Here is a 72089-nt window from a genome sequence, read left to right on the forward strand (position 1 = left end):
CAGGCTGGCAATACCCCATAATGACACAGCAAAAGCAGGTTTTTAGACATGGTTGCTAATTTAAATAAGCAAACTGAAATAAAACATTTATATAAGTATTCAGACCCTTTACTCAGTACTTTGTTGAAGCAACTTTTGCAGCGATTACAGCCTTAGGTCTTCTTGGGTATGATGTTACAAGCTTGGCACAACTGTATTTGGGGCATTTCTCCCATTCTTCTCTGCAGATCCTCTCAAGCTCTATCAAGTTTGATGGGGTGTGTCGCTGTACAGCTATTTTTAGGTCTCTCCAGAGCCGTTCAATCGGGTTCAAGTCCGGGCTCTGGCTGGACCACTCCAGAACATTCAGAGACTAGCCCCGAAGCCAGTCCTGCGTTGTCTTGGCTGTGTGCTAAGGGGTGTTGTCTTGTTGGGAGGTGAACCTTCGCCCCAGTCTGAGGTCCTGAGCACTCTGGAGCAGGTTTTCATCAAGTATCTCTCTGTACTTTGCTCAGTTCATCTTTCCCTCGATCCTAACTAGAGGACGTCGAATGCGGGAGGGGAGGAGCGGGAGTAGACATGACAGATGCACTGGAGTCAGTAGTTACTATGGCAATTAAAATCGGAGCTGACCAAAGCTCAAATAAATCTAGTTGACGATCAAAATATTAAATATAGAGATGTTTTTATGTTAAATATATGTTTAATTTAAAGGGGAATGGAAACACTTTAGGAAGTAAATCTAAGAGATGTATTCAATCCATTAATCTAACCTCATAGTCCACCAATGCCGGATCCGGTATCGTGACTAAGGCTCAAGCTCATTAGCATAACGCACAATGCGAAAAAATATTCCTAAAAATATTTACCCTCCACACATTAACAAGTAAAATAGCTCAAATGAAAGATAAACAAGTTGTTTATCTACCCAGCAAGTCAGATTTCTAAAATGTTTTACGGCGAAAACATAGCACATATTTATATTAGATCACCACCGAAACAAAAGGCAATCGGCGGCCATTTTGTCCCAGAAAAAATAAAATTTTAAAGTAGGATTAAAAAATAAATAATTCACTAACCTTTTGAAAATCTTCATCAGATGACAGTAATATTACATGTTACACAGTACATTTAATTTTTTTTCAATAATATGCTATATAATATCCATAAATCTCGGTTGACGACATTTAAAAAAAAACATGCTACTCAAATGTCAGGAGAAATGATGATAGCTCCGACAGATAACGTCAGATAACAAGCAATAAACATGACTAAATATACATGTTCTACATATTTTTACAAAGATACACTTCTTCTTAATGCAACCGCTGTATTACATTTCTTTTTAACGTTACAGACATCGTTCACTTGGCTATACTAGGAGTCGGCGCTCCGATATTAGCAGTACGTTTGGAGTCCACAGAAACCCAAAATAACCACATAAATATTCCCTTACCTTTGATGTTCTTCCATTAGAAGACGTAGAAGGAGTCATACTTACCCAATAAATCGTTTGGTTTCACGTTGCGTGTCCCTGTATTAGCATATGCTAACTGCTTCAGCTGAAATGCATCAAAAATGACTTCTGGTCCAGCACTCTTGCGCACCAAAACTTCCAATTTACATATTATATGTCGATTAAACTGGTCAAACGATGTGCAAAATCGAGCTTTATGCTGTTGTTAGCATGTAGAACAAAGGACAGCGCTAACAGACAAACCGGCTTCAATTTGTGTATCTTGGAAAAGACCGTTCCCCAAATCGGCCGCACGCAATAGAGTGCCCGGTTTTGAGAGGGACACGCGGAATTTCGCGCGCCAAAGGTGCAGGGCTCGTGCGATTCTCACAATGAACGTGCCATTTGAAAGCAGACATCGCGCTGAACTGATAGAGACTGTTCCTGGATCCGTAGCTGCCTGGGAAGGGTGTTGGCGATGACGTCAAAGTAGACCTAACTTTTCTATTGTTGACAGAGTGTTTGGGAGAATGGCTCTCCTGAGAGTTCTGCTTTACATACAGACATAATTTAAACGGTTTTAGAAACTTTAGAGTGTTTTCTATTCAATAATATTTTTTATATGCATATATTAGCAATTTTGGGAAAAAATCTTTTCAGTTTACTATGGGCACGCACTTTATCCAACGGGGGCAGTATAGAGCCCTAGGCTTAAGTGGTTAACCTCTAGTGACTCCCCATCCCGCATGAGGGAGCGTAATCATCGACTGACACTAATTAGCATAACGCAACGGACATAAATATTCCTAGAAAATATTCCTATTCATGAAAATCACAAGTGAAATATATTGAGACACAGCTTAGCCTTTTGTTAATCACCCTGTCATCTCAGATTTTCAAAATATGCTTTACAGCCAAAGGTAGACAAGCATTTGTTGTAAGTTTATCGATAGCCTAGCATAGCATTTTGTCGAGCTAGCAGCAGGTAACTTGGTCACGGAAATCAGAAAAGCAATCAAATTAAATAGTTTACCTTTGATGAGCTTCGGATGTTTTCACTCACGAGACTCCCAGTTAGATAGCCAATGTTCCTTTTTTCCAAAAATATTATTTTTGTAGGCGAAATAGCTCCCTTTGTTCTTCACGTTTGGCTGAGAAATCGCCCGGAAATTGCAGTCACGAAAACTCCGAAAAATATTCCAAATTAACTCCATAATATCGACAGAAACATGGCAAACGTTGTTTATAATCAATCCTCAAGGTTCCACCGGGACAATTGGTTTTCTACCTCTGTATTTTACGCGAGAATCACTCTGGGAGCCATCAGGTTACCAGTTGGATCAAAATACTAAATATAGAGATGTTTTTATGTGAAATGCACATGTTTAAGTTGGTGTTACAACTGTTGTTATATTTATTTTTATGTTAATATTGCTGCTTTATACAGTAATTTACTAACGATATGTAGTTTATACAATTACTTATTTTGTGCTTTTGGAAGTTGTAGTATAAACCCTAATCATTCTCATGCGTTGTTCATTAACATTATGTTCCTTCATCTCTCATTGAACAGAATCACATCCTTGCCCTCTGAAAATAAAGTGCCCTACTTTGTCCAATTCATCAATTAAAACTGTATTTATTTATTTTTCAAGACAGTGTCAATAGTGATTGTAAAGTGAATTACTTGTGAGTTCATCAATACAGTAGTTAATTCAATCCCTAAGGAGTTCTTTTGCGTCGTCACTGCGAGCCATCATGACTCTCAAAAGCCGCGACACACAGTTAACTTGTGAAGCAAAGGTCAGCGCCGCCCTAAAACCCCTATTCAAATTCGCCACAAACCATCAAATAGGTACAGTATGTTTTGAGACATTAAATAAACTCTTTATAGTGTTTTATTGACATTTTACAGGTGATAAGTTGGACAAATCGGGTGAAAAAGCAGTTTCCCCACACGCCATATCTTCCCCTTCCACTATGGCTCAGTAGCCTTCGCTTTCCCCTGCGGCATTTTTAAAAGACCCGGAGAAGCTCCATTACCTACTTCAATCATGCAGAGATGGGCAGCGTGGAGGTCTCGTTGTGGACTTCGCTGGAAAGGGGAGAAAATGTTTGTTTTTTTAACATTACAGTTGACTTGGTAGCATTTCATTTTAGGGGTCTAAAATAAGGTCAAGTGTATGGAGCACTGTGATGTACGGAACACCGTTAGGTAGCAGTGGCTCTAGCTGGTACGTCCTTTCTCTTCAGGACATGGGGCCACTTCTCCCAAATGTGTGGGTCCTTAGGTAGCCGATGGCAGCTTACTGAGCAATTTTTTTTTGTGGGGGAGTTTGGCGCTATACAGTTCGTTTGAATTACTAACTGTTGTCATCTTCGTTGTCTTCACCTAACCTCACTCTCTTCGATTCAGTCTCCGTGCGACAACTCAATACCGCAGACAATTAGCTGATTCCTGCCAATGACTCCCTGGCGTCAGTCGTTACTATGGCAATTTAAAATGGTGCTGACCATAGCTCAAATAAACCTTTTTGACGATCAAAATACTAAATATAGAGATATTTTTATGTTAAATAAATGTTTAAGATTAGTGGATTGAATACATCTATTATACTTACTTCCTAAAGTGTTTCCATTCCCCTTTAAGTGATGCTGTGTTTCTGGTATTTTTCATGATTTAAGAATGTTATATGATGTAGGTCCTATTGGAATGTATTTCCCAACTGAAGGTATAGGGCCATTATTCAAGGTTTGCCAATGATTAAATTGTTATTTTGTACCTATATGAATGTCAATCAAAACTTACTCTGCAGTAAGGACAATGTAATAAAGTTTATATTCACCTTCACCCATCAGTGCATGGGCATTGTACTGGAGTTGTACTGTACTCAAAGTAGCATACAAAGCAGAAATACAATTAATCAGATCAACTTCATGACCACCAGTAGGCTACTGTAGCAGTCTGTATCCACTAGAGCAGTGGTTCCTACCCAGGGGTACTAGGACGTCTGGGGGTACTTGGCCTTTCCACAGGGGGTACCTGAGAAGACTCATGAGACCATAGGCTGACTGTTAAATTGCACACGAGGGAGTACTTCAAGAGTAGAGGATAAACTCTGTCTCCAATGTTACTCCAATGTTACCACAGAAGCTGACTTTTACTCATTATATGATTTACTAGAAGAGTTTAGATGTGGGGTGGTCACGTGTTTTACAATAAAAATAGATTTGGTCAAAGACAGTACAGTATGAAGATAAGCTAAAACTGCTTCTCTCCAACAGAAATCCCGACTCCTGACTAGGGGATGTCATGTCGACGTTGGCTAGTGAGCCCGTCAAATCAAAGGCAGTCTTTCGATATAAACTTGTTTTTGACGAAAATTAAAACGTGTCAGTTTATCACTTTCACGAGGTTGGCGAAATAACATGTTCAACTACTTAAGAAATTGACTCGAATCTTGGTTGAGCCTTTTGATTTCGGGAAAATTCATAACTAAGGAAGACATTTCACTCTCATTAACTTCTCAAGCCCCAAACCCCGGCCTCTTCTGTTTAGTCTATTTCACAAGTGTTCCTGGAAATCTTGCGATGTTGCGCCTCTGGGTTTAGAAACTCTGTAATTTGGTCTATAAAAGAGGGTGTCAGACGCCAGTCTACATCTTGGTAGAGATTCATCTCATACTTTCTGGCATATCATTGGCTTCTATTTTGAACTATTTTGTTCTATTGTGAACATCTACTTGTGATTTTTGTTTGGTTGACATCCATCGGCAAACTTCGTTGACTTAAGGTAGGCTACTAACCCTTATTTCAACGGTAGGCCTAAATGGTTGCTTAGCAAAACCTTTACGGGAAATCATTAAAGTTAGAATCTGTAGTTGGTGAAACTGGCACGTCCGTTTGGGATATTACAACAACGAAGAAATTACTTTAAACAAATACGTTTTTTTTGTTCGACATCTGACATCATTGCAAAACAAATTCCCACTGCCGGATGCTTCTCTCCTCCGTTTCATTACCAAAACAATATCGCTGCCTTGTTTCACCAAATGTCGATTCTGGTTTGAGTTGATCTTTGAGAAATACTACACAAATCGTGCGTTTCTCCACTTATTGTGGTATACAATTGAGAGATGGGGCCAGGGAAATGTAATCCCTGCTTTTAATGTATACTGTAACGACCCTGTGTTTATAAGCGCGGAAATCGACCATGCCGCTTTTGCGGCACCGTAGATAGCGCGACGGACCTCGGGCTAGGCGGTCGAGGGTTCGAGACCTGCTCCCTGCTGTTTCATTACAATACATTTACTTTACATTTACTAATAATGGAGTAAAATCAGGGTTTATGTGGGGTTCTAATTGGGTATTTAAGTTATATTCTTCAAAAATGTATGGTTATTCTGTGTCAATTTAAATGTCCAAAAAGGTATGTACCAATCCGAGACTAGCTTTTAATAACGATGATAATTTACTGAACAAACGGGAACCATCGCGCTCTTCCAGAAGCTTTGCTAGTGTATAAAAACAGCAAAACAACAAAAAGATTCACACTCAAAGTTGTCGCATAAAGCTTACTTCATTATTCAATAGTTTTTATTATTTTCACTGCATCAGGGATAGCGTACACAGACGTTTCGGCTTTACAGCCTTCAGTGTAGGTACAACTTTATTTGAATTCAAAACAGCGTTTGTAAAGAACAACAGATGAGCAGCAGGTGGTTCTATTCAGGGTTGACTCATCAGTGATGTGTATTTTCTGCTCTACCTGTATACAAATTAGTTACAAAGAAACAGAATTATAGGGTATGGGAGCAGGAATGAAGTGCAACTCAAATCAATCGCCCCAGGTGTCCGCTCACCTAAATACATCGTATCAATTCACAAAGGACATCAGGTAAAGCCGTTCATAGATATTTGGGTCGAACTCATAAACGATAAGGTCTGATATGGACGGTGTTCTTGTTTTACAGTCTAAATGTGGCGTATATGAAATAGGTGAAGTCTAATGCTTCGTTTACACCACGTGGAGATACAGAATTTAATGTATATATCCACATGGCTTCTCTTTGTAGTAATTTGTTGTCATGGTCACCACATATATGTGGATTAACTTTTTTGATCCCGACGCAACGCAATTCATTAATAGAATGATTGTGTTCTGTGTTCTATAAAGTGTCTCAACTGGCGAGGTGATATTTTACTTCTAATAGTGGATTTATGTTCTCCAATACGTACTTTCAAGCCCCGGGATGTTCTGCCACTATACATCTTATTACAATAACACTTATATACAGTACCAGTCAAAAGTTTGGACAAACCTACTAATTCTAGTGTTTTTCTTTATTTGTACTATTTTCTACATTGTAGAATAATAGTGAAGAGATCAAAACTATGAAATAACACAAATGGAATAATGCACTGTGGTAACCATTTTTTAAAAACAAATCTAAATATATTTTATATTGAGTTTCTTCAAAGTAGCTACAGTTTCTTCTGTTTTTGTTGAGATGTATTAATTAACTGGCTTCTGTTCAAGCCTTTAACTTGTTTTGGATCTTTATCAAGCCAAATATCTGGGTGTCCTCTAACGCAAAAACGCTCAAGGAGAGAATTTGATTGTCTATCATATTATTCCTGTCTGTGTACTGTATCCCTGATGGAGTGAAAATAATCTGTATATAATAATTTACTGAAGCCTAGCTAGTTTGAGTGTACTGAATTACTATTGAGATTTAGAAGCACTTGAACGCAATCATGTTGAATTTACACATTCACCAACTTGGAAAGAGACTCAGTGGAAGACAGCATGACTACTACTTTATACTCCCAGCACCATTTCACTTGAACGGACAGATGAGAAAATATCTATATTTTTTCACGAACAATATATTTGACATTTTTGTTAAACTTTATTTAACTAGGCTAGTCAATTAAGAACACATTTACAAATGTTTATTTACAGTGTTTGTAGATTATAAACAGAGGCGGTTGTTATATACTTTTTATTTATTTTTTTACCTTTATTTTACTAGGCAAGTCAGTTAAGAACAAATTCTTATTTTCAATGACGGCCTAGGAACAGTGGGTTAACTGCCTGTTCAGGGGCAGAATGACAGATTTGTACCTTGTCAGCTCGGGGATTCGAACTTACAACCTTTCAGTTACTAGTCCAACGCTCTAACCACTAGGCTCAAGGTATTAAAGAAACAAAGTTAGCCTTGTTTGACCATCCTGCTAAGTGGATCACAAATACCTTAATAGCTTCTACTGAGTCTAAGAACCCACGTTTATCAAAACAAAATGTAGTCGAAGCTGGAACACTTTCTTCAGAAAACAGTACCAAATATACAGTACAAAAAATACTGTTTCGAGAGCAAAAGCATTCACTCTCTGTTTTTTGGTTATTTTCATATCTAATCTCTAAGAAAGTCAGAGACCTACAAGATCAACAAGAGAATGGGTGGAGATGCATCAAAAGAGCGAGCGGATCAGGCAGAGAGAGACCGCGATCAAGCCAAAACTGATAAACAGAAAGCGGAGGAGGAAAGGAAAAAGACAGAAGAGGATTACAGGCAGCTCTATGCTGAGAAAGTGAGAATGGAAACAGAACAAAAGATGGAAGAAAAACAAAGACAGGAGCGCGAGAACCAAAGACAAAAATTTATGGAACACAATAGACAGCGAGAGAAAGATGAAAGAACAAGAATTCAGCTGGAAAAAGAGATTGTAAAAGGAGATCAGAAAACTGCATAAAATGTATCCACATATTAAGAGACAAAGGCATAAACGGTTAAATGATCCACATAATGAATTATTGAACAAAGCACACAATCATTGTATACCTTTTAATATCCACAAAAACAATGTCTGTCAATATCTGAGAATCCTCTGTAGCTTTGCAATAAATAGATTCTATTGATGCCTTGTTGTCCGATCTCTTCTCTGACACGTCACACCTGACACAGAAAAATGTTTATTCAGGATTTATTACATTCAGTATTTACATTCAACTCCCTTATAGGCTGGCTTTCAATGCAAGGCACGTTTTCTGAAAACATGTATCCATACCCAGTATGTTGGCCAGTGGCGTCATTAGGTCTGGGCTTCCGGGGCTTCAGCCCTGAATGTTAATGGTCCAGCCTCGACCATTTTGATGGTATTTCTAACATTCCAGTCTGGTATGAGTTTCCATAACCACACATCAGTTGTGCTATGCACATTTGAATGACTAAAATAAACTATCCAATATTCTTTGCTAGGCAGTAGCAGGCACTGCAAGAAACCCCTGATGTGACTCAGTGTCTGCTGTGATTGGTCGAGATTTCACAACGCAGTGGACCGCTCCCGTCCCTTGACCCCACCCCTACAGCACCGGTTAGATGTCAATCCCATCACTCAGTAAAACACCTCAACATAACACAACAAATATGGATATTCAGAATTTCTTCCAAAAAGGCAAAAAAAAAATTAGCGGGTTGAGGTTGAGTAGTGAATGAGGAACAGTTAGAAAAGTCAGTGTTGTCAGATGTCAGATGTTGATAGAAGTCATGATATTAGGAAAAAGTCGTTATTTCCAGCAAGTGTATTTGATGGGTTTAGTTTCTGTAGCTAGCTAGCTAGCTAGCTTCTGTAGCTAGCTGAGACCGAAGAGATGATTAACTGGTTCTGACTGAAGCACGTATCTTCTGACAGCGACACAGCGCCCCCTTGTGGACGGAAGCTGAAATTTGGTACAACATAATTAACCCTTTTTAAAATGATCAATGTTGAGGTGGTAGAACTGATGAAAGGAAATTAATCACAGGTGTTATAACCTATATCATTCTACATGTAAACATGCTTGGCTCGTGTTATTTCCATATAGGCTATGTAACTGTTTGTAAAGAACTGCCCATTATTAAATTGGTGAAATAATTTAATTGTGCTTTTATTTTTACTCTTTTTTTCCATTTAGCTACTTATTTAGTCACTTACTTTTTCTATTGTTGCATTTTTGAGAGGGGAACCTGCAAGAAGGGGGAGGGCAGCCAGAAAGAGGGGGGAAAAGATGGCCAGTTTTGTGGTTATATTGTACAGGGAACAAAACATTAAATACACAGGCCTTTAAATAGTGTCCTCAAATGTTATGTAATGGTAGAACTGACGAAGTCTGTTAACTCATTCCATTCCAAAAGTCAATTTTTCTTTGGCTCAAGTCTCTTAATATTCATAAAGCCTAGGGGGCTATGTAGCTTCTTATCTGTTGTGTTTGGAGTTGTGTTGCGCTGTTATGTGAACATTTTAAATGTTTCTTTACAGTTGAGTTGCCCTGGTTGTGTCACTATACTAGGATACTAGGATAGGGCTGTAACGGTACAGGTATACCTACCAAACCGTTCGGCACGGGACCTTGGTTTGGTCCGCACTGTGAACCTGAATGAATACTAAATAAATGTTTTAATGTAAACACTAGGCCTATAGGCTATGCTTACTCTGTGTTGGATGCCATTGTCCCGTGAGTAAAGCTGTAAAAACATTTTAGGTTATTCTGCTTTCATTTTGGAATCGCAGTCACTTTACAACAGCGATGGACAGAGTTGTGGATAAAACATTAATAGTATGTTCTCCACTGCTCAACGAGAATCGCCGAAAGATGGAATAAAAATGTATGGTACAATGACCAAGAGCCAAAAGGTAGGCTGCTATTTAATCATCTGAACGGTGTTATTTGTAACTGTAGGACAGGAAGAAAGCACATGCAGTGTAGCTAGCTATCGACAGCTGGCAGCACACAAGTAATCATCAATTCGGAGTGCAGCTGCATGCGGACAAGATCGTAATGTCTGTGGTAAATTTGGGCTGACTTTGGATATCCCTATGGGGCTAGTTAGGGACCATAGGTAAATTATACAATATACAGTACATGGTAAAATATGTTAAAATTCCAATAGCTCCAAATGTCAATGACTTAACCTCAAACCAACTGTAAATTGTATAAATGCCTTTGCAAATATTGAAAGCATTAATGAGAACTCTGGATAAGAGCGTCTGCTAAATGACTTAAATGTAAATGTAAATGTAAAAGGTGTGCAACATGAAAATATTGTCTCCTTTACATTGTGTAATTTATTGACGATCCCTAACTAACCCCGGAGATGGGCTATTCAAAGTCAGGTTACACACCAGCCAGCTGAAGCTAATTGGTGAACTAATTTTGCTAACTAATCCCACCTGCGAACACACACACACACGAGACACCCACATGGAACCACACTCTGAAACTAACTCATGGATGAGTTCAGTCATGGCTGCTAGCAGTTCTTAATGAACCAAACCTGAAACGAGGCCAAATCAGGAAGGGCAGTCGCCTTTAAAATCCTTCTGATGACATGTTGCACCTCTTCCTTGCTACCTTTCAGAACCAAGGAGGAGGACTGATGAGAACAGCAGGCCAGTGGAGCACTTAGAACAGCAGGCCAGTGGAGCACTTAGAACAGCAGGCCAGTGGAGCACTTAGAACAGCAGGCCAGTGGAGCACTTAGAACAGCAGGCCAGTGGAGCACTTTGAACGGCAGCAGCTATGGGCAAATGGTAGGGAAGAGGAGGATTTAGGTGAACTAGACACAGGCCCAAAACAAGTTAAGCTACCTCAGTATCCCCCTGGCCATTCTGGATTGCAAAACTAAAGAGACCCAGCAGACAAGACACAGAGATAGATGGCAACAGAAGAGTAGATGAGGCATAAAACACAGACCGCAACACAACAATAGGATATGATGGAGAGACACCAGAAGAGGAAAGACAAAGAGACTGTAACAAACAAGAACCTGAGACAGCAACACAATAATAGGATATGATGAAGAGACACAAGAAGAGGATAGACAAAGAGACCGTAACAAACAAGAACCTGAGACAGCAACACAACAATAGGATATGATGCAGAGACACCAGAAGAACATAACAGAAGAGGATAGACAAAGAGACTGTAACAAGCAAGAACCTGCGACAGCAACACAACAATAGGATATGATGCAGAGACACCAGAAGAACATAACAGAAGAGGAAAGACAAAGAGACTGTAACAAGCAAGAACCTGCGACAGCAACACAACAATAGGATATGATGCAGAGACACCAGAAGAACATAACAGAAGAGGATAGACAAAGAGACTGTAACAAGCAAGAACCTGCGACAGCAACACAACAATAGGATATGATGCAGAGACACCAGAAGAACATAACAGAAGAGGAAAGACAAAGAGACTGTAACAAGCAAGAACCTGAGACAGCAACAGACGAGGCAACAGAGAAAGTGATAGAGTAGATGGAGAGTGAACAGAGATGGGTTTAGCACACAATCACTTCAACCTGCTCTATAGATTCTAATTAGTGATTAGAGAGGAGGGTAGACAAGAGACTAGAGAAAATGATGGTGTCTGCTGTGTGCTCATGTCAGCGATTGGGTGCAGAGATGTAGCGGAGTCAGGCGCAAGACGCAGGTTTGAGCAACACAACTGAGTTTACTCACAAAAATCAAGCAATATTCCAAGTAGGAAAATACATACAAACTAACACCTACAACAACCACCAAGTGTCACGGCCCCTCCTCTGCAGTGTAGGGGCGGTTCCTCCTGCAGGCAGAGGAGGGTCGTTAGTGATTGGAGTCACCTGGGCTCAGGGTATTTAAATAGTTTCACTAATCTCTCTCTCTCTCTCTCTGTCTGCTCCTCCTCCAGGTATGATCCTGGTTTGTTTGTTCCTTTGTAGTTTTGCATAGTTTTCACTCAGTCATTCACACACACAGATTCACGCATCCCTGCACTTTACATACACCCTACATTATGATACTTTCACACCTCATTCATTTTTCTTTGTTTACAGTTAATAGTTTGGTTTATAATAAAGAACCTTTTTGATTGGCCTATACCTGTTGTTCGCGTCCCCTCATAGTTTGGTTTACAATAAAGAACCTTTTTGATTGGCCGATACCTGTTGTTCGCGTCCCCTCATAGTTTGGTTTATAATAAAGAACCTTTTTGATTGGCCGATACCTGTTGTTCGCGTCCCCTCATAGTTTGGTTTGTAATAAAGAACCTTTTTGATTGGCCGATACCTGTTGTTCGTGTCCCCTCATAGTTTGGTTTATAATAAAGAACCTTTTTGATTGGCCGATACCTGTTGTTCGCGTCCCCTCATAGTTTGGTTTACAATAAAGAACCTTTTTGATTGGCCTATACCTGTTGTTCGTGTCCCCTCATAGTTTGGTTTATAATAAAGAACCTTTTTGATTGGCCGATACCTGTTGTTCGTGTCCCCTCATAGTTTGGTTTATAATAAAGAACCTTTTTGATTGGCCTATACCTGTTGTTCGTGTCCCCTCATAGTTTGGTTTATAATAAAGAACCTTTTTGATTGGCCGATACCTGTTGTTCGTGTCCCCTCATAGTTTGGTTTATAATAAAGAACCTTTTTGATTGGCCTATACCTGTTGTTCACGTCCCCTCATAGTTTGGTTTATAATAAAGAACCTTTTTGATTGGCCGATACCTGTTGTTCGTGTCCCCTCATAGTTTGGTTTATAATAAAGAACCTTTTTGATTGGCCTATACCTGTTGTTCGTGTCACCTCATTTTTGCCGCAGGCTATGAGCCGGCCTGTGACACTAAGACACCAACAATCATGGACAGAACAGAAAGGTATGCCAGAGGGTTAAATAAGGAACATGATATGGGAATTGAAACCAGGTGTGTGTAATACAGACAAAACAAAACAAATGAAACATGGATCGGTGGTGACTAGAAAGCCGGTGACGTCGACCGCCAAACAAGGAGAGGGACCGACTTCGGCGGAAGTCGTGACAGCTCAGCCCTCTGCCTATTACCTAAAGCTGCTGTATGTATTCTAATTATTACACTGCTTGGATACTGTGGGATCCTTTAATCAGTTTGGCTCGTTGGGCAAGTCGGTCTGTTTGAAGTTGTTGAGGGGTTTTTGGCAAGACACTGTAGATCAAAAATGGAATCATATCAAATTGTATTTGTCATATGCGCTGAATAGAACGGGTGTAGATCTTACCATGAAATGCTTACGATCCCTTAACCAACAATGCAGAGTTTAAAAAAGTAAGACATTTGCTAAATAAACTAAAGTAAAAATAGTTTTCCAGGCTAGAGACCTACAGTAGCTACTGTAATTGAGTACTGGCAGTGTCTGCTGTGGCTGGTGGGAAGGTACAAGAGAACTCAAATATCTCATCTCTCAATGTTAATCTCAAAGTGCACCAAATTCCTGCATTTAGCTGTTGAAATTCAATTTTTGGGGGGGGACCCAATGTCTTAAAATTCTAGAAACTCCCAATGATGTTAGCGTGGCTTGTAGTTGCATAAATTATGACAATGATGTACGGTTTTATTTCTCCATTGTTTACAAACAAAGTAAACCATATATAGCTTCAAAATACATTTTCAAAACGATCCTGTGAATATCATCTAGAGCGCTGACTGACAGCCCTTCTAGAATTTGAGGGTTACCAGCCTCAACAAAAAGCTAAGTTGTATGCCAAAATAAGAGGTGTGGCTGCTGTTTTGCTGAAGAACGATTCCAGAGTGTAGATGCAACTTTTCTAATCACAATTGTATCATGTCTCCTATTTGTTTTACCCTTGGTGCATTACTTAAGTCAAATCTATTTGTTTTACCCTTGGTGCATTACTTAAGTCAAATCTATTTGTTTTACCCTTGGTGCATTACTTAAGTCAAATCTATTTGTTTTACCCTTGGTGCATTACTTAAGTCAAATCTATTTGTTTTACCCTTGGTGCATTACTTAAGTCAAATCTATTTGTTTTACCCTTGGTGCATTACTTAAGTCAAATCTATTTGTTTTACCCTTGGTGCATTACTTAAGTCAAATCTATTTGTTTTACCCTTGGTGCATTACTTAAGTCAAATCTATTTGTTTTACCCTTGGTGCATTACTTAAGTCAAATCTATTTGTTTTACCCTTGGTGCATTACTTAAGTCAAATCTATTTGTTTTACCCTTGGTGCATTACTTAAGTCAAATCTATTTGTTTTACCCTTGGTGCATTACTTAAGTCAAATCTATTTGTTTTACCCTTGGTGCATTACTTAAGTCAAATCTATTTGTTTTACCCTTGGTGCATTACTTAAGTCAAATCTATTTGTTTTACCCTTGGTGCATTACTTAAGTCAAATCTATTTGTTTTACCCTTGGTGCATTACTTAAGTCAAATCTATTTGTTTTACCCTTGGTGCATTACTTAAGTCAAATCTATTTGTTTTACCCTTGGTGCATTACTTAAGTCAAATCTATTTGTTTTACCCTTGGTGCATTACTTAAGTCAAATCTATTTGTTTTACCCTTGGTGCATTACTTAAGTCAAATCTATTTGTTTTACCCTTGGTGCATTACTTAAGTCAAATCTATTTGTTTTACCCTTGGTGCATTACTTAAGTCAAATCTATTTGTTTTACCCTTGGTGCATTACTTAAGTCAAATCTATTTGTTTTACCCTTGGTGCATTACTTAAGTCAAATCTATTTGTTTTACCCTTGGTGCATTACTTAAGTCAAATCTATTTGTTTTACCCTTGGTGCATTACTTAAGTCAAATCTATTTGTTTTACCCTTGGTGCATTACTTAAGTCAAATCTATAGATGGATTGTTTTAATTAAGACTGTATTATGTCCACCAGAAAGTCATCATCATGTACAGTGTCTTTGTTGTTTCTGCAGTTCAAGGGTTTTTATCCAAAGAAATAAGGGCATCAACCGTCAGGGCTCCAGAGTCCACTTCCTGTTCAGAAAGAACAACAAGACTGGTGGACAAAGATGTGAGTGACTCAAATGTTTACATAACATACCGTATCAGTGATATTTTACACACACTGCATTGCCTGGGCAATGAGCAAAAAAAATATGATTTTATGTTGAGGGCCAAATGATCTGAAATTTTCTAATACTGGGGCTGCAGAAGTAAACCCAGTTCTGATATGTTTTCAGAACACTGAGTCATGTCTGACTCGGAGACCATCGAGCTAGCCGCTCTGGGCCGACCCTTCCAGCTGGGGATGCTGTATGACTGTCGTAGAGATGTCCTCATCCCAGGTACAGGAAACTATTCCTCTTTGGTTTGGAGGTAAATCGATATGCATCATCTTAAATTCATTGACAGTGTTTCCACCATTGAGTTGGATAGAGGGCACACTGTTCCAACACGGGGAACACCATTGAGGGCTTTCACCATTTTAAAGTAGTTTATATGGGTTTAGGAACAATCAACAGGAGGGGTCAGCCAATGAATTGCACTCCTGAACAGACATTCCATAACTGCAGATGTCAGTAAATCACCAACCTTGGCTTTATACTTGTTCAGACTATACACACTCCACACAGTAGGTGGTGGTATACACCTTCACAGTTTATTTACTAACTGATAATACATTCATAGAAGTTGAAGACATTGGGGCCATAATTGTGAACAGAAGCAACCATTTACATTGAAACAGTTTCTCCAGCTCAAAATGCGTCTCAGCTAATTAAAATTGTTGATATACTTGACCGTGACCAATCGCAAAAGTTCAGCTGGTCCCATCAGATAACATGGCATATGCTAGCCCTATGCTAACCTCACCAGGTGGCAGTGATTATATTCTGTCTGAGCCCTCCTTGGGACCCAGATTTAATTGTATAATCCTTCTTTAACCCACAGGATATCTCTCCCAGTTGACTACTTCAAATGGTGAAAGTCCCGAATGGAGCTGCCCATGCTAAAACAGGCTTTTGGGCACTAAAGTCCTCTATGATACTGTCACAGAAGCGGTCATTGCAGAGAGAGATGGTCTTTCTGGTGCATCTCTATGGTTACCACAGAGTAAGAAAAGCTAGAGGACGCACTTGGGACAAAAGGGTGATGGCATGCAAGTTGGTTTTGAAGTGTTCATATAGTAGTAATGCTGTCAATGGCAAAGATGGCACTTTCTTAATGATTGTATGTGGCACCATTTGTCCCTGTAGGGGAACATTCTAGATAGAACTCTTTCTGGTTCCAAATAGCAACTTTTATTTGGAACAAAGGTTCTATTTGACCTGAAAGAAGCTCCAGATAGAACCCCTTCCCAGAATGGTTCAAATGGTGCTCCAGAGCATTCTTTACTTCTGAGAGTAGGAGGTGTAGGTTTTCTAACTATGGGTTGACACCTAGAATATTTACTTTGAGTTCAATATGTACCTTCAATTAGTTATTTGAATGAAACCATGTTTACATATAGAAATATTTACACATGTACACGATGGATTATAATTTTCACAATAACGTTCTTTGGTCATTCTCTATAAACTGCAGGTATCACTCTCTGGGATTCTGAGATGCTTCAGAAACACATCAATGTCCGTCCACAACCGAACACCGACTTCAAAATCATTGCTTCAGACTCAAGTGAAGCCAAGTCAGAAGCTTTGAATGTGTCTGCATCTCTTGAGGCCAGTTTTCTTGGTGGCTTAGTCAGTGTGAAGGGTTCTGCTGAATTCCTACATGACAAAAAGACCTCAAAGCGTCAGTCTAGGGTTTCTCTGCAGTACCGTACCACCACTCGCTTTGAGCAGTTGACCATGGACCACCTGGGGGCAGGAAATGTGAAACACTGTAATGTCTTCCAAGAGGGCTCTTCAACCCATGTGGTGACTGCCCTGCACTACGGAGCCCAGGCATTCTTCGTTTTTGACCAAGAGGTTTCCTCAGGAGAAAACCACCAGGACATCCAGGGAAACCTGCTGTGCACAGTAAAAAAGATCCCTTTCACTACAATAGAAGGGCAGGGAAATTTGAAGATGAGTGAGGAAGAGAAGAAAAAGGCCAATAAATTCAACTGTACCTTCCATGGTGATTTTGCACTAGAAAACAACCCTGTCACATTTGAAGATGCCATCAAGGTGTATGCAGGCCTGCCACGTCTGCTAGGGGAGAAGGGAGAACATGCTGTGCCCATGACTGTCTGGCTCTATCCTCTCAAGAACCTGGACTCTGCAGCTGCCCAGCTAGTCAGGCAGATCAGTGTTAGCCTGGTGCGTCGCGCACAGCAAATCTTGGACGGACTGGACAATACTGATGTACAATGCAAGGACATGATGAAGGAAGATATGGCTATCAAGTTCCCTGAACTCAAAGCCAAGGTCAACAAGTTCAGGGACATGTGCTCAGAGTACAAGCTGGTGTTCCAGAAAGGTCTCTGCAAGGTTCTTCCCAAAATAAGAGGAGGAGGAATGGAGGAGGAAGAGCTGATCAAAATGCTCAACAGCAAAGAACGTTCTCCATTCCAGAATGACCTCATGATCACGTACCTGGACGACAGAGAGAGAGAGATGAATGTTGTCAGCTCTTACCTTGACATAATGAAAGAGGTACAAGTTGTGTACACAAGCAGTGAATTGGATGGAATAGTGCTTGATAAAGCTAATGATTATGTAGTGTGTTTTGCATTATCCTTTTTGAAGGAGAAAGAAGAGTATCTGGTAGTCCTGGAGAACTACTTGCTGGAAGAATCTAAGAGTGATTTTCACTGATACCTTACAACCCCAACGCAGCCGGGAAGACTGCGGCAGAAAGGTGGTTTCGCTCAGGGGAGGTAACGACCTAACCAGGCAAACCATAAATCTGTTCCTAGACTTCAAAGAGTCTAACAAAGACAGAGAAAATCTTGCATTCTGTATTGCATCAATTCCAAACAAACTCCTCACTGCGTCCTCCATCCATGTCTATGAAAGAGGGACACTTTTGAATCCACAGTTTGAGCTGCCATCAAAGCCAGGTGTTCCCACCATCAAGAGTCTGGAGCATGACTGTGTACACTTGCAAGTCAACCCTCCCAACCTTGGTGTTACCTCTGTGGAATCGTACCAGGTTTTGTACCAGGCTGAGCAGGCTGACTCTGAGTGGACCGAGGTCAAATCTGATGCTACTACACAGGTCACCATCAGTCGTTTGGACCCATACAAAAAGTACCGCTTTAGCTGCAAGGCAGTGTGTAGACCTGGTGTGAGCCTCTCCAGTGACTGGACAGAATACGTCAGGACCCGTCCATGTAGCCCCCCTGGACCACCCGCAGAGAAGAGGATAGAATCGGGAAGTATCAGAGTGAACTGGGACATTCCTACCAAGGCGGGAGATGATGTTGAAGTCATTGGTTATGTGGTAGAATACAGAAAGAAAGAGGGTAAAGGCTATAGACAATCAGATGTGGCACACCATCAAAACCACCACTAGAGAGAGTACACTGGAAGGACTAGAGGCTGACACTGGATACAGCATCAGAGTCTATGCTAACTGTGGCGAAACAGGGAATAGTCTACCCAGTCCTGAGACTGTGCTGACTACCCTTAGGTCTCTGATGTCCAACCGAAGACAAGCAAATCAACAGCAGCAAAAGTCAGGAATTCCTCACAAAATCCCAGAAGGTGGAAAAGGGCAAACCCTCAATCCACTGGCTGAATCTGGAACAGAAGTTTGGTGTAAGTGACAGTTTTGACCAGTACACATTTGGGAGGAAAGTTGAGCAAGGGAATAACAAGGTGATATTGCTTCTGGGGGCCACAGGTGCAGGAAAAACAACTCTGGTCAATGCCATGATAAACTACATCCTCGGGGTAAAGTGGGAAGATTGTTACCGCTTTAAGCTCATCCATGAGGTGACCAACAGGTCCCAGGCTGAGAGCCAGACTGTGGTTGTGACATCATACGAGCTCTACAACCAGCCAGGCTTTCAGATTCCTTATTCTCTGACTGTCATTGACACACCAGGGTTCGGAGACACCAGAGGAATGGCTCATGATAAATTGCTCATCCAGATGTTGAAGGATTTCTTGTGTAACCCTTTAGGGATTAATCACATTGATGCAGTCTGCTTTGTAGTGCAGGCACCACTTGTTCGTCTCAGTCCTTCCCAGAGATACATCTTTGATTCCATCCTGTCCATCTTTGGAAAGGATGTTGCTGAAAACATCCTGATGCTTGTGACATTTGTTGATGGGAAGCACATACCGGTGCTAGAGGCCATCAATGCTGCAAATCTGCCCTGTAAGAAAGATAAGAAGGGGCTACCAACCCATTTCAAGTTCAACAGTTCATTTCTGTTCTTAAAGGAGACAGAGAACAGCTCTGAAGAGGATGATTCTGACGATGATCATAAGGCCCAGTGTCCAGAGCAATGGAGGTCAACTTTCAAGGAGATGAAGAAATTTTTCCAAGCACTGGAAAGCATTGAGAGTAAAGATGTGACCCTGACAATGAAAGTTCTGGAAGAACGTGAGCTTCTGGAGAAGACCATGACACGCCTGACCCCTCAGATCACAGCAGGTCTGTCAAAGCTAAGTGAGATCAAAAGCTTCAAACAGTGTCTGGAGAACGAGGATGAGAACATGAAACAGAACAAAAACTTTGAGGCCGAGGTAAATGTGCTGCAGGTGAAGCTGACTGCAAGATCAAACTGCAAGATCTGCAATTTTACATGTCACACCTGCTGTTTCCTTCCAATGGAGGATGACATCAACAGTTGTGCCGTGATGGATGATGATGGCAACTGCACCATATGTCCAGGAAAATGCTCTTCCAGTGACCACGACAGGGAAAAAGTCTTGTTGACATATGAAACAAAGACTGAGAAAAAGACTGTTCAAGGCATGAAAGACAACTTCATGAAGGCGTGGGACAAGTCTATGGAAACCAAGGAGATGCTGGATAAGCTTGAGGATGAGTTTCATATGATCAAGGACGCATTGATGAATTTGATCAAGAAGTCTTCTGACTGTCTCAAGAGACTTAATGATGTTGCCCTGAAGCCAAGCTCTCTCTCCACTGTGGAGTATATTGAGATAATCATTCGCACAGAGGAGGAGGAACGCAAACCAGGCTTCGAGGATCGGATCGTAGAGTTGAAGAAAATGAAGGGAGAGTTTACGATTCTGGATAAGATTAAAAAGGAGAAGATGTACTCCCAAATGAGCGAAAATTCCTGAAGGAAAAATAGGATGGATGGCAGGGGGGTTCCAACATAAGTCAGTCATGGAATGTTGTCTTGCTAACATTATCTGGAAATAAAATTGTCTCCATTTGAACATTAATCTTCCCAATGTTGGGAACGTTTGTGTTTACTGATTAGAGCCAACTGAGATGTGTGGTTCATTGGCTTTGTATTAAAACTCTTAGCCTCGTGTAAAGCCTTATGTTAATTTGTCCATCCCAAGGTAACTGAACAAAAATGATGGCCTAGATTAAATCAGAACTCTATAGAAAATCATGGTCTTTGTTCAGGCAATGTGAGAGGTGTAATTGCATCAACTCTCTGAGTGGCTGTTCTTGTGGTCATTGTCACAAAGCCACACCCATCCTACCGGTGCTAGAAGTTCAGAAGGAGAATGTAGACTATATAGAAATAATGACACATTGAACATCATTAAATGAAAGAATAAGGATTGATATCATCCTAATGGAGGTGTACTGTGTATTACAACACACATTCCTATGTTCAACCTTGTCAACCGGTTACTAATGAGATCAGTATAACGACGGGAAACGCTTGTTGATTTTACAGCTACAACACAATAACACCTCTGACATTGCCTAAGGATCATTCTATAAACTAGAGTACCAGTGAGGATTTCCTGCGGTGGACAACTCACAGATACAGCTGTTGATGATAAGTAATTGATATATAAGAAACATTCAAGAAAATTCACAAGTTAATTTAACCAACTCTGTTTAACCCTTTTTCATGGTTTGTGTCTTGACAAATTTGGCCAAAATCGTGTGACATAAAACATTTCTTACCTTGCATTCATGGCAGTGTTTGCTGTTCTATCATATATTAAACATGTATCAGTTAAATGAGACATTGAACTTGATCCCGGTAAGAATCCTGGATGTTGCTCGGACAGTTCTTTGTATGGTGATTTTGGAAATGCTCTGTAACTAGGCTTACCTAACATTTAGTGTTTCCTTATGTTACGGTGTGAATATAGTTTTCATGGGCACACAAATCCCAACTGTATTGGATTACAAAATCAAATGTGTCTAACTAATATAGTCTTAACTTGATACTTAAAACCAAAATCGAAGACCATTGTGTCGTGGTCCATATTAGATCTAACATCCCTAGCAGATGATTGATGTTGATCATCTGTCTGCTTGATTTACAGCAGGGTCACGTTAGATTGAACAGAGAACGAGTCAAGGTAATGAGTTAAAGTTGTATTGGACAGAGTCGACTGTGTGAAATTGTGTAGCATAGACTATAGTGTATAGAAGTATGGCCTTAACTACATATGAGGACACAGAGGTCTGTGGATTTTTTGGTCAATTCATATTTTTTATTGCATGACAAGATAATAAAATAGTAAAAGGTTGTTCCTCGTTTATTTGATTTTAATTTTAGTTTAGTTTCTTTGTCGAAAGGAAATATGAAATAATTATTTGATTATTGTGTTTTTGTAATTATTGGTTCTAGTTCAACCTGTTAAAACAGGGCCGGATTAAGAAATCATAGGCCCCGGGGCTTTGTTTAAAAAAAAATAATGCACACTGACTCACATAATGATGGAGATGAAGCCATAGACTACTCACAGTGATGGCCATTGTGCTTGCTGTGGCAATAGTCCATCTCAAGATGAGCGACTTTGAAAAACAGTGCTGCTGTTAGCTAGAAATTGGGAGTAGATTAATTGTTATATTTTTTTGTATTGTTTTAACATATACATTAGTCTTCTCTTTTCAGCGGTAGACATTTGCTTTCCAAACTACATTTTTTCCAGGATTGTATTTTGAAATCTGCAAAAGGCAAACAGACAGTTGCAACCAGCCATAGAAATATACTGAACAAATATATAAACGCAACATGCAACAATTTCAGACTTTATTGGGTTACAGTTTATATAAGGAAATCAGACAACTGAAATAAATAAAATAGGCTCTAATCTATGGATTTCACATGACTGGGAATACAGATTTGCACCTTTGCAGCGCGACACATCTCCTTCCCATAGAGTGGATCAGGCTGTTGACTGTGGCCTGTGGACTGTGGCCTGTGGCCTGTGGCCTGTGGACTGTGGCCTGTGGCCTGTGGCCTGTGGACTGTGGCCTGTGGACTGTGGCCTGTGGCCTGTGGCCTGTGGACTGTGGACTGTGGAATGTGGCCTGTGGCCTGTTGACTTTGGCCTGTGGACTGTGGCCTGTGGACTGTGGCCTGTGGACTGTGGCCTGTGGACTGTGGCCTGTGGCCTGTGGCCTGTGGACTGTGGCCTGTGGCCTGTGGACTGTGGCCTGTGGACTGTGGCCTGTGGCCTGTGGACTGTGGCCTGTGGCCTGTGGCCTGTGGCCTGTGGACTGTGGCCTGTGGACTGTGGCCTGTGGACTGTGGCCTGTGGCCTGTGGACTGTGGCCTGTGGACTGTGGCCTGTGGACTGTGGCCTGTGGCCTGTGGAATGTGGACTGTGGCCTGTGGCCTGTGGCCTGTGGAATGTGGCCTGTGGCCTGTGGACTGTGGCCTGTGGACTGTGGCCTGTGGCCTGTGGACTGTGGCCTGTGGCCTGTGGCCTGTGGCCTGTGGACTGTGGCCTGTGGCCTGTGGCCTGTGGCCTGTGGCCTGTGGCCTGTGGACTGTGGCCTGTGGCCTGTGGAATGTGGCCTGTGGCCTGTGGCCTGTGGCCTGTGGACTGTGGCCTGTGGACTGTGGCCTGTGGACTGTGGCCTGTGGACTGTGGATTGTGGTTCCACTCCTTTTCAAAGGCTGTGAGAAGTTGCTGGATTTTGGCGGGATATCAGATATGAAGGATATCAGATATGAAGGATATCAGATATGAAGGATATCAGATATGAAGGATATCAGATATGAAGGATATCAGATATGAAGGATATCAGATATGAAGGATATCAGATATGAAGGATATCAGATATGAAGGATATCAGATATGAAGGATATCAGATATGAAGGATATCAGATATGAAGGATATCAGATATGAAGGATATCAGATATGAAGGATATCAGATATGAAGGATATCAGATATGAAGGATATCAGATATGAAGGATATCAGATATGAAGGATATCAGATATGAAGGATATCAGATATGAAGGATATCAGATATGAAGGATATCAGATATGAAGGATATCAGATATGAAGGATATCAGATATGAAGGATATCAGATATGAAGGATATCAGATATGAAGGATATCAGATATGAAGGATATCAGATATGAAGGATATCAGATATGAAGGATATCAGATATGAAGGATATCAGATATGAAGGATATCAGATATGAAGGATATCAGATATGAAGGATATCAGATATGAAGGATATCAGATATGAAGGATATCAGATATGAAGGATATCAGATATGAAGGATATCAGATATGAAGGATATCAGATATGAAGGATATCAGATATGAAGGATATCAGATATGAAGGATATCAGATATGAAGGATATCAGATATGAAGGATATCAGATATGAAGGATATCAGATATGAAGGATATCAGATATGAAGGATATCAGATATGAAGGATATCAGATATGAAGGATATCAGATATGAAGGATATCAGATATGAAGGATATCAGATATGAAGGATATCAGATATGAAGGATATCAGATATGAAGGATATCAGATATGAAGGGAAGACACAGATGCAGACCATGTTGAATTAACTATGGCTTAATAATCCAAACATGGGCAGGCAATAGACAGGTCAAGGCAGGCAGGTGTCAGTTAAGCAGAGGTGGAGCAGCAGTACCGGACGGCAGTCAGGGTCAGGGCAGGCAGGTGTCAGTAAACCAGAGGTGGAGCAGCAGTACCGGACGGCAGTCAGGGTCAGGGCAGGCAGGTGTCAGTTAAGCAGAGGTGGGGCAATTATATTTTTGTTCAGTGTACAGTCCATAGATGGCCGTTCCCAAGTCAGGACTGGCGTCCATTGCTAGTGTACTTATTAGTTTAGCAGTCTAATTGCCAGGGTAAGAGATTCCAAACCCTTCTATGGATTATGTGTCTATGGCCACAATGCAACAAGCTGTATTAATACTCAAGGAAACACTTGAGTAAATGAGGGCATGGTTTTCCTGGCATGGTTTAGGTCCACAATTAGAATTTATGCCAAGGAGCATTGAACCTGTTCTGGCAGCTTGTGGTGGCCAAACACCTTTAAGTGCAGTGCATTCGGAAAATATTCAGACCCCTTGACTTTTTCCACATTTTGTTACATTACAGCCTTATTCTAAAATTAACCTAACAAAATTTGGAAAAAGTCAAGGAGTCTGAATCAAGGGGACAACCATCTCTGCAGCATTCCACCAATCAGGCCTTTATGGTAGAGTGGCCAGACGGAAGCCACTTCTCCGTTAAAAGGCACATGACAGCCTGCTTGGAGTTTGCCAGAAAGCAGCCAAAGGAATCTCAGATGAAATCAAGATTGAACTCTTTGGCCTGAATTCCAAGCGTCACGTCTGGAGGAAACCTGGCACTATCCATACGGTGAAGCATGGTGGTGGCGGCATCATGCTGTGGGGATGTTTTTTAGCGGCAGGGACTGGGAGATTAGTCAGGATCGAGGGAAAGGTGAATGGAGCAAAGTACAGTGAGAGCTGTTACCTTCAAGTAGGTCTATGACACCGTGGACACAGATGGCGGATGGGTGTTAGCATCTGCCTCTGAATCCAAAGGTTGCAAGTTAAAATCCAATGATTGAAAGTTGTTTTTGAGATTTTTGTTTTAAGCCTATCCCAAACCTTATTCCTTACCTTTAAGTGTTTACAGTTCATGCCTTAACTTAAGCCTAACCTTAAATTCTGAGTTAATGCCTAAACTTAAACTTGCAACAACTTTGAAATTTGACATTGGAGAAACATGGATGAAAGTCTAATTCTGACGTGAGACAATGAAACCACAGATCGGAACATAGCTGAAAAACGTCCAAATGGCTCTATCAAACAAGGACAACCATATCTACACCCACAAACATACAGTTGACGTCGGAATTTTACATACAACCTTACTTTTGCTACCTGACAACTTTACGGTTTTTACTTTTTAATTACCGTTTATATTTTAGTTTTTTCCCTCAACTTATTTTCATTCAACTTTTTCACTCCGGACGCTTTATCTGGACACGGTTCGTCAGGACCCCCAACAGCCGAAGCTAAGTAGTAACATTAACATGATGCCTTCTAATTGCAGTCGCTGTACTCATAATATACAGAAGAACGATCGCCTTACGGCAGGGATAGCTGTGCTACAAGCCCAGCTTCAGACACAATCGTTAGGAAAGGGTCATTTCAGTGTAGGAAAGGATGAAACAGCGTCTGTGCCACCAGTAAGTACAGAGAGTAACGTTAGTATAAATCCCCTCACACGGTCCCCACAGCCGGACAACTTTCTCACGTTTTATGAAGGGAAATGCTGTAGGAATGCTCAACCGGTATAGCTCATTCAGCCGACAGAAACTTCCAACCGGTTTTCCCCATTAAGCAACGAGTCAGATCCAGAGGCCGAGCCTTCTCTGGTCTCTACTCCTCCCGGTACGGTGTCTGAGACACCGAAGCCTCTCACCATTAGCTCTGACAAATTGAAAACTCTAGTCATTGGCGACTCCATTACCCGCAGTATTAGACTTAAAACGAATCATCCAGCGATCATACACTGTTTACCAGGGGGCTGAAGATGATGTTGGCTAAAACTGCCGATTGTAGAGAGTATAGAGATATTGTTATCCACGTCGGCACCAACGATGTTAGGATGAAATAGTCAGAGATCACCAAGCGCAACATAGCTTCAGCGTGTAAATCAGCTAGAAAGATGTGTCGGCATCGAGTAATTGTCTCTGGCCCCCTCCCAGTTAGGGGGAGTGATGAGGTCTACAGCAGAGTCTCACAACTCAATCGCTGGTTGAAAACTGTTTTCTGCCCATCCCAAAAGATAGAATTTGTAGATAATTGGCCCTCTTTCTGGGACTCACCCACAAACAGGACCAAGTCTGCCCTGCTGAGGAGTGACGGACTCCATCCTAGCTGGAGGGGTGCTCTCATCTTATCTACCGACATAGACAGGGCTCTAACTCCTCTAACTCCACAATGAAATAGGGTGCAGGCCAGGCAGCAGGCTGTTAGCCAGCCTGCCAGCATAGTGGAGTCTGCCACTAGCACAGTCAGTGTAGTTAGCTTAGCTATCCCCATTGAGACCGTGTCCGTGCCTCGACCTAGGTTGGGCAAACTAAACATGGCGGTGTTCGCCTTAGCAATCTCACTAGGATAAAGACCTCCATTCCTGTCATTATTGAAAGAGATTGTGATACCTCACATCTCAAAATAGGGCTACTTAATGTTAGATCCCTTACATCAAAGGCAATTATAGTCAATGAACTAATCACGGATCATAATCTTGATGTGATTAGCCTGACTGAAACATGGCTTAAGCCTGATGAATTTACTGTGTTAAATGAGGCCTCACCTCCTGGCTACACTACAGAGCATATCCCCCGTGCATCCCGCAAAGGCGGAGGTGTTGCTAACATTTACAATAGCAAATTTCAATTTACACAAAAAAATGATGTTTTCGTCTTTTGAGCTTCTAGTCATGAAATCTATGCAGCCTACTCAATCACTTGTTACAGCTACTGTTTACAGGCTTCCTGGGCCATATACAGCGTTCCTCATTGAGTTCCCTGAATTCCTATCTGACCTTGTCGTCATAACAGATAATATTCACATTTTTGGTGACTTTAATATTCACATGGAAAAGTCCACAGACCCACTCCAAAAGGCTTTCAGAGCCATCATCGACTCAGTGGGTTTTGTCCAACATGTCTCTGGACCTACTCACTGTCACATTCATACTCTGGACCTAGTTTTGTCCCATGGAATAAATATTGTGGATCTTTCAATGTTTTTCATCATAATCCTGGACTATCGGACCACCATTTTATTACGTTTGCAATTGCAACAAATAATCTGCTCAGACCCCAACCAAGGAACATCAAAAGTCGTGCTATAAATTCACAGACAACACAAAGATTCCTTGATGTCCTTCCAGACTCCCTCTGTCTACCCAAGGACGCCAGAGGACAAAATTCAGTTCACCACCTAACTGAGGAACTCAATTTAACCTTGCGCAATACCCTAGATGCAGTTGCACCCCTAAAAACTAAAAACATTTCTCATAAGAAACTAGCTCCATGGTACACAGAAAATACCCGAGCTCTGAAGCAAGCTTCCAGACAATTGGAACGGAAATGGCGCCACACCAAACTGGAAGTCTTCCGACTAGCTTGGAAAGACAGTACCGTGCAGTATCGAAGAGCCCTTACTGCTGCTCGATCACCCTATTTTTCCAAATTAATTCAGGAAAATAAGAACAATCCGAAATTCCTTTTTGATACTGTCACAAAGTTAACTAAAAAGCAGCATTCCCCAAGAGAGGATGGCTTTCACTTCAGCAGTAATAAATTCCTGAACTTCTTTGAGGAAAAGATCATGATTATTAAAAAGCAAATTACGGACTCCTCTTTAAATCTGCTCATTCCTTCAAAGCTCAGTTGTCCTGAGTCTGCACAACTCAGGACCTAGGATCAAGTGTTTTAGTACTATATCTCTTGACACAATGATGAAAATAATCATGGCCTCAGTTAGTTCTAAATACGGCTGCTAGAATCCTGACTAGAACCCAAAAAATATATCATATTACTCCAGTGCTAGCCTCCCTACACTGGCTTCCTGTCAAGACAAGGGCTGATTTCAAGGTTTTACTGCTAACCTACAAAGCATTACATGGGCTTGCTCCTACCTATCTCTCTGATTTGGTCCTGCCGTACATACCTACACGTAGGCCTCCTAATTGTCCCTAGAATTTCTAAGCAAACAGCTGGAGGCAGGGCTTTCTCCTATAGAGCTCAATTGTTATGGAATGGTCTGCCTACCCATGTGAGAGACGCAAACTCAGTCTCAACCTTTAAGTCTTTACTGAAGACTCATCTCTTCAGTGGGTCATATGATTGAGTGTAGTCTGGCCCAGGAGTGTGAAGGTGAACGGAAAGGCTCTGGAGCAACGAACCGCCCTTGCTGTCTCTGCCTGGCTGCTTCCCCTCTTTCCACTGGGTTTCTCTGCCTTACTAGGGCTCTTTCATGCCGTCCCTAGGAGGGGTGCGTCACTTGAGTGGGTTGAGTCACTGATGTGATCTTCCTGTCTGGGTTGGCGCCCCTCCTTGGGTTGTGCCATGGTGGAGATCTTTGTGGGCTATACTCGGCCTTGTCTAAGGATGGTAAGTTGGTGGTTGAAGATATCCCTCTAGTGGTGTGGGGACTGTGCTTTGGCAAAGTGGGTGGGGTTATATCCTTCCTGTTTGGCCCTGTCCGGGGTTATCATCGGATGGGGCCACAGTGTCTCCTGACCCCTCCTGTCTCAGCCTCCAGTATTTATGCTGCAGTAGTTTATGTGTCAGTAGTGGTTAAGGGCGCTGTACTGCAGCGTCAGCTGTGCCACCAGAGACTCTGAGTTTGCGCCCAGGCTCTGTCGTAACCGGCCGCGACCGGGAGGTCCGTGGGGCGACGCACAATTGGCCTAGCGTCGTCCGGGTTAGGGAGGGTTTGGCCGGTAGGGAAATCCTTGTCTCATCGCGCACCAGCGACTCCTGTGGCGGGCCAGGCGCAGTGCGCCCTAACCAAGGTTGCCAGGTGCACTGTGTTTCCTCCGACACATTGGTGCGGCTGGCTTCCGGGTTGGATGGCGCTGTGTTAAGAAGCAGTGCGGCTTGGTTGGGTTGTGTATCGGAGGACGCATGGCTTTCAACCTTCGTCTCTCCCGAGCCCGTACGGGAGTTGTAGCGGTGAGACAAGATAGTAGCTACTAAACAATTGAATACCACAAAATTGGGGAGAAAAAGGGGTAAAAATTCAAAAAAAAAAAAAGTAAAACCACTCATTCTCATCTATAGATTGGAATGTCCACAGTGCAAGATGTTCTACATTGGACGGACAAAGAGACGCCTTCAAGACCGCTTAGCTGAACACAAGTACGCCATACGGGTAGGCAATGAAGACTATCCCATGGCAAGGCACTACAAGTCCTTACACCATGTCAACCCTGCCTCCCTACAAGCTTTGGGTATTGATCATATTCCGGCCTCTATTAGAAAAGGGGACCGTCTTAAACAGTTAAACCAAAGGGAAAAATTTGGGATTTACAAACTACAGGCCACTAAGTACCCTGGTTTAAATGGGGATATGGATTTACAAACAACAGGCCACTAAATACCCTGGTTTAAATGAAGATATGGATTTACAAACTACAGGCCACTAAATACCCTGGTTTAAATGGGGATATGGATTTACAAACTACAGGCCACTAAATACCCTGGTTTAAATGAAGATATGGATTTACAAACTACAGGCCACTAAATACCCTGGTTTAAATGAAGATATGGATTTACAAACTAATTTTTAAAATTGTATTTAACTAGGCAGGTCAGTTAAGAACAAATTCTTATTTTCAATGACGGCTTAGGAACAGTGGGTTAACTGCCTGTTCAGGGACAGAATGACAGATTTGTAACTTGTCAGCTCGGGGATTTGAACTTGCAACCTTTCGGTTACTAGTCCAACGCTCTAACCACTAGGCTACCCTGCCGCCCCTGTAGGGTTGTGATGGGTCCATTTGCTGTCATCTAGTGGACATTTTGCTCTATTGCCCTCAGCCATGGTTAGACTGTTGTTGTTCATGCTTTGCTGTGTTCTAGTGTACTATGGAATACATTGCTTTCTTATTCTTGACACTTCTCCCAGTCATATTTAAGGTTAGAACTACTTTTTCGTGTTCCGATACTTCTAGCTTGGAGTTGTATCTTTATGATAACATAGCTTCAGTATTTCATCTTTTAATGTGTATAGTATTGCTTACTAGGTGTGTCCAATCAATTGTGTAACCACTCCCTCTTCCAATTAGGGCTAATTGGAAAAGCTGTTCAAAAGAGGACATTGTATTCCTTTTTTTCTTGGTACTCCCTGACGAAGGCCATGCAGACGAAACGCGTCGTTTAAAAAAGAACTTTGTTTCTATTGAACATGCCATACTAATAAAGGCATTTTAATTAATTATATGAAGAGGCCTTGGTCCTCCTTTCTTTTTGATGACCAATTTACCCCTTTTACCAAAGAGCACCTTCTGTCTACTAAAATATGTACTATTGTGTACCTTAGTAGTGCTTCCCTTCCTCCTCTTTATATCAAATCAAATGTATTTATAAAGCCCTTTTTACATCAGCAGATGTCACAAAGTGCTTATAGTGAAATCCAGCCTAAAAATCCAAACCGCAAGCAATGCAGATGTAGAAGCACATTGGCTAGGAAGAACTAGAGAGGAACCAAGCTCTGAGGAGTTGCCGATTGGAAATTATTAGAATACATGGCCAGTAAGGCCAGATTGTCCTTCAAGATGTTCAAATGTTCATAGATGGCCAGAGAAAGAGATCCATAGCTGCTGGCAGAACAGGAATCAAGGTAAGACCCAAGTGCAGACTGTGTTGAAGTAACAATGTTTATTACAGGGGCAGGCAAACTACAGGTCAAGGCAGGCAAGGGTCGACAATCCAGAGTAGTGGCAAAGGCACAGGACGGCAGGCAGGCTCAGGGGCAGGCCGAGTAGTCAACAGGCGGGCTCAGAGTCAGGACATGCAAAGGTCAAAACCAAGAGAGTGAGAAAAAGAGACTGGGGAAAAGCAGGAGCTGAGACAAAATGCTGGTTGACTTGCCAGTTTATCTTGTTTGTCAACAGACAAACATAGGAATAAGCACCCAGGGGATAATGGGGGAAGATGAGCAACACCTGGAGGGTGTTGGAGACAAGGACAGGTGAAACAGACCAGGGGTGACAACAGTTTAAACTGGAGTAGAAGCACAACCAGGTGGACTGGGGTTAGCCAGGAGTCATCAGGCCAGGTAATCCTGAGACATTGTCCCTAGGGCTCAGGTCCTCCAGGAGGGAAGGGGGAGAGGGTATTAGAGGGATCATACTTACATTCACAAAACCAAATAAGACAGGAGAATTACACCAGATATATTTATTTACCTTTATTTAACTAGGCAAGTCAGTTCAGAACAAATTCTTATTTTCAATAATGGCCTAGGAACGGTGGGTTAACTGCCTTGTTCAGGGGCAGAATGACACATTTTTACCTTGTCAGCACAGGGATTCAATCTTGTAACTTTACAGTTACTAGTCCAACGCTCTAACCACTAGGCTACCTGCCACCCCATACAACAGACTGACCCTAGCCCTCCGGGCACATAGACGATTACAGCATAGATACTGGAGGATGAGATGTCGGGGGACACTGAGGCCGTGTACGACGATTCCCCCGGACAGGGCCAACTAGACAGGATATAACCCCACACACTTTGTCAAAGCACAGCCCACACACCACTAGAGGGATATCAACAGACCACCAATTTACTACCCTGAGACAAGGCTGAGTATACTGTAGACCACAAAGGTCTTCTCCACTGCATGAGCCAGAGGGGGCGCAAGACCAGACAGGAAGTTCACGTCAGTGACTCAACCCACTCAAGGTGAGTATAGTGCAAAACATCCTGGCATGACGTGACGCACCCCTCCTCGGGACAGCATGGAAGAGCAGTAGTAATAGGATCCCAGTAGAGAAAAAGGAGCCGGCCAGTCAGAGACAGCAAATGCGGTTCGTCATTCCAGTACCTTGCCGTTTAACATAGGATTTTGATGTTGTATTGATGGTATTAATTGAGAACATGGTTCATATTTGTATCTGTTATTTCCTAACTATTTTTAATCATATTGTGGGTCATTTAAAATGTATTGAGGGGCTTTGTTATTGTGAAACACTGTTTATTTGTCCTATTCTCTATTCTATTCTATTGTGAAATGTTTTTATCATTTTGAAAGTAATTTTATTTCACTAATTACAATTCATTCATCTATTTGGTCTATTCATAATATGAATATATTTCAACATTGGTGCCCTATTCTATTGGCTGTTGATCTTAAAGCCTCTTTTTAAATTGTAATGATATATCTTATTGCAATTTATTATATGACACATTGAGCATGTATGGCAGAGCTGTTTCTATCTGAACCAGGGGAGCCACAGCAAATATATCGCCTGTGTTATATAAATATATGTAAACATTCATATACATAGTTCATATATTATACAGCGCCAAGCCAAACCGCCTGACTATGTACCCCTGCTAAAACAGGAACTAGCTCACACAGCCAGCAATAAAACTACCCCCCCTAACACTATCTCCTCAGCTTTGTTGTCTCCCGAACCCAGGAAACAAAGACATTCCATCGCATGAACACATACACCCAGCCATAGTAAACTGCCCTCTACCTCACGAACCCCTGACACAAACATCATCCTAGAATAAACACTCTTATCCCCTGCTACTGGTCGGGTGCCCAGAACAGAAGACTGCTGTGCACCAATGGGGGCTTCTACTCTGGCTAGAGCTGGTCCGCCTTCAACCCTACGGGACCATTCAGAAGACAAGACTCTACCTACTTAATTCTATGTATAAAAATGAATGTAACCTTTGTATAGGTCCTCTTTTTCACCTGACCCCTCATCGGGTTATATGAACTAGATCCGTGCACGATGTAGAACAAGATATCTTTGACCAATAAACGGCCTTTTTGATACACCTGATTCCACTCTGTCCAGCGCCGTTGATTTGCATTCTCTCTCCCGTAAGAAACACTAACACCTGTAGGACGATTCCTTTCACCCTGAGATCCAGAGTGATCATTAAAGCCAACACCTCAGACCCTCAACACGGCTCCTCTTTTAAGACGCCAGAACACAACACACCTTCCGACATAGGCACAATACTCCGGCTACACAGACAATTTGCAACATAACAACATTGTCACAAAATATCTTTACATTATTTATCCCATACAAAGATGCTTGTTTGCGGTGGACATAAATCAAGTAGTCTTTGAAGATAGGGAGTATGAGTGTGTGAGTTGTCGAGCGTTGGTGGCGATACAGTACAAAATCCCAGTCGATGGTGGCTGTTTTACATCCAGTCAGAGGTTCCTGTCAATCTGTCTGGATGGCAAAGTATTGGACTAATCCTTATGAAGGACTTCCTGGCAGAAGAAGTTACTCGACCAGCCAGCAGCAGGTATGCCAGTTAAATAATTGCCGAAATGTTGGTTGATTATATATTGTTTAAAGCTAAAATCATTAGGGGGTGTGTGCTCAATATATATAGAATCATTAACCTATGACGATAATTATCATAAACTCAGTTTGACGCGATGGTAACGCATTGGCCTTTTGATTAGATGCTGAAGTTGGACTCGCAGACAGCATCATGATTCATTAAATCTCATTCTAACCCATGATGGGGGCGTGCTCAATATGAATACACTAAGATTCAGTTTCGTTATCAGACTAATTTTCTTATGATTTTGTTTGCCGAGCATACAGTCTGGTTATCGCTAGTTCACCCTGCTATGGGCACAAGGGAGAATTGGACGAGGAGTACGGCGTGTCGTCCTTGCGTGTGTCGTTTCTTCCATAAGGAGAACATACCTAGAAGCTAGTGGCATTTACATTGACTTTGCGCTGGAATAAAACCAGTTCATTTATTAAATCTAGCCTGCTGTATTATTTTCAAGACATGGGCCTAATGTCTGTGTAAAAATAGTATTCGTTAGCTTGTCCACTATGTAGCTCCCTTCAGTAACCACAAGCACAACCGTTCCTTGATTTTAACTGGCGGCTTTATTCTGTAGTTTTAGTCAGAATTATCACCTTCCGTGAGAACTATAAAGGAAATGAAAAATACAGTTAAGCACACTCTTACAACCTTATCTTACAAGTGACTTATTCGCTTGGTATAACTCTGAAGTGCTTACATACATAACAGGTTAACTGACTTGCCTAGTTAAATAAATGTAAAATTAAACTAAATAAAAATGTGCTTTGAAAGGTTGGTAATGGCTCACATCAACCCTAGACCCACTCCAATTTGCATACCTCCACAGATGATGCAATCTCTATTGCACCCCACACTGCCCATTCCCAACTGGACAAAAAGAGCACTTAAGTGAGAATTCTATTCATTCACTACAGATCAGCGTTCAACATCAGTGCCCTCAATGCTCATCAATAAGCTAAGGATCCTGGGACTAAACAACTCCCTCTGCAACTGGATCCTGGACTTCCTGATGGGCCGCCCCCAGGTGGTGAGGGTAGGTAACAACACATCCACAAAGCTGAGCCTCAACAACGACGAGAGCTTATAGAGAGGAAGTCAAAGACCAGGCCGTGTGGTGCCCGGACAACAACCTCTCCCTCAACGTGATCAAGACAAAGATTATGATTGTGGACTACAGGAAAAAGAGGACCTAGCATGCCCCCTTTCTCATCGTTGGGGCTGGTATCCACATCTCCAAGTTCCTTGGTGTCCACACCACCAAACTATCATGGTCCAAGCACACCAAGACAGTCGTGAAGAGGGCACGACAATACCTATTCCCCCTCAGGAGACTGAAAAGATTTGGCATGGGTCCTCCGATCCTCAAAATGTTCTACAGCTGCACCATCGAGAGCATCCTGACTGGTTGCATAACTGTCTGGTATGGCAACTGCTCGGCCTCCGATCGTAAGGCACTACAGAAGGTAATGCGAACGGCCCAGTACATAACTGTGGCCAAGCTTCCTCTATACCAGGCGGTGTCAGAGGAAGGCCCTCATCATCCTCTTCGTCTGATGATGAGGAATAGGAATCATCGGACCAACACGCAGCGTGGTAAGTGTTCATTGTACATTTAATTAAATAAACTGAACACTGAATGACAAAAAACAACAAAAGAGAATGAACAAAACAGTTCTGTCTGGTACAGAATACAAAAACAGAAAACAACTACCCACAAACACAGCTGGAAACAGGCTACCTAAGTATGGTTCTCAATCAGAGACAATGGTTGACAGCTGCCTCTGATTGGGAACCATACCAGGCCAAACTCATAGAAATACAACACACAGAACAAAACATAGAATGCTCACCCCAACTCACGCCCTGACCAAACCGAAATAGAGACATAAAAAAGGAACTAAGGTCAGGACGTGACAGACTAATACAATTGATTTGATTTGATGTCTGTTACATTTATGGGGGGTCAATTATGGAAGACATTCTCTTCTGCAAACCACTGGAAACCAGGACAACATGAGGTTATTTTTTTAAGTATTGTTCAGCTTTGTGACATCAAATGGAATTTGGTGGTCAAGATGTGTTGGTATATGTACTGTTGGCGCAAATGCCATGACAGGGAGACATAGTCTAGTGGTAACACGCGTGCAAGCAGTTGCTCCCGACACCACTTGGGTACACTGCATAATCCACCGAGAGGCTGACGTGAGTAAGACCTTTAAACAGGTCAACATACACAACATACACAAGAGGCTCTTGCTGCCAAGAGAATGCCTGACAGCTTGAAAGACGTTTTGGACACTACAGTGAAAATGGTTAACTTTGTTAAAGCAAGGCCCTGAACTCTCGTGTATTTTCTGCATTACTCATTGATATGGGCAGCGACTATGTAACACTTTTACAACATTCAGAAGTGCACTGGTTATCAAGGGGCAAAGTATTGACAGTTTTTTTTTAAATTGAAAGACAAGCTTAAAGTTTTCTTTACTGACCATAATTTTCACTTGTCTGAATGCTTGCATGATGACGAGTTTCTCATACGACTGGCCTATCTGAGTGATGTTTTTTCTCGCCCGAAGGATCTGAATCTAGGATTACAGGGACTCTCCGCAACTATATTCAATGTGCGGGACAAAATTGAGGCTATGATTAAGAAGTTGGAGATCTTTTCTGTCTGCATTAATAACAAGGACAATACACAGGTCTTTCCATCATTGTATGATTTTTTTGTGTGCAAATTAACAAGCTTACGGGCAATGTCAAATGTGATATAGCGAAGAACCTGAGTGAGCTGGGTGCGCAATTACGCAGGAACTTTACCGAAACAGACAACACAAACAACTGGAATCATTATCCCTTTCATTCCCTGCCTCCAGTCCACTTACTGATATCAGAACAAGATAGCCTCATCAAAATTGCAACAAGCAGTTCTGTGAAAATGTACTTTAATCAGAAACCACTGCCAGATTTCCGGATAGGGCTGCGCTCAGAGTTTCCTGCCTTGGCAAATCGCGCTGTTAATAAGACACTGATGCCCTTTGCAACCACGTACCTATGTAAGAGTGGATACTCGGCCCTCACTGGCATATGAACTAAATACAGGCACAGACTATGTGGAAAAACATTTAATACTGAGACTCTCCAATACAAAACAACATTGCATAGTTATGTGCATCCTTTCGAGCACACCCTTCTCATTAACCTGTGTAGAGTTATTCACAATTTTTGATGGAAAATAAGGTTTTATCTGTGAAATGGCTAAATAAAGAGCAAAATGATTGATTATTATTATTTGTTCCATGGCCCTATAAGAGCTCTTAGTTACTTTCCACAAGTTGGGTTGTGACAAAAACTCACACTCATTCTTGTTTAATAAATGTATCGTATAGTGTGTGTGTGGCAGGCTTACAATGATGACAAAAAAACATTGGAGAAAGCGCTGACCCTGGTGCTAGAAGGGGTACGCATCTGGAGTTTGAATGTTTGAAGGGTTAAGGGACTATAAAAAGTTTGGGAACCACTGCTCTGGAGTAATGAATCAAGCCATCTGGCAGTCGAACGGACAAATCTGTGTTTGGCGGATGCCAGGAGAACGCACCTGCCCAAATGCATAGTGCCGACAGTAAAGTTTGGTGTGGGAGGAATAATGGTCTTGGGCTGTTTTTCAGGGTTTGGGCTAAGCCCCTTAGTTCCAGTGAAAGGAACTCATAACACTACAGCAAACAATGAAATTCAGAAATGGTTTGTCTAGATCGGTGTGGAAGAACTTGACTGGCCTGCACAGAGCCATGATCTCAACCCCATCGAATGCCTTTGAGATTAATTGGAGTGCAGACTGCGAGCCAGGCCTCATCACCCAACAACTGCGTCCGACCTCACTAATGATCTTATCCACATACACTCCATGGCCAAAAGTATCTCCAAGGCCTTACAAGCCACTCCTCAACACATCACTCCTACCAACCTACAGGAATTACAAGCCACACCTCCTTCCAACCCTAGTCCTTTTGTTTATGGTCCTTCGAGCCGGATTCCATGACCTTTCACAACATTGCTGATATGATTAAGTACTGATATGATTAAGGAAGTCTGTGTCCCTGGCAGCCCCTCTAATGTCCTCCAGCAGCTGACTGGTTGCAGCCACGGCCACCTCTGCAGCTGCAGTGTGCCAGTTGCCATGGTTGGACTCGAGTGAGTCCTTGTTGATTCCACCTGTAGGCTCCTGCCTTCTTGTCTGGTCTGATGAGCCCCCATGGCTGCACTTCCCTGCCAACCAATAGAGATTATCAGGACAATACGATGGTCACTTACAACTGCCGTCAGGATCTTGTATGTTATTACGTTCATGTTTTTTCTCAGCCAGTCAGTATTGTCACGTCCTGACCTTAGTTCCTTTTTTATGTCTCTATTTTAGTTTGGTCAGGGCGTGAGTTGGGGTAGGCATTCTATGTTTTTGTTCTATGTTTTGTATTTCTGTGTTTGGCCTGGTATGATTTTAACTGGCGGCTTTATTCTGCAGTTTTAGTCAGAATTATCACCTTCCGTGACAACTATAAAGGAAATTAAAAATACAGTTAAGCACACTCTTACAACCTTATCTTACAAGTGACTTATTCGCTTGGTATAACTCTGAAGTGCTTACATACATAACAGGTTAACCGGCGTTATAACGGGTTCAGAATAAACACATGAATAAAGGAAAAAATACCTCATTGGCTGCTTATTACAGAAGGGAGGAAATCAAACTTCACACTTATTATTCCTGGCATGAATTCACACTTCATCCTAACATACACTCTTCAACCTTCATGAACTACACCCGATGACATGAAAACTTAGCTAACGCAGCGCAGGATTGCCTTCCCTCTAAATTCTGACTAAAACTACAGAATAAAGCCGCCAGTTAAAATCAAGGAACGGTTGTGCTCGTGGTTACTGAAGGGAGCTACACACTATAATAAACAGGTTCAAGGGTACCAAGATAAAACTACTTTCAACACGTACTAACCCCCTGTCCCTGTTGCTATAGTGACTTCAACTAGCTTTGACTGCCATCTATTGGAAAGGAAATGTAACTACATGGGGAAGCCAGAGTCAAAGGAGACTTTAATAATATATACCAATTAGCAGATATCTTTATCCAAAGTGAACTGGGTCACATGGTAGTGGAAACCGATCATAGAAACAGGATTAAAAAAGACATAGTAAATTACAGGGTAATTAAGGTGTTTTTACAAGTTCCAATGAAACAAGAAGAGGATTCACATGAAAGGATTGTGATTGCAAGTCTTGGCCTCATGTACAATACCAATGCAACAGTAGCTTACCTTATAGCTTACCTTACAATCAGCAGTTGCTACATCCATTTTTGTACCTAATGATATGTAACCATTGATTCTAGAAGAATGTAACTTATAAATGCCTCATTCGTACCCGAACAGAACCCAAAATATAAGCTTGTTTTACTCCAATATTTGTAAACAAAGGAAATGTAAACAAACACAATATAGCCTCAAAGCCACAATCAACAGCTTGATCCACTGGATGGGAAGAAGATGTGCCGTGCTGCATAAGGCAGCGCAAGACTGGTTCTCTGATCCACACCCATTTGGTGTTGTTTTGAATGTGCATGTCTGTATTCCCAGTCATGTGAAATCCATAGATTAGAGACAATTGTTTTATTCAGTTGACTGATTTCCTTATATGAAGTGTAACTCAATAAAGTCTGAAATTGTTGCATGTTGCGTTTATATTTTTGTTCAGTATATTTCTATGGCTGGTTGCAACTGTCTGTTGCCTGTTAGCATGTATCCCCCAGAATACAGCAACGTCACCTAACGACAGATTTTGCGATAGCCGGGGGCTACTCAAAACGCAGAAATAAATTATAAAACATTCATTACCTTTGACGAGCTTCTTTCTTGGCACTCCTAGATGTCCCATAAACATCATTTTGGGTCTTTTTTCGATTAAATAATCGGTCCATATATAGCCTAGATATTGATCTATGAATACTGTGTGAACAACGGAAAAAAATAGCGTTTTCTAACGTAACGTCATTTTTTTAAATTAAAAAAGTCGACGATAAACTTTCACAAAACACTTCGAAATACTTTTGTAATGAAACTTTAGGTATTAGTACACGTTAATAAGCGATAAAATTCATCAGGAGGCGATGTAAATTCTATAGGTGTCCGTCTGGAAATAATGTCCGGAGAAATCTCAACCAAAACATCCGGTCGGAGACCGGAGGAAATCGGCTCCCTTGTGTCGGTTTGACCAAGAAACAAAGAGTAGGCAAATGACAAGACTCTAGACATCGTGTGGAAGCTGTAGGTACTGCAACCTCGACCTCATTTAATCCGGGTCACCTTTAACAATTTCCTGGAAGTGGCGCATGGATATTTATTTCCATTTTCAGTGATCAGATTTTCCTGCACTTTTCGATGAAACGCACGTTCTGTTATAGTCACAGCCGTGATTTAACCAGTTTTAGAAACATCTGAGTGTTTTCTATCCACACATACTAATCATATGCATATACTATATTCCTGGCATGAATAGCAGGGCGCTGAAATGTTGCGCGATTTTTAACAAAAAGCTGCGAAAATTCGCAACTTCCCTAACAGGTTTTAAACTCTTCAGTCGACCCTCTACTTTTTTGAACATTTTGTTAAAAATCGTGCAACATTTCAGCGCCCTGCTACTCATGCCAGGAATATAGTACGTTCATATGGTTAGAATGTGTGGATAGGAAACCCTCGGACGTTTTTAAAACTGGTTAAATCACGACTGTGGCTATTACATAACGTGCGTTACATCGGAAAGCGCAGGAAAACCTGATCACAGAAAATGGAAATAAATATCCTTGCGCCACTTCCAGCAATTGTTAACAGTGAGCCGAATTAGATAAGACCGAGCATTCAACTCCCACAGCATCCCCGTGTTGTCGAGAGTCTTGTGAATTTAATCATCTTTGATTCTTGGTTGAACCGAAAGAGGGGCACCACTTACCTCCGGTCTCCGCCCAGATCATTCCGGAAGAGCTCTCTCCTGAAATTTTTTCCAAGACGACAGCTAATGATATTTACATCGCCTACGGATGATTTTTATCGCTTATTAACGTTTACTAATACCTAAAGTAGCATTACAAACGTATTTCAAGTGTTTTGTGAAAGTTTATCGTCTACTTTTGAATTTAAAAAATGACGTTACGCTGTGAAATCGTTGTTTTTTTCGTTTATCACACAGTCTACATATAACGATATCTTGGCTTTATATGGCCCGATTTAATCGAAATAAAGACCCAATAGTGTTTATGGGACATCTAGGAGTGCCAACAAAGAAGATGGTGAAAGGTAATGACTGTTTTCTATTTTATTGTGCGGTTTGTGTAACGCCGAAATGCTAATTATTTTGTTTACGTCCCCTGCTGTGCTTTTCTGTTGTAGTGTATTAGTGCATGCTATCAGATAATAGCTTCTCATGCTGTCGCCGAAAAGCATTTTAAAAATCGGACTTGTTGCCTGGATTCACAACGAGTGTAGCTTTAATTTGATACCCTGCATGTGTATTTTAATGAACTTTTGAGTTTTAACTAATACTATTAGCATTTAGCGTAGCGCATTTGCATTTCCAGAGCTCTAGTTGGGACGCAAGCGTCCCAAGTAGAGGCAACAGGTTAAACAGAGTTGGTTAAATTAACTTGTGAATTTTATTGTTTATTCCTTATATCAATTACTTATCAACAGCTGTATCTGTCAGTTGCCCACCGCAGGAAATCCTCACTGGTACTCTAGTTTATAGAATGACCCTTAGGCGATGTCAGAGGTGTTACTGTGTTTCCCGGTATTATACCTATCGCTAGTGCGGACATTGCCATTCGATACACAGAGAAGCTTTAGTAGAAATCTCATGCATCCGGTGGACAAGGTTGAACATAGGAATATTTGTTGTAATACACAGTACACCTCCATTAGGATGAGATCCATCCTTATTCTTTCATTTAATGATGTTCAATGTGTCATTATTTCTATATAGTCTACACATTCTCCTTCTGAACTTCTAACACCAGTAGGATGGGTGTGGCTTTGTGACAATGACCACAAGAAAAGCCACTAAGGGATTTGATGCATTTACACCTCTTACATTGCCTGAACAAAGAATGATTTTCTATAGAGTTCTGATTTAATCTAGGACCTCATTTTTGTTCAGTTACCTTGGGGTGGACAAATTAACATAAGGCTTTACACAAGGCTAAGAGTTTTAATATAAAGCCAATGAACCACACATCTCAGTTGGCTCTAATCAGTAAACACAAACGTTCCCAACATTGGGAAGCTTAATGTTCAAATGGAGACAACATTTTTTATTTCCAGATAATGTTAGCAGGACAACATTCCATGACTGACTTATGTTGGAACGCCATCCATCCTAGTTTTCCCTCAGGAATTTTGTGTCACGGTTTTCCTTCGGTGAAAGAGAGTCAGACCAAAATGCGGCGTGGCTATTGCGATCCATGTTTAATGAAACAAAGTACACACAAATCAAAAACAATAAACGTAACATGAAAACCGAAACAGCCTAATACTGGTGCAAAGTAACAAGGACAATCACCCACAAACAAACAGTGCAACCCAGGCTACCTAAGTATGATTCTCAATCAGAGACAACTAATGACACCTGCCTCTGATTGAGAACCATACTAGGCCGAAACATAGAAATACCCAAATCATAGAAAAACAAACATAGACTGCCCACCCAACTCCCGCCCTGACCATACTAACTAAATACAAAACACAGGAAATAAAGGTCAGAATGTGACATTTTTGCTCATTTGGGAGTACATCTTCTCCTTTTATAATCTCATCCAGAATTGTAAACTCTCCCTTAATTTTCTTCAACTCTACGATCCGATCCTCAAAGCCTGGTTTGTGTTCGTCCTCCTCTGTGCAAATCAGTATGTCAATGTACTCCATAGTGGAGAGAGAGCTTGGTTTCAGGGCAACATCATTAAGTCTCTTGAGACAGTCAGAAGACTGCGTGATCAAATTCATCAGTGCGTCCTTGATCATATGAAACTCATCCTCAAGCTTATCCAGCATCGATTTGCCCCACCCCACGCTCATGAAGTTGTCCTTCAGTTCTTGACTAGTTTTTTTCTCAGTTTTTGTTTCATAAATCAACAAGACTTGTTCCCTGATGTGGTTACTGGAAGAGCATTTTCCTGGACATATGGTGCAGTTGCCATCATCATCCATCACGGCACAACTTTTTATGTCATCCTCATTTGGAAGGAAACCGCAGGTGTGACATGTGAAATTGAATATCTGGCAGTTTGTTGCAAAGCCCTGGTATAATTTGCTTCTCTTCACCTGCAGCACATTTACCTCGGTCTCAAAGTTTATGTTGTCTTTCATGTTCTCCTCCTCATTCTCCAGACACTGTTTGAAGCTTTTGATCTCACTTAGCTTTGACAGACCTGCTGTGATCTGAGGGGTCAGGCATGTCATGTTCTTCTCCAGAAGCTCACGTTCTTCCAGAACTTTCTTTGTCAGGGTCAGATCTTTACTCTCAATGCTTTCCAGTGCTTGGAAAAATGTCTTCATCTCCTTGAAGGTTGACCTCCATTGCTCTGGACACTGGGCCTTATGATCATCATCAGAATCATCCTCTTCAGAGCTGCTCTCTGTCTCCTTTGAGAACAGAATTGAACCGTTGAACTTGAAATGGGTTGGTAGCCCCTTCTTGTTTTTCTTACAGGGCAGATTTGCAGCATTGATGGCCTCTAGTACCGGTATGTGCTTCCCATCAACAAATGTCACAAGCATCAGGATGTTTTCAGCAACATCCTTTCCAAAGATGGACAGGATGGAATCAAAGATGTATCTCTGGGAAGGACTGAGACGAACAAGTGGTGCCTGCACTACAAAGCAGACTGCATCAATGTGATCAATCCCTAAAGGATGACATAAGAAATCCTTCAACATCTGGATGAGCAATTTATCATGAGCCATTCCTCTGGTGTCTCCGAACCCTGGTGTGTCAATGACAGTTAGAGAATAAGGAATCTGAAAGCCTGGCTGGTTGTAGAGCTCGTATGATGTCACAACCACAGTCTGGCTCTCAGCCTGTGACCTGTTGGTCACCTCATGGATGAGCTTAAAGCGGTAACAGTCTTCCCACTTTACCCCGAGGATGTAGTTTATCATGACATTGACCAGAGTCGTTTTTCCTGAACCTGTGGCCCCCAGAAGCAATATCACCTTGTTATTCCCTTGCTCAACTGTCTTCCCAAATGTGTACTGGTCAAAACTGTAACTTACACCCAATTTCAGTTCCAGATTCAGCCAGTGGATTGAGGGGTTACCCTTTTCCACCTTCTGGGATTTTTTGGGGAAATTCCTCACTTTTTGCTCCGGTTGATTTGCTTGTCGTCGGTTGGGGATCAGAGACCCTAAGGGTAGTCAGCACAGTCTCAGGACTGGGTAGACTATTCCCTGCTTCGCCACAGTTAGCGGAGACTCTGATGCTGTATGCAGTGTCAGCCTCTAGTCCTTCCAGTGTACCCTCTCTAGTGGTGCTTTTGATGGTGTGCCACATCCGATTGTCTATAGTCTTTACACTTTTTCTGTATTCAACCACATAACCAATCATTTCAACATCATCTCCCACCATGGTAGGAATGTCCCAGTTCACTCTGATACTCCCCAAATCTATCCTCTTCTCTGTGGGTGGTCCAGGGGTGCTACATGGGTGGGTTCTGAAGTATTCTGTCCAGTCACTGGAGAGGCTCACACCAGGTCTACACACCGCCTTGCAGCTAAAGCGGTACAACTGATAGTGACCTGGTTAGTTGTAGCATCCGATTTGACCTCGGTCCATTTAGTCAGCCTGCTCAGCCTGGTACAAAACCTGGTATGACTTCACAGAGGTAACACCAACGTCAGGAGGGTTGACTTGCAAGTGGACACAGTCATGCTCCAGACTCTTGATAGTGGGAATACCTGGCTTTGATGGCAGCTCATACTGTGGACTCAAAAGTGTTCCTCTTTCATAGACATGGATGGAGGACGCAGTGAGGTGTTTGTTTGGAATTGATGCAATGCAGAATGCAAGATTTCCTCTGCCTTCGTTTGACTCTTTGAAGTCTAGGAACAGTTTTATGGTTTGCCTGGTTAGGGTCGTTACATCCCCCGAGCGAAACCACTTTTCTGCTGCAGTCTTCCCGGGTGCGTTGGGGTTGTAAGGTATCAGTGAAAAATCACTTTTAGATTCTTCCAGCAAGTAGTTCTACAAAACTACCGCATACTCTTCTTTCTCCTTCAAACAGGAAAATGCAAAACACACTACATAATCATTAACTTTATCAAGCACTATTCCATCCAATTCACTGCTTGAATACACAACTTGCACCTCTTTCATTATGTCAAGGTAAGAGCTGACAACATTCATCTCTCTCTCTCTGTCATCCAGGTACTTGATCATGAGGTCATTCTGGCGATGGAGATCGTTCTTTGCTGTTGAGCATTGTTATCAGCTCTTCCTCCTCCTCTTATGTTGGGAAGAACCTTGCAGAGACCTTTCTGGAACACTAGCTTGTACTCTGAGCACAAGTCCCTGAACTTGTTGAGTTTGGATTTGAGTTCAGGGAACTTGATAGCCATGTCCTCCTTCATCATGTCCTGGCATTGTACATCAGTATTGTCCAGTCCGTCCAAGATTCTCTGTGCACGACGCACCTGGCTAACACTGATCTGCCTGACTAGCTGGGCAGCTGCAGAGTCCAGGTTCTTGAGAGGATAGAGCCAGACGGTCATGGGCACGGCATGTTCTCCGTTATCCCCTAGCAGACGTGGCAGGCCAGCATACACCTTGATGGCATCTTCAAATGTGACAGGGTTTTATTCTAGTGCCAAATCACCATGGAAGGTGCAGTTGAATTTATTGGTCTCTCTCTGCTCTTCCTCACTCATCTTCAAATTTCCCTGCCCTTCTATTGACATGAGAGGGATCTTTTTTATTGTAGCCTGCAGGTTTCCCTGGATGTCCTGGTGGTTTTCTCCTGAGGAAACCTCTTGGTCAAAAACGAAGAATGCCTGCGCTCCGTAGAGCAGGGCAGTCACCACATGGGTTGAAGAGCCCTCTTGGAAGACATTAGAGTATTTCACATTTCCTGCACCCAGGTGGTCCATGGTCAACTGCTCAAAACAAGTGGTGGTACGGTACTGCAGAGAAACCCTAGACTGATGCTTTGAGGTCTTTTTGTCATGTAGGAATTCAGCAGAACCCTTCACACTGACTAAGCCACCAAGAAAACTGGCCTCGAGATGCAGACACATTCAAAGCTTCTGACTTGACTTCACTTGAGTCTGAAACAATGATTTTGAAGTCAGTGTTCGGTTGTGGACGGACATTGATGTGTTTCTGCAGCATCTCAGAATCCCAGAGAGTGATACCTGCAGTTTAAAGATAATGACCAAAGAACGTTATTGTGAAAATTATAATCCAACGTGTACATGTGTAAATATTTCTATATGTAAACATGGTTTCATTCAAATAACCAATATTTATCATCAGAAGGTGGGGGGAAATTAACAATATTCTGGTATTCCGAACAATTGAACATATGCAGTGGTACTTAATGAATATGATGTCAGTTTGGTTGTCATCTGAGACATTGTCATCAATGATAAGATGACATAAACTCTACAGTGGAAAGTCAATGGAATTGTTGTTCAATTTAAATGTTTGAATATGAAATTATTTGTGACGGGATGAAATGTGATTTTAGCTTCTAAAATGTGAGATGTGGGATTTCATAAGTTAGGGCTGCTCACTCAGTGGCCCGCCTCTGTGAAGGGACAAGGGCTATAAAACTTTTCAAACTTGCCCTCTTCTCCCTTCCTATATAAAAGCCTTGTGTAACAAGCTGTCATATCTGTTCCGCCCGCTAGGGACGTTTTCCTTTATGACGTCATTTGTAATCAAGTTATGATTAATGGAATGTATGTGATTTCTGTGTGATTAGTTAGCTATTTAGTAAATAAATAATTAAACCCAATTTTGTATTGCTGATTCAAATTGTTAGCCAGGGTTCTTGCAGATAACCAAGAATTTACAACTTTCAGATCATGAGACTGAAGTAAGGTGACGATTAATATTGACTGCAATTGATGTAAAATATTACTAGGTCTTTAAGAGTTTATTCGGAAGATAACAGCTCTATAAATATGATTTTGTGGTGCCCGACTCTCTAGTTAATTACATTTACATGATTAGCTCAATCAGAATATGTTAATTACGGATAAATTATTTTATAGAATAGCAAGTCATGTCACAAAATCCGGCATAGCCAAAGACACGACAACCCATAGTTAAAAAAATCTACACCTCTACCCTCAGAAGTAAAGAATGCTCTGTAGCACCATTTGAACCAGTCTGGAAATGGGTTCTATCTGGAGCTTCTTTCAGGTCAAATAGAACCTTTGTTCCAAATAAAGGGTGCTATTTGGAATCAGAAAGAGTTCTATCTAGAACCTTTTTTCATTCCCTACAGGGAAAAATTGTGCCACATTAGACTCTCAGAAGGAAAGAAAAATTCATCTTTGCCATTGACAGCATTACTTACTTCTATAACAGAATTACTACTATATGAAAAACGACTTGCATGCCATCAGTCTTTTGTCCCAAGTGTGTCCTCTTTTGTCCCAAGTGTGTCCTCTTTTGTCCCAAGTGTGTCCTCTTTTGTCCCAAGTGTGTCCGCTTTTATTACTCTGTGGTGACTATAGAGGTGCACCAGAAAGCTCATCATCTCCCTCTGCAATGACCGCTTCTGTGACAGTATCATAGAGGACTTTAGTGCCCAAAAGCCTGTTTCAGCATGGGCAGCTCCATTCATGCTCAACTGGGAGAGACTTTCTTCCGGTTAAAGAAGGATTATACAATTAAATTTGGGTCCCAAGGAGGGCTCAGACAGAATATAATCAGGGCCACCTGGTGAGGTTAGCATAGGGCTAACATATGCCATGTTATCTGATGGGACCAGCTACAATTTAGCGTTTGGTCACGGTCAAGCAAATCAACAATTCTAATAATCTGAGACGCATTATAGAGCTGGAGAAACTGTTTAAATGTAAATGGCTGCTTATGTTCACAAATATGGCCCCAATGTCTTCAACTTCTATGTCTTCTACTTATATGAGTGTATTAGCAGTTTGTAAATAAACTGTAAAGGTGCAGACCACCACCTACTGTGTGGAGTGTTACAGTATAGTCTGAACAGGTATAAAGCCAAGGTTGGTGATTTACTGACATCTGCAGTTATGGAATGTCTGTTCAGAAGTGCAATTCATTGGCTGACTCCTCCTGTTGATTCTTCCTAAAATACATAAAAACTACTTTAAAATGGTGAAAGCCCTCAATTGTGTTCCCCGTGCTGGAACAGTGTGCCCTCTATCCAACTCAATGGTGGAAACATTGTCAATGAATTTAAGATGATGCATACTGATTACCTCCAAACCAAAGAGGAATAGTTTCCTGTACCTGGAATGAGGACATCTCTACGACAGTCATACAGCATCCCCAGCTGGAAGGGTCGGCCCTGAGCGGCTAGCTCGATGGTCTCCAAGTCAGACATGACTCAGTGTTCTGAAAACATATCAGTACTGGGGTTACTTCTGCAGCCCCAGTATTAGAACCTTTCAACAGATCATTTGGCCCTCAACATAAAATCGTTGTTTTTTTTGCTCATTGCCCAGGCAATGCAGTGTGTGTAAAATATCACTGATACGGTATGTTATGTAAACATTTGAGTCACTCACATATTTGTCCACCAGTCTTGTTGTTCTTTCTGAACAGGAAGAGGACTCTGGAGCCCTGACGGTTGGTGCTCTTATTTCTTTGGATAAAACCCTTGAACTGCAGAAACAACAAAGACACTGTACATGATGATGACTTTCTGGTGGACATAATACAGTCTTAATTAAAACAATCCATCTATAGATTTGACTTAAGTAATGTACCAAGGGTAAAACAAATAGATTTGACTTAAGTAATGCACCAAGGGTAAAACAAATAGATTTGACTTAAGTAATGCACCAAGGGTAAAACAAATAGATTTGACTTAAGTAATGCACCAAGGGTAAAACAAATAGATTTGACTTAAGTAATGCACCAAGGGTAAAACAAATAGATTTGACTTAAGTAATGCACCAAGGGTAAAACAAATAGATTTGACTTAAGTAATGCACCAAGGGTAAAACAAATAGATTTGACTTAAGTAATGCACCAAGGGTAAAACAAATAGATTTGACTTAAGTAATGCACCAAGGGTAAAACAAATAGATTTGACTTAAGTAATGCACCAAGGGTAAAACAAATAGATTTGACTTAAGTAATGCACCAAGGGTAAAACAAATAGATTTGACTTAAGTAATGCACCAAGCTTTAAAAAAATGGAGACATATTACAATTGTGATTAGAAAAGTTGCATCTACACTCTGGAATCGTTCTTCAGCAAAACAGCAGCCACACCTCTTATTTTGGCATACAACTTAGCTTTTTGTTGAGGCTGGTAACCCTCAAATTCTAGAAGGGCTGTCAGTCAGCGCTCTAGATGATGTTCACAGGATAGTTTTGAAAACATATTTGGAAGCTATATATGGTTTACTTTCTTGTTTGTAAACAATGAAGAATTAAAACCGTACATCATTGTCATCATTTATGCAACTTCAAGCCACGCTAACATCATTAGGAGTTTCTAGAATTTGAAGACATTGGGTGCACAGCCCCGCCCAGAAAGTGGAATTTCAACAGCAGGAATTTGGTGCACTTTGAGATGATCATTGAAAGATTAGATATTTCAGTTAACTTGCACCTTCCCCCCTGCCACAGCAGACACTGCCAGTACTCAATTATAGTAGCTACTGTAGGTCTCTAGCCTGGAAAACTATTTTTACTTTAGTTTATTTAGCAAATGTCTTACTTTTTTAAACTCTGCATTGTTGGTTAAGGGCTCATAAGCATTTCATGGTAAGATCTACACCCGTTGTATTCAGCGCATATGACAAATACAGTTTGATATGATTTGATTTTTGATCTGCAGTGTATTACCAAAAACCCCTCAACAACTTCAAACAGACCAACTTGCCCAATGTGCCAAACTGATTAAAGAATACCACAGTATCCAAACACACACAGCAGTACCCAAACACACACAGTGCAGTAATTACAATCCATACAGTAGCTTTAGGTAATAGGCAGAGGGCTGAGCTGTCACGTCCTCCGCTGAAGTCGGCCCCTCTCCTTGTTCGGGTGGTGTTCTGCGGTCGACGTCATCGGCTGTCTAGTCACCACCGAACCATGTTTCATTTTCGTTTTGTTTTGTCTGTATTACACACACCTGGTTTCAATTCCCATATCATGTTCCTTATTTAACCCTCTGGCATACATTTCTGTTCTGTCTGTGATTGTTGGTGTCTTAGTGGTTGTTGTAGGTGTTAGTTTGTATGTATTTTCCTATTTGGAATATTGCTTGATTTTTGTGCGTAAACTCAGTTGTGTGGCTCAAACCTGTGTCCTGCGCCTGACTCCGCTACATCTCTGCACCCAATCGCTTACATGAGCACACAGTAGACACCATCACTTTCTCTGTGTCATCTGTTGCTGTCTCTTGTCTACCCTCCTCTCTAATCCTGTCCTGATTGTAAAAACTGTAAAAGTAAACAATTGTTTTAATAGTAATTTCACAGGCTTTTTTACCTGCAAATCCTTCGTAAACCAAGTTTAACTTTTTCACTAATTAGAATCTATAGAGCAGTTTGAAGTGATTGTGTGCTAAACCCATCTCTGTTCACTCTCCATCTACTCTGTCACTTTCTCTGTCTCGTCTGTTGCCTCGCCTGTGTCTCATCTCTTGCTGTCTCAGGTTCTTGTTTGTTACGGTCTCTTTGTCTTTCCTCTTCTGGTGTCTCTCCATCATATCCTATTATTGTGTTGCTGTATCTGTGTTTTGTGCCTCATCTACTCTTCTGTTGCCATCTATCTCTGTGTCTTGTCTGCTGGGTCTCTTTAGTTTTGCAATCCAGAATGGTCAAGGGGATACTGAGGTAGCTTAACTTGTTTTGGGCCTGTGTCTAGGTCACCTAAATCCACTTCTTCCCTACCATTTGCCCCCGGCTGCTGCCGTTTTAAGTGCTCAACTGGCCTGCTGTTCTCATCAGTCCTCCTTGCCTCTGAAAGGTAGCAAGGAAGAGGTGCAACATGTCATCAGATAGATTTAAAAGGTGACTGCCCTTCCTGATTTGGCCTCATTAAGAACTGCTAGCAGCCATGAGTGAACTCATCCATGCGTTAGTTTCAGAGTGTGGTTCCATGTGGGTGTCTCGTGTGTGTGTGTTCGCAGGTGGGAAAAGTTAGCCAAATTAGTTCACCAATTAGCTTCAGCTGGCTGATGTGCAACCTGACTTTGGATAGTCCATCTCAGGTGCTAGTTAGGGATCGTCAATAAATTACACAATGTAAAGGAGACAATTTTTTCATGTTTCACACCTTTTAGTTATCATTAATGCTTTCAATATTTGCAAAGGCATTTATACAATTGGTTTGAGGTTAAGTCATTGACATTTGGAGCTATTGGAATTTTAACGTATTTTAACATGTACTGTATAATTTACCTATTCTCCCTAACTAGCCCCATAGGGATATCCAAAGTCAACCCAAATTTCCCACAGACATTACGATCTTGGCCGCGTGCAGCTGCACTCTGAATTGATGATTACTTGTGTGCTGCCAGCTGTGGATAGCGAGCTACACTGCATGTGCTTTCTTCCTGTCCTATAGTTACAAATAACACCGTTCAGATCATTAAATAGCAGCCTACCTTTTGGCTCTTGGTTCTTGTACCATACACCTTTAATTTAAATTCCATCTTTCGCCGATTCTCGTTGAGCAGTGGAGAACATATTATTAATGTTTTATCCACAACTCTGTCCATCGCGAATAACGTACAATGTTTTTTCAGCTTTACTCACGGGACAATGGCATCCAACACAGTGAAAGCATAGCCTATAGGCCTAGTGTTTTAATTTTCTGTTTTAATAATTGTTGTATTCATTCAGGTTCGCAGTGCGGACCAAACCAAGGTCCCCGTGCCGAACGGTTTGCTAGGTATACCTGTACAGTTACAGCCCTATCCTAGTATCCTGACACAAGCAGGGCAACTCAACTGTAAAGAAAAATGTAAATGTTCACATAACAGCGCAACACAACTCCAAACATGACAGATAAGAAGCTACATAGCCCCCCAGGCTAAATGAATATAAAATAAACTTGAGCCAAAGAAAAATGGACTTTTGGAATGGACTGAGTTAACAGACCTCGTCAGTTCTACCATTACATAACATTTGAGGACACCATTTCAAGGCCTGTGTATTTAATGTTTTGTTCACTGTACAATATAACTGTAACGGTTTTCTTGTGGGGAAGGAGAGGCGGACCAAAATGCAGCGTGGTGGTTATTCATGTTTAATTTATAAAGACACTATACATGAATAAACTAACAAAACAATAAACGTGCGAAAACCTAAACAGCCCTATCTGGTGCAAACACAGAGACAGGAACAATCACCTACAAAACCCAACACCAAACAGGCTACCTAAATATGATTCCCAATCAGAGACAATGACTAACACCTGCCTCTGATTAAGAACCATATCAGGCCAAACATAGAACTAGACAAACTAGACATGTAACATAGAATGCCCACTCAGATCACACCCTGACCAACCAAAACATAGAAACATACAAAGCAAACTATGGTCAGGGTGTGGCAATAACCACAATGCTGGCCATCAAATCCTGAATAAACTGTTTGGATAATTCTGTGTTTGGTGTGAAGTGTCAGAGAAGAGATCCGACAATAAGGCATCAATAGAATCTATTTATTGCAATGCTACAGAGAATTCTCAGATATTGACAGGCATTGGTTTGAAAAGCATTTGGCGACAGCAGCCAGGTAAACAAAACCAAAGATTACTAACAGGGTTATTAAACTACTATGTCATTTGTGTGAACTATCCCTTTAAGCACATCATTTGGGGAAAATAAAACAGGCCGGATCTTGTGGATATTAAAGGTATACAATGATTGTGTGCGTTGTCCAATAACTCCTTGTGGATAATTTAAACAGTTTATGCCCTCGTCCCTTAATATTTGGATACATTTCATACAGTTTTCTGATTTCCTTTTGCATTTTCCAGCTGAATCCTGGTCTTTTCATTTTTCTCTCGCTGTCTATTGTGTTCTATTACTTTTAGTCTTTCCTTCTCAAGCATCTGTCTTCGGTTTTCTTTTATCTTTTGTTCAGTTTCCATTCTCACTTTCTCAGCTAGGAGCTCCCTGTAATCCTCTTCTGTCTTTTTCTTGTCCTTCTCCATGTTCTGTTTGTCCTTCTCTGCTTTCTGTTTGTCCTCCTCCGCTTTCTGCTTGTCCTCCTCCGCTTTCTGTTGGCCCTCCTCCGCTTTCTGTTGGCCCTCCTCCGCTTTCTGTTGGCCCTCCTCCGCTTTCTGTTGGCCCTCCTCCGCTTTCTGTTTGTCCTCCTCCGCTTTCTGTTGGCCCTCCTCCGCTTTCTGTTGGCCCACCTCCGCTTTCTGTTGGCCCACCTCCGCTTTCTGTTGGCCCACCTCCGCTTTCCGTTTGTCCTTCTCCGCTATCTGTTTATCAGTTCTGGCTTGATCGCGGTCATTCTCTGCTTTATCCGCTCGACCTCTTGATGCATCTCCACCCATTCTCTTGTTGATCTTGTAGGTCTCTGACTTTCTTAGAGATTAGATAGGAAAATAACCAAAAACAGACAGTGAATGCTTTTGTTCTCAAAGCAGCAATTTGGTACTGTATATTTGGTACTGTTTCCTGAAGAATGTGTGCCTGCTTCGACTACATTTTGTTTTGATAAACGTGGGTTCTTATACTCAGTAGAAGCTACTAAGGTATTTGTGATCCACCAGCATGACTTAGCAGGATGGTCTAACAACGCTAACTTTATGTTTCTTTAATAACTTGAGACAATATAACTGCCACCAGCCTCTGTGTTTCTAATCTAGAAACATTTGTAAATAAACATTTGTTTACATTGTCCTTTCTGCATAGTACATTTTGATTGACATTCATGTAGGTACAAAATAACAATATAATTATATGCGAACCGTAAATAATGGATCAAGACCTTCAGTTGGGAGAAATAAATTCCAATAGGGCCTACCTCATCAAATACAATAATCATGAAAAATAACAGAAACAGAACATCAATTAAAAGGGAATGGAAGTGAAGACCGACTTCAGGGGCCGAAGACAGATATTTCCTCTCAAAATCAAATGAATTTCGTTATTTTTTTTGTGTTCATGCAACCTCATTTTTTAAGATTCATAACTGTTAGTACTCAGTGTATATGATAGAGTGAGAGGTCAGAGGTCAGATGGTGTTACAACTGTTGTTAGTTGTTATATTGATTTTTTTATGTTAAAATTGTTTTGTTTTTTACATACATTTATTAACGTTAACTAAGTAGTTTATCTCATGCCATTGGAATTTATAATATTAACCCTAATCATTCTCATGCTTTGTTCATTAACATTATATAAAGCAACATTATGTTCCTTCATCTCTCATTGAACAGAATCACATCCTTCCCCTCTGAATACAAAGTTCCCTACTTTGTGTAATTCTTATAACGGTATTTATTTATTTATTTTTCAAGACATTATCAGCAGTTGACGTGACATCATTTTCTGCAATTTTCCAAGCTGTTTAAAGGCACAGTCAACTTAGTGTATGTAAACTTCTGACCCACTAGAATTGTGATACAGTGAATGATAAGTGAAATAATCTGTCTGTAAACAATTGTTGTAAAAATGACTTGTGTCATGCACAAAGTAGATGTCCTAACCGACTTGCCAAACCTATAGTTTAATAAGAAAATTGTGGATTGGTTGTAAAGTGAGTTTTCATGACTCCAACCTAAGTGTATGTAAACTTCCGTTTTCAACTGAATATGAAAAGTATAATACAGTAGTGTTCTGTACATTCATCCAAAATAAGAACAATGTCAGACTAATCCAGAAAGCATAAAATATATTTCTGGAAATAAGGCCTCTGGATTTAGATGGAAATGGTTTGTTTTATCATGTTTTCTGTTAGGTAACCCTTCACCATCACATCTTTAGTGGTTTTTATGTAGTAATTTAGTAGAAAATAACATGTGTAACATCAACTGGACCAAGATAGAACATTTACAACTGTTTGACATCTTCTAATTATTTTATACATGGAATACAATAAATTCAGTTTTCAACAATAGAATTTGAAATTACACAGATAATTAGAATATGAGCCTATTTCAAGTCTAAATATTAGCAAAATATAATATCTATTTATACACTGAAGTAGCCTTAACAAGCTTCAATTTGTGCAATTTAATTTGTGCGGCAAAGTATACCTTCTAAATGTGTTCCAATCAGTCAATATGTTTTTTTTTCCAAGGACACCTGAACTGTCACACCCAGACCCCACAGAGTGCTCTTAACCTTTAATTTCCAGCCTTCATACTACTGCCCACACCCTTATCAACCAACAGCACATTTAACAACAAAGATCAACAAACTGACCAGTGCCTACCTTGTTATGTCACAGGATCAGAAGTGTGTCTCCTATGAAGTGATATGGTTCACACAGATGATGGGTCTCTTTATACAACACAACAAGGAAGTGCCGTGCCAACATGATTTACAAGAAACCTTTCACTGTTCTCACCTGTTGCATTGACATGACATGTTTACAGTGGAAATATCTTTGGTTTCCTTGTTCTGGTTTCTCAGAAGAGTCACTTACAACTGCCATCAGGATCTTGTATGTTATTACATTGAGGTTTCTTATCTGCCAGTCAGTATGCTACCAGTCTTGTCCTGGAGACGCTGTATCATCATTTGATCACCCTGTTCTTGCAGGAATTTTTATGAATAGCAGGAAATGGTAACTTGTCGTGTATTCAACGCTAATACAGTTCTTAATTTCCAATTTAAAATCTCAGACTTGATTTGCCCTTACGAAATATGTATGAAACCCTACAAAAGAATGTCAATGAATTATAATCCACATAATAATTCACATTTCCTGTTGCTGCTGGATTACTTTCCTGCTGTGAGAAACTGGGTCAAATTAACATGTGCTATATTTAGGTCAGTTCTGTACGTGATTTAGCTAACTTAACTTATTGCTGTTGAGGAGCTGTAAAAAGCACATACAACCAAAGCACATAGAGACATGCAACTAGGTTGGTATTCTATTGCTATGCTACATCCTGTTGAAATGTGATCCTTTGCCCCAGTCGGAGATCCTGAGCTGTCACGGTTCTCCTCTTCTTCTGACGAGGAGGAGTAGGAGAGATCGGACCAATGTGCAGCGTGGTAAGTGTCCATTTTAGTTTACTAAACTGAACACTAAAGAATACAAAATAACAAAGTGAATGATACAAACGAAAACCGAAACAGTCCTGAAACAAACATTACAACAGGAAACAATCACCCACAACTCAAAAGTGAAACCAGGCTACCTAAGTATGGTTCTCAATCAGGGACAACGATTGACAGCTGCCTCTGATTGAGAACCATACCAGGCCAAACACAGAAATCCCAAAACATAGAAAAAGGAACATAGACAAACCACCCAACTCACGCCCTGACCATACTAAAACAAAGAAATAACAACAGAACTAAGGTCAGAACGTAGACATGAGCTCTCTGGAGCAGGACGTCATCAAGGATCTCTCTGTACATTGCTCTGTTCTTCTTTGCCTCGATCCTGACTAGTTTCAAATAAAAAATATCCCCAAAGCATGATGCTGCCACCACCGTGCTTCACTGTTGGGATGGTGCCAGGCTTCCTCCAGACGTGGCGCTTGGCATTCAGGCCAAAGAGTTCAATATTGGTTTCATCAGACCAGAGAATCTTGTTTCTCATGGTCAGAGTCCTTTAGGTGCCTTTTTGACAAACTCCTAGCCGGGCTGTCATGTGCCATTTACTGAGGAGTAGCTTCCATCCGGCCACATTACCATAAAGGTTGTCCTTCTGGAAGGTTCTCCCATCTCTACAGATGAACTCTGGAGCTCTGTCAGAGTGACAATCGGGTTCTTGGTCACCTCCCTGACCAAGGCCCTTCTTCCATGATTGCTCAGTTGCGTAAGTGGATGGGTGGGGCCTCTCAGAGTGAGTTTTGCGCTACAGAGTAAAGCGGCCATTGTTCCTCCCGGTTGTTTGGAAAAACCTACACACCCGGGTGATATATTATCAAATATCTATTTTAAAAATAACCTGAGGATTGATTATAAAAAACTTTGACATGTTTCTGTGGACATTATGGATATTACTTGGAACTTTTGTCTGCGTTGTCGTAACCACTCTTTCCTGTGGATTTCTGAACATTGCCCCACAAACAAACGGAGGTATTTTGGGAAAGAATTTTGTTCTGTAACTGGGAGTTTCGTGAGTGAAAACATCCGAAGATAATCAAAGGTAAACGATTACTTTGATTGCTTTTCTGATTTAGGTGACCTTGCTACTTAATGCTTAGTGTACATAATGTTATGCTATGCTATCGATAAACTTACACAAACGCTTGGATTGCTTTCGCTGTAAAGCATCATTTCAAAATCTGAGACGACAGGTGGATTAACAAAAGGCTAAACCTTGTTTTGCAATATTGCACTTGTGATTTCATGAATATGAATATTTTTTAGTAATATTATTTGACTGTGGCGCTATGCTATTCAGCGGTTGCTGACGACAATGATCCCACTAACGGGATGTGTGCGCCAAGAAGTTAAGTTTATCCTGGCAGTGTCCTTAGTTTATACATGTTATATGTTAAGTCTATTTCCCATTGTCACCTGGCACTGCTTTGTCATGACTGCACCTTTATGTGTTTCTAATGTTTCCCTTTTAAATCTCCAGACCACCACATCCTGAAGAACACCCTAGTTATTTGCATCAATCCTACACTACATGGCAAAAGTATATGGACACCCTTTCAAAAATGATTGGATATGACTATTTCAGCCACACTGTTGCTGACAGGTGTATAAAAATGAGGACACAGCCATGCAAACAAATGAATTTGTCACATTTCTGCCCTGCTAAAGCTGCCCCAGACAACTGTAAGTGCTGTTATTGTGAAGTGGAAACATCTATGAGGAACACCGGCTCAGCCACGAAGTGGTAGGCCACACAAAGTCACAGAACTGGACTGTCGAGTGCTGAAGCGCGTGTCAAGTAAAAAAATGATCTGTCCTCGTTTGCAACACCCACTACCGACTTCCAAACAGCCTCTGGAAGCAACGTCAGCACAAGATCTGTTCGTAGGGAGCTTCATGAAATGGGTTTCCATGGTCGAGCAGGCTCACACTAGCCTAAGATCACCATGCACAATGCCAAGCGTCGGCTGGAGTGGTGTAAAACTCGCCGCCGTTGGACACTGAGGCAGTGGTTTGCCGTTGGGTGTTCCCAAATAAAAATATGTTTCAAATGTTTTTCCTAAACTGTAAAAAAAAATAATCCAATGAGGCTATACATTTGGGTGAGGTTTTTTCTTACCTGAGGAGCCTTGTTTCACTGCCAAAAATAAAATGTTACAATCTACTGTTAACAACACAATGTCAAAAACAGGTAGCCAAGTCAATAATTAACATCCAATCACATGAACCATTACACTCTTGCGGGAAACCTTCACTCTTACGCAGACATTTAGAAAAATAAGCCACAGGAGTTTTTAGCGAGAATAAAGACTTTTGAGTAGTAAAAGCAACAGATACCATCAATAAGAAGGGTCTAGAAGCGTCTTATATGGTGACCTACCCAGTGGCTAGGACAGGCAAGCCCCATACTATTGTGGATGACTTCATTCTTCCCACTACCACAATTTTTTTTATTTTATTTATTTTATTTCACCTTTATTTAACCAGGTAAGCAAGTTGAGAACAAGTTCTCATTTACAATTGCGACCTGGCCAAGATAAAGCAAAGCAGTTCGACAGATACAACGACACAGAGTTACACATGGAGTAAAACAAACTTACAGTCAATAATACAGTATAAACAAGTCTATATACAATGTGAGCAAATGAGGTGAGAAGGGAGGTAAAGGCAAAAAAGGCCATGGTGGCAAAGTAAATACAATATAGCAAGTAAAACACTGGAATGGTAGTTTTGCAATGGAAGAATGTGCAAAGTAGAAATAAAAATAATGGGGTGCAAAGGAGCAAAATAAATAAATAAATGAAATACAGTTGGGAAAGAGGTAGTTGTTTGGGCTAAATTATAGGTGGGCTATGTACAGGTGCAGTAATCTGTAAGATGCTCTGACAGTTGGTGCTTAAAGCTAGTGAGGAGATAAGTGTTTCCAATTTAAGAGATTTTTGTAGTTCGTTCAGTCATTGGCAGCAGAGAACTGGAAGGAGAGGCGGCCAAAGAAAGAATTGGTTTTGGGGGTGACTAGAGATATACCTGCTGGAGCGTGTGCTACAGGTGGGAGATGCTATGGTGACCAGCGAGCTGAGATAAGGGGGACTTTACCTAGCAGGGTCTTGTAGATGACATGGAGCCAGTGGGTTTGGCGGCGAGTATGAAGCGAGGGCCAGCCAACGAGAGCGTACAGGTCACAATGGTGGGTAGTATATGGGGCTTTGGTGACAAAACGGATTGCACTGTGATAGACTGCATCAATTTGTTGAGTAGGGTATTGGAGGCTATTTTGTAAATGACATCGCCAAAGTCGAGGATTGGTAGGATGGTCAATTTTACAAGGGTATGTTTGGCAGCATGAGTGAAGGATGCTTTGTTCGAAATAGGAAGCCAATTCTAGATTTAACTTTGGATTGGAGATGTTTGATATGGGTCTGGAAGGAGAGTTTACAGTCTAACCAGACACCTAAGTATTGTAGTTGTCCACGTATTCTAAGTCAGAGCCGTCCAGAGTAGTGATGTTGGACAGGCGGGTAGGTGCAGGTAGCGATCGGTTGAAGAGCATGCATTTAGTTTTCTGTATTTAAGAGCAATTGGAGGCCACGGAAGGAGAGTTGTATGGCATTGAAGCTTGCCTGGAGGGTTGTTAACACAGTGTCCAAAGAAGGGCCGGAAGTATACAGAATGGTGTCGTCTGCGTAGAGGTGGATAGGACAACGCTGGGTGAAAAGGCCAAAAAACTATACAGACAATGCCTTCATGTTTCACGACACATCAGTGACATGGCAGTTTTGAAACAATAATTGCTTCGCATACAAGCCAGTGAATTATATGCATTACAGCTGGATGAGATAACAGACATGGCGGACCTGGCACAGCTCCTGGTACATGACTATAAGATGGCGCCGGAGAAGATGGCAGACGTTTGTGTTTTTTTGTTCGTTTATTTGCGTTGTTGGTAACTTATTTTTGTACTTATTTTGTACATAATGTTGCCGCTACCGTCTCTTATTACCTCAAATAACTTCTAAACATCAGGACTGCGATTACTCTCCACGGAATAGCTGAATCCTTTTTTTCCTTTCACGATTGACGAGCCCGACGCGCAGGATAGACTCCTTCCTTGGGAACAGGCCCCGATCCCCATGATCTGCCTGAAGAGGAGGCTGAGAAAGAAGGGCCGAAGGTCGGGATGTCTTCTGAGAATACCTAAGCGATCGAATAAACCCCCACTTCCCTCCATTCTGCTAGTAAACGTGCAATCTTTGGACAATACAATCGACGAGGTACACGGAAAATTAAACTACCAATTGGACATCTTATGCTTTACGGAGTGTCGTGGAAATGTCCTGTATTTACCAAATCATGAGAGCAAACCACACACAAGTCAGAGTTATCACAAAGTCTATCTTTAATTATATGAGCTCCATCACAACCCTGTGACTCTCAGATCAATTCAGTGTCTATAAATGAATTCTCTGAGAGTCCCTTACACATTGCAACTGAGATCCTTTATAGCAAAGACACACATAGCCAGACAGCATTGGCCATAATTTATCGTTCAGCTTTGTCTCCTAAACCATGTTCTTTACTCAAACTCAGAACTATAAAACAAATCCTCATATCAACAGGCATATATCAAATCGACCCCTCCTTGACAAGATCACAGAGACACATTGACTGGCACACAGACATTGTGGAGCCAAGAGATACACGCTTGACCTCTCCCCTCTCTCCGGCACTAGTAACTTAGTCCTGACAGAGAACAGATAACTGCAAACCAGGCCACAGTATTATACAAAAATAAACATTCTGATGAGAAGTAACTTACAAACATATGATGAATATAAAACATCTTACCTATGTTACCAACTAATTCTGATTATTCCCCAACAGGAGTCGTGGCTGAACGACAACATCAACATACAGCTGGCTAGTTATACAATGCATCTGCAGGACAGAATAGCGGCGCCTGGTAAGACAAGGGGCGGCGGTCTATGTATTTTTGTAAACAACAGCTGGTGCACGATATCTAAGGAAGTCTTGAGCTACTGCTCACCTTGAAGAAGAGTATCTCATGATAAGCCGTGACCACTACCTACCGGAAGAGTTTTCATCTGTATTCTTTGTAGCTGCTTACATACCACCACAGTCAGAGGATGCCACTAAGATAACATTGAGCAGGCTGTATTCTGCCACAAGCAAACAAAGAAAACCTAACCCAGAGTCGGCGCTCCTCGTGGGGGACTTTAATGCAGGAAACTTAAATATGTTAAATGTGCAACCAGAGGAAAAAGAACTATGGACCACCTATACTCCACACACAGAGACACATACAAAGCTCTCCCTCACCCTTCATTTGGCAAATATGACCATAATTTTATCCTCCTGTTTCCTGCTTACAATCAAACATTAAAGCAGGAAGCACCAGTGACTAGATCAATAAAAAAAGTGGTCAGAGGAAGCAGATTCTAAGCTACAGGAAGGACTGTTTTGCTAGAACAGACTGAAATATGTTCCATGATTCCTCCGATGGCATTGAGGAGTCACCACATCAGTCTAAGGCTTCATCAATAAGTGCATTGATGACGTCGTCCCCAGTGGCGTACATACATACCCCAACCGGAAGCCATGGATTACAGTTTACATTCAAACTGAGCTAAAGGCTAGAGGTGTAAACTTTCAAGGAAGCGGGACTCTAGCTCATAAATCCTGCTTTGCCCTCAAGCGAAGCATCAAACAGGCAAAAGCTTCAATACAGGACTAAGATCGAATCATACTAAATCAAATCAAATCAGAATTTTATTTTGTCACATACACATGGTTGCAGATGTTAATGCGAGTGTTGAAATGCTTGTGCTTCTAGTTCCGACAATGCGAAGTGATAACCAACAAGTAATCTAACTAACAATTCTAAAACTACTGTCTTATACACAGTGTAAGGATAAAGAATATGTACATAAGGATATATGGTGAGTGATGGTACAGAGCAGCATACAGTAGATGGTATCGAGTACAGTATATACATATGAGATGAGTATGTAGACAAAGTAAACAAAGTGGCATAGTTAAAGTGGCTAGTGATACATGTATTACATAAGGATGCAGTCGATGATGTAGAGTACAGTATATACGTATGCATATGAGATGAATAATGTAGGGTAAGTAACATTATATAGGTAGCATTGTTTAAAGTGGCTAGTGATATATTTACATCATTTCCCGTCAATTCCCATTATTAAAGTGGCTGGAGTTGGGTCAGTGTCAATGACAGTGTGTTGGCAGCAACCACTCAGTGGTGGCTGTTTAACAGTCTGATAGCCTTGAGATAGAAGCTGTTTTTCAGTCTCTCAGTCCCAGCTTTGATGCACCTGTGCTGACCTACCTTCTGGATGATAGCGGGGTGAACAGGCAGTGGTTGGGTGGTTGATGTCCTTGATGATCTTTATGGCCTTCCTGTAACATCGGGTGGTGTAGGTGTCCTGGAGGCAGGTGGTTTGCCCCCAGGTGATCGTTGTGCAGACCTCACTACCCTCTGGAGGCCTTACGGTTGAGGCGGAGCAGTTGCCGTACCAGGCGGTGATACAGCCCGCCAGGATGCTCTCGATTGTGCATCTGTAGAAGTTCGTGAGTGCTAGATCGGCTATGACGCTCATTGGATGTGGCAGGGCTTGCAAACCATTACAGACTACAAAGGGAAGCACAGCCGAGAGCTCCCAGTGACACAAGCCTAGCAGACAAGCTAAACTACTTCTATGCTCGCTTTGAGACAAATAACACTGAAACATGCATTAGAGTGCATTGAGCACCAGCTGTTCCAGAAGACGGTGTGATCACGCTCTCCGCAGCCGATGTGAGAAAGATGTTTAAACAGGTCAACATTCACAAGGCTGATTGATTACCAGGATGTGTACTGCGAGCATGTGCTGACCAACTGGCAAGTGTCTTCACTGACATTTTCAACCTCTCCCTGTCCGAGTCTGTGATTCCAACATGTTTTAAGTAGAAAAACATAGTGTCTGTGCCCAAGACCACTGAGGTGACCTGCCTAAACAACTACTGACCCGTAGCACTCACGTCTGTAGCCATGAAAGGCTGGTCATTGCTCACATCATCCCAGAAACACTAGACCCACTCCAATTTGCATACCGCCCCAACAGATCCACAGATTATGCAATCTCTATTGCACCACACACTGCCCTTTCCCACCTGGACAAAAGGAGCACTTATGTGAGATTGCTATTCATTCACTACAGCTCAGCGTTCAACACCATAGTGCCCTCAACGCTCATCAATACGCTAAGGACCCTGGGACTAAACACCTCCCCCTGCAACTGGATCCTGGACTTCCTGATGGGCCGCCCCCAGGGGGTGAGGGTAGGTAAGAACATATCTGCCACGCTGGTCCTCAACACAGGGACCCATCAGGGGTGCGTGCTCAGTCCACTCCTGTACTCCCTTTTAGAAGAAAAGGCTTCTAAAGTTTGTCATTTCTAATTTAAAATGCCCTAACGTAAAAATGTATCAACAAAACATTTCTATTCAATTATAATTCACGTAATAATTCACATTTCCTGTTGCTGCAGGATTATTTTCCTGCTGTGAGAAACCTGGTCAAATGAAGATAAGGTATCTTTAGTTCTGTTCTGTATGTGTTTTAGTTAACTTCCCTGATAGCTGTTGAGGAGTTGTATAAAGCGAATACTACCAAAGCACATGGAGACAGGCAACTAGGTTGGTATGCTAGTGCTATGCTTCCTCCGGTCATTTCACAATGTAAATCTTCTTAAAATCAGTTTAAAACTACATTTTGATTTGTTGGGAAAATGCCAAAATATCCCAAGGTCAGCTTCTTGTCTCTGATGATGTTTTCTAGGATGTTGTTCTGACAGTCTTTACCGAAACAGCTCCGACATGTGGGCGTGTCCTTATCTGGTGGATAGAGGTTTCACAATATAAACTACATCCTGGTACTTTGCTACACAACACTATTTCATCTAAAATACTTTTAATGTAAAGCACCATTACATGACCTTTACTAGGGCAATATGTTGTAACTGCATAAGGCAATCTTTGACCCACATCCTGTTGTCTCTGTATAATGAGCAACAGACATGTCATTTTCCTTACAGCATAACATGACTCTATTTTGGCAACCACCAATTCAGGACAAAGAAACTATAACAATTGACATGTGGCTGTTCTTTCAGCATTATAGTGCACTGGTCTGTATCAGTTTGTTGTCCTGAGTTGAGTAAACACTTTTCTGCATCTATCTTGGCATCCTCTGCAACCTAGTCCCTTCGACAATCTCCAGTTCACATAACCTGCATTGTGTTGAATGTTGTAAAACCTGAATGTTAAACCCCTGGTCTCTTCAGATGAAAATCAAACTTCAAACTACTCTGCCTCATTAACACCCACCCAGAAAACTCACACGCATTGTCATGTATTGTCATGTTATGTCTTGTTCCTGTTCTTTCTCTTCACTTCGTTTCCCCCTGCTGGTCGTATTAGGTTACCTTCTCTCCCTTTCCTTCCCCCAGCTGTTCCTCATCTCCTCTAACTACCTCGTTTACTCTCTCCCACCTGTTCCCTTTTTTTCCCTCTGATTAGGTCTCTATTTCTCTCTCTGTTTCTGCGTCTGTCTTTGTCAGATTCTCGTTTGCTTCACCCTTGTCCCGTCCTGTCGTAATCTGCCTCTTCATCAGATGCTACGTGTGATCAGGTACCTCTGTCCTCTACAACCCGCGCCTACCCGGAGAGACCAGCAGTCTGTTGCCGCTAACCCTGCTATTCTCCTCTGCTGCTAGAAGGGACTCTCCTGTAAAGATCAGAGGACTTTATGATTTATTTGTCGCCCTCTCTGCGGGTTGTCTATTTTGTAAACCGATACATCTGAAGAGGATTTATGTCTTCCCTGTGTTTGGACATTAAAAGACTCTGTTTCTGTTAAACCGCTTTTGGGTCCTCACTCACCTGCATAACAGAAGAATCTGACCAAGAATGGACCCAGCGACTTCGGATCCTCTCCACTCAGCCGTCGAGATCCAGGGAGCGATGCTAGGCAGACACGAGCAGGAATTGTCTGCTGCTCGACATGCCGTTGAGACCCTGGCCGCCCAAGTCTCCGACCTCTCGAAACATATTCACCATCTCCGCCTCGATCCACCGGCTACTTCCAGGGCTTCCGAGTCTCCGGAGCCCAGAATTAATAACCTGCCGTGTTACTCTGGGGAGCCCACTGAATGCCGCTCGTTCCTCACCCAGTGTGATATTGTGTTTTCTCTCCAGCCCAACACGTACTCCAGGGGCACAGCTCGTATCGCCTACGTCATATCTCTCCTTACTGGACGGGCTCGTGAGTGGGGCACGGCAATCTGGGAGGCGAGGGCTGAGTGTACTAACCAGTATCAGAACTTTAAGGAGGAGATGATACGGGTTTTTGATCGTTCTGTTTTTGGGAAGAAGCTTCCAGGGCCCTGTCTTCCCTATGTCAAGGTAATCGATCCATAACTGATTACTCTATAGAGTTTCGCACTCTTGCTGCCTCCAGTGACTGGAACAGAGCCGGCTTTGCTCGCTCGTTTTCTGCAGGGTCTCCGCGGAGGTAAAGGATGAGATTCTCTCCCGGGAGGTTCCTTCCAGCGTGGATTCCTTGATTGAACTCGCTATTCGCATAGAACGACGGGTTGATCTTCGTCACCGAGCTCGTGGAAGGGAGCTCGCGTTATCCGTTGCCCCCTCTCCACATCACTACCATCTTCCTCCACTGGCTCAGGTGCTGAGCCTATGCAGCTGGGGGTATTCGCATCTCGACTAAGGAGAGGGAACGGAGAATCACCAACCGCCTCTGTCTCTATTGCGGTTCCGCTGGTCATTTTGTCATTTCATGTCCAGTAAAATCCAGAGCTCATCAGTAAGCGGAGGGCTACTGGTGACGCTACTACTCAGGTCTCTCCTTCAAGATCCTGTACTACCTTGTCGGTCCATCTACGCTGGACCGGTTCGGCAGCTTCCTGCAGTGCCTTGATAGACTCTGGGGCGGAGGGCTGTTTTATGGACGAACCCTGGGCTCGGGGAACATGACATTCCTCTCAGACAGTTAGGGAGCCCACGGCCTTGTTAGCCTTGGATGGCAGTCCTCTCCCAGGATTCAGCGTGAAACGCTACCTTTAACCCTCACTGTCTCTGGTAATCATAGCGAAACCATTTCTTTTTAAATTTTTTCGTTCACCTTTTACACCTGTTGTTTTGGGCCATCCCTGGCTGTGTGTCATAATCCTTCTATTAATTGGTCTAGTAATTCTATCCTCTCCTGGAACGTCTCTTGTCATGTGAAGTGTTTAATGTCTGCTATCCCTCCTGTTTCCTCTGTCTCTTCTTCACAGGAGGAGCCTGGTGATTTGACAGGGGTGCCGGAGGAATATCACGATCTGCGCACGGTGTTCAGTCGGTCCAGGGCCACCTCCCTTCCTCCGCACCGGTCGTATGATTGTAGTATTGATCTCCTTCCGGGAACCACTCCCCGGGGTAGACTATACTCTCTGTCGGCTCCCGAACGTAAGGCTCTCGAAGATTATTTGTCTGTAGCTCTCGGCCGGTACCGTAGTCCCTTCCTCCTCTCCCGCCGGAGCGGGTTTTTGTTAAGAAAAAGGACGGGACCCTGCGCCCTGCGTGGATATCGAGGGCTGAATGACATAACGGTTAAGAATCGTTATCCGCTTCCCCTTATGTCTTCAGCCTTCGAGATCCTGCAGGGAGCCAGGTTTTCACTAAGTTGGACCTTCGTAACGCTTACCATCTCGTGCGCATCAGGGAGGGGGACGAGTGGAAAACGGCGGTTAACACTCCGTTAGGGCACTTTGAATACCGGGTTCTGCCGTTCGGCCTCGCTAACGCTCCAGCTGTCTTTCAGGCATTAGTGAATGATGTACTGAGAGACATGCTGAACATCTTTGTTTTCGTTTACCTTGACAATATCCTGATTTTTTTCACCGTCACTCCAGATTCATGTTCAGCACGTTCGACGTGTCCTCCAGCGCCTTTTAGAGAATTGTCTTTATGTGAAGGCTGAGAAGTGCTCTTTTCATGCCTCCTCCGTCACATTTCTCGGTTCTGTTATTTCCGCTGAAGGCATTAAGATGGATCCCGCTAAGGTCCAAGCTGTCAGCGATTGGCCCGTCCCTAAGTCACGTGTCGAGCTGCAGCGCTTTCTCGGCTTCTCGGTCAGGTGGCAGCTCCTCTCACAGCCCTTACTTCTGTCAAGACGTGCTTTATTAAGTGGTCCGTTTCTGCCCAGGGAGCTTTTGATCTCCTCAAGAAGCGTTTTACATCCGCACCTATCCTTGTTACACCTGACGTCTCTAGACAGTTCATTGTCGAGGTTGACGCGTCAGAGGTGGGCGTGGGAGCCATTCTTTCCCAGCGCTCCCACTCTGACGACAAGGTCCACCCTTGCGCGTATTTTTCTCATCGCCTGTCGCCGTCGGAACGTAACTATGATGTGGGAAACCGCGAACTGCTCGCCATCCGCTTAGCCCTAGGCGAATGGCGACAGTGGTTGGAGGGGGCGACCGTTCCTTTTGTCGTTTGGACTGACCATAGGAACCTTGAGTACATCCGTTCTGCCAAACGACTTAATGCGCGTCAGGCTCGTTGGGCGCTGTTTTTCGCTCGTTTGAGTTCGTTATTTCTTATCGTCCGGGCTCTAAGAACACCAAGCCTGATGCTTTATCCCATCTCTTCAGTTCTTCAGTAGCCTCCACCGACCCCGAGGGGATTCTCCCTGAGGGGCGTGTTGTCGGTTGACTGTCTGGGGAATTGAGAGGCAGGTAAAGCAAGCACTCACTCACACTCCGTCGCCGCGCTGTCCTAGGAACCTTCTTTTCGTTCCCGTTCCTACTCGTCTGGCCGTTCTTCAGTGGGCTCACTCTGCCAAGTTAGCCGCCACCCCGGCGTTCGGGGTACGCTTGCTTCTATTCGCCAGCGTTTTGGTGGCCCACTCAGGAGCGTGACACGCGTCATTTCGTGGCTGCTTGTTCGGACTGCGCGCAGACTAAGTCCGGTAACTCCCCCTCCTGCCGGCCGTCTCAGACCGCTTTCCATTCCCCTCTCGACCGTGGTCTCACATCGCCTTAGACTTATTACCGGACTGCCTTTGTCAGCGGGGAAGACTGTTATTCTAACGGTTGTCGATAGGTTCTCTAAGGCGGCTCATTTTATTCCCCTCGCTAAGCTTCCTTCTGCTAAAGACGGCACAAATCATCATTGAGAATGTTTTCAGAATTCATGGCCTTCCGTCAGACGCCCGTTTCGGACAGGGTCCGCAATTCACGTCTCAATTTTGGAGGGAGTTTTGCCGTTTGATTGGGGCTTCCGTCAGTCTCTCTCGGTTTTCACCCCCAGTCTAACGGTCAAGCAGAGCGGGCCAATCAGACTATTTCCGTCGCATCTTACGCAGTCTTTCTTTTTCGTAACCCTGCGTCTTGGGCAGAACAGCTCCCCTGGGCAGAATACGCTCACAACTCGCTTCCTTCGTCTGCGACCGGGCTATCTCCTTTTCAGAGTAGCCTCGGGTGCCAGCCTCCTCTGTTCTCGTCCCAGCTCGCCGAGTCCAGTGTCCCCTCCGCTCAGGCTTTTGTCCAACGTTGTGACGCACCTGGAAGAGGGTCAGGTCTGCACTTTGCCGTTATAGGGCGCAGCCGCTAATAAGCGTAGGACTAAGAGTCCCTAGATATTGTCGCGGTCAGAGAGTATGGCTCTCCACTCAAAACCTTCCCCTTAAGACAGCTTCTCGCAAGTTGACCCCGCGGTTCATTGGTCCGTTCCATATTTCTCAGGTCATTAATCCTGTCGCAGTGCGACTTCTTCTTCCGCGACATCTTCGTCGCGTCCACCCGGTCTTCCATGTCTCCTGTGTTAAGCCCTTTCTTCGCGCCCCGTTCGTCTCCCCCCCCATCCTTGTCGATGGCACACCTATCTACAGGGTCCGTAAGATTTTGGACATGCGTCCTCGGGGCCGTGGTCATCAGTACCTAGTGGATTGGGAGGGGGTACGGTCCTGAGGAAAGGAGTTGGGTTCCATCTCGGGACGTGCTGGACCGTTCGCTGATCGATGATTTCCTCCGTTGCCGCCAGGTTTCCTCCTCGAGTGCGCCAGGAGGCGCTCGGTGAGTGGGGGTACTGTCATGTATTGTCATGTTATGTCTTGTTCCTGTTCTTTCTCTTCCTTCGTTTCCCCCTGCTGGTCGTATTAGGTTACCTTCTCTCCTTTCCTTCCCCAGCTGTTCCTCATCTCCTCTAACTACCTCGTTTACTCTCTCCCACCTGTTCCCTTTTTCCCTCTGATTAGGTCTCTATTTCTCTCTCTGTTTCTGCTTCTGTCTTTGTCAGATTCTCGTTTGCTTCACCCTTGTCCGTCCTGTCGTAATCTGCCTCTTCATCAGATGCTACGTGTGATCAGGTACCTCTGTCCTCTACAACCCGCGCCTACCCGGAGAGACCAGCAGTCTGTTGCCGCTAACCCTGCTATTCTCCTCTGCTGCTAGAAGGGACTCTCCTGTAAAGATCAGAGGACTTTATGATTTATTTGTCGCCCTCTCTGCGGGTTGTCTATTTTGTCAACCGATACATCTGAAGAGGATTTATGTCTTCCCTGTGTTTGGACATTAAAACATATACATTTACATTTAAGTCATTTAGCAGACGCTCTTATCCAGAGCGACTTACAAATTGGTGCATTCACCTTATGACATCAAGTGGAGCAGCCACTTTACAATAGTGCATCTAAATCTTTTAAGGGGGGGTGAGAAGGATTACTTTATCCTATCCTAGGTATTCCTTAAAGAGTGGGGTTTCAGGTGTCTCCGGAGTGGTGATTGACTCCGCTGTCCTGGCGTCGTGAGGGAGTTTGTTCCAACATTGGGGGCCAGAGCAGCGAACAGTTTTGACTGGGCTGAGCGGGAACTGTACTTCCTCAGTGGTAGGGAGGCGAGCAGGCCAGAGGTGGATGAACGCAGTGCCCTTGTTTGGGTGTAGGGCCTGATCAGAGCCTGGAGGTACTGAGGTGCCGTTCCCCTCACAGCTCCGTAGGCAAGCACCATGGTCTTGTAGCGGATGCGAGCTTCAACTGGAAGCCAGTGGAGAGAGCGGAGGAGCGGGGTGACGTGAGAGAACTTGGGAAGGTTGAACACCAGACGGGCTGCGGCGTTCTGGATGAGTTGTAGGGGTTTAATGGCACAGGCAGGGAGCCCAGCCAACAGCGAGTTGCAGTAATCCAGACGGGGAGATGACAAGTGCCTGGATTAGGACCTGCGCCGCTTCCTGTGTGAGGCAGGGTCGTACTCTGCGGATGTTGTAGAGCATGAACCTACAGGAACGGGCCACCGCCTTGATGTTAGTTGAGAACGACAGGGTGTTGTCCAGGATCACGCCAAGGTTGGGAGGAGGACACGATGGAGTTGTCAACCGTGATGGCGAGATCAAGGAACGGGCAGTCCTTCCCGGGAGGAAGAGCAGCTCCGTCTTGCCGAGGTTCAGCTTGAGGTGGTGATCCGTCATCCACACTGATATGTCTGCCAGACATGCAGAGATGCGATTCGCCACCTGGTCATCAGAAGGGGGAAAGGAGAAGATTAATTGTGTGTCGTCTGCATAGCAATGATAGGAGAGACCATGTGAGGTTATGACAGAGCCAAGTGACTTGGTGTATAGCGAGAATAGGAGAGGGCCTAGAACAGAGCCCTGGGGGACACCAGTGGTGAGAGCACGTGGTGAGGAGACGGATTCTCGCCACGCCACCTGGTAGGAGCGACCTGTCAGGTAGGACGCAATCCAAGCGTGGGCCGCGCCGGAGATGCCCAACTCGGAGAGGGTGGAGAGGAGGATCTGATGGTTCACAGTATCGAAGGCAGCCGATAGGTCTAGAAGGATGAGAGCAGAGGAGAGAGAGTTACAGCCTCCGTGATACAGAGAAGAGCAGTCTCAGTTGAATGACTAGTCTTGAAACCTGACTGATTTGGATCAAGAAGGTCATTCTGAGAGAGATAGCGGGAGAGCTGGCCAAGGACGGCACGTTCAAGGGTTTTGGAGAGAAAAGAAAGAAGGGATACTGGTCTGTAGTTGTTGACATCGGAGGGATCGAGTGTAGGTTTTTTCAGAAGGGGTGCAACTCTCGCTCTCTTGAAGACGGAAGGGACGTAGCCAGCGGTCAGGGATGAGTTGATGAGCGAGGTGAGGTAAGGGAGAAGGTCTCCGGAAATGGTCTGGAGAAGAGAGGAGGGGATAGGGTCAAGCGGGCAGGTTGTTGGGCGGCCGGCCGTCACAAGACGCGAGATTTCATCTGGAGAGAGAGGGGAGAAAGAGGTCAGAGCACAGGGTAGGGCAGTGTGAGCAGGACCAGCGGTGTCGTTTGACTTAGCAAACGAGGATCGGATGTCGTCGACCTTCTTTTCAAAATGGTTGACGAAGTCATCTGCAGAGAGGGAGGAGGGGGGAAGGAGGATTCAGGAGGGAGGAGAAGGTGGCAAAGAGCTTCCTAGGGTTAGAGGCAGATGCTTGGAATTTAGAGTGGTAGAAAGTGGCTTTAGCAGCAGCGACAGAAGAGGAAAATGTAGAGAGGAGGGAGTGAAAGGATGCCAGGTCCGCAGGGAGGCGAGTTTTCCTCCATTTCCGCTCGGCTGCCCGGAGCCCTGTTCTGTGAGCTCGCAATGAGTCGTCGAGCCACGGAGCGGGAGGGGAGGACCGAGCCGGCCTGGAGGATAGGGGACATAGAGAGTCAAAGGATGCAGAAAGGGAGGAGAGGAGGGTTGAGGAGGCAGAATCAGGAGATAGGTTGGAGAAGGTTTGAGCAGAGGGAAGAGATGATAGGATGGAAGAGGAGAGAGTAGCGGGGGAGAGAGAGCGAAGGT

General features: G+C 42.6%; 2 protein-coding genes, 1 long non-coding RNA gene and 1 pseudogene across 3 annotated transcripts; 2 read left to right on the top strand and 2 right to left on the bottom strand.

Moving 5' to 3' along the window:
- The first annotated feature begins 5018 nt into the window (after positions 1-5018).
- On the top strand, positions 5019-8359 carry LOC115136503 (uncharacterized). The gene is made up of 2 exons (XR_003864639.2): positions 5019-5228; positions 7864-8359. It is a non-coding gene; the product is annotated as an uncharacterized LOC115136503 (long non-coding RNA).
- Positions 8360-15460: 7101 nt separating this feature from the next.
- LOC115136301 (uncharacterized) lies at positions 15461-34758 on the top strand. The gene is made up of 6 exons (XM_065023413.1): positions 15461-15544; positions 16782-17984; positions 18100-18648; positions 18837-20418; positions 22469-22908; positions 34586-34758. The coding sequence occupies exons 1-6, from the start codon at positions 15508-15510 to the stop codon at positions 34756-34758; spliced, it is 3984 nt and encodes a 1327-aa protein (XP_064879485.1). The 5' UTR covers positions 15461-15507.
- A 10393-nt stretch (positions 34759-45151) lies between these two features.
- On the bottom strand, positions 45152-48316 carry LOC135573734 (stonustoxin subunit beta-like; annotated as a pseudogene).
- Positions 48317-52210: 3894 nt separating this feature from the next.
- Positions 52211-53531, bottom strand: LOC135573601 (cyclic nucleotide-gated cation channel beta-1-like). Its single transcript, XM_065022862.1, has one exon. The coding sequence runs from the start codon at positions 53454-53456 to the stop codon at positions 52893-52895; it is 564 nt and encodes a 187-aa protein (XP_064878934.1). The 5' UTR covers positions 53457-53531; the 3' UTR covers positions 52211-52892.
- Between the last annotated feature and the right edge of the window lie 18558 nt (positions 53532-72089).

This window comes from Oncorhynchus nerka, linkage group LG10 (genome assembly GCF_034236695.1).
Source record: "Oncorhynchus nerka isolate Pitt River linkage group LG10, Oner_Uvic_2.0, whole genome shotgun sequence".
NCBI classification, from domain to species: Eukaryota; Metazoa; Chordata; class Actinopteri; order Salmoniformes; family Salmonidae; genus Oncorhynchus; species Oncorhynchus nerka.

What these genes read in the sequence shown, in the direction of transcription:
- LOC115136301 (XM_065023413.1), top strand. Translation starts at nt 15,508, where the DNA reads ATGCTGTATGACTGTCGTAGAGATGTCCTCATCCCAG. An exon ending in AGAATACAGAAAGAAAGAGG is followed by an intron (nt 18,649 to 18,836) that starts GTAAAGGCTATA and finishes GTCCAACCGAAG; the next exon opens with ACAAGCAAATCAACAGCAGC. An exon ending in AAGATTAAAAAGGAGAAGAT is followed by an intron (nt 20,419 to 22,468) that starts GTACTCCCAAAT and finishes TCCTTCCCATAG; the next exon opens with AGTGGATCAGGCTGTTGACT.
- LOC135573601 (XM_065022862.1), bottom strand. Translation starts at nt 53,456, where the DNA reads ATGGGTGGAGATGCATCAAGAGGTCGAGCGGATAAAGCAGAGAATGAC.